Source organism: Cebidichthys violaceus, unplaced genomic scaffold (assembly GCF_023349555.1).
Source record: "Cebidichthys violaceus isolate CVI_PGR_0920_01 unplaced genomic scaffold, fCebVio1.0.p SCAF_23, whole genome shotgun sequence".
Taxonomy (NCBI): Eukaryota; Metazoa; Chordata; class Actinopteri; order Perciformes; family Stichaeidae; genus Cebidichthys; species Cebidichthys violaceus.
In genome coordinates this window covers 6,099,094-6,160,041 of record NW_027176406.1, presented here as the reverse complement: position 1 = coordinate 6,160,041, position 60,948 = coordinate 6,099,094, and the positions used below count along the sequence as shown (strand labels likewise).

At 41.5% G+C, this 60,948-nt stretch overlaps 5 protein-coding genes across 9 annotated transcripts in view; 2 read left to right on the top strand and 3 right to left on the bottom strand.

The window, feature by feature from the left end:
• Window positions 1-1,480: 1,480 nt before the first annotated feature.
• arhgap44a (Rho GTPase activating protein 44a) lies at window positions 1,481-29,649 on the top strand. 5 transcript variants are annotated; one of them, XM_068718477.1, is made up of 23 exons: window positions 1,481-1,781; window positions 13,124-13,163; window positions 13,751-13,870; window positions 14,009-14,085; window positions 14,247-14,358; window positions 14,535-14,611; window positions 14,743-14,857; window positions 15,035-15,103; window positions 15,275-15,356; window positions 15,851-15,978; window positions 16,640-16,751; window positions 17,270-17,351; window positions 17,535-17,615; window positions 18,340-18,453; window positions 18,538-18,629; window positions 19,417-19,600; window positions 20,458-20,475; window positions 20,575-20,763; window positions 21,900-22,412; window positions 24,119-24,264; window positions 24,359-24,760; window positions 25,397-25,448; window positions 26,465-26,553. In XM_068718477.1, exons 1-22 carry the CDS (start codon window positions 1,729-1,731, stop codon window positions 25,402-25,404), a joined length of 2,814 nt encoding a protein of 937 aa, XP_068574578.1. In that variant the 5' UTR covers window positions 1,481-1,728; the 3' UTR covers window positions 25,405-25,448; window positions 26,465-26,553. The 5 variants fall into 5 exon arrangements, with proteins under 5 accessions (XP_068574578.1, XP_068574576.1, XP_068574577.1 ...); XM_068718475.1 differs by lacking the exon at window positions 25,397-25,448 and having other exon boundaries at window positions 26,465-29,649; XM_068718476.1 differs by lacking the exons at window positions 20,458-20,475; window positions 25,397-25,448 and having other exon boundaries at window positions 26,465-29,649.
• Window positions 29,650-31,518: 1,869 nt separating this feature from the next.
• On the bottom strand, window positions 31,519-32,767 carry LOC137878184 (RING finger protein 222). The gene has a single exon (XM_068718362.1). The coding sequence runs from the start codon at window positions 32,729-32,731 to the stop codon at window positions 32,105-32,107; it is 627 nt and encodes a 208-aa protein (XP_068574463.1). The 5' UTR covers window positions 32,732-32,767; the 3' UTR covers window positions 31,519-32,104.
• Window positions 32,768-33,884: 1,117 nt separating this feature from the next.
• On the top strand, window positions 33,885-41,805 carry ndel1b (nudE neurodevelopment protein 1-like 1b). Its single transcript, XM_068718361.1, has 9 exons — window positions 33,885-34,067; window positions 36,165-36,261; window positions 37,967-38,120; window positions 38,815-38,963; window positions 39,123-39,259; window positions 39,355-39,522; window positions 39,613-39,704; window positions 39,841-39,986; window positions 40,113-41,805. Exons 2-9 carry the CDS (start codon window positions 36,176-36,178, stop codon window positions 40,210-40,212), a joined length of 1,032 nt encoding a protein of 343 aa, XP_068574462.1. The 5' UTR covers window positions 33,885-34,067; window positions 36,165-36,175; the 3' UTR covers window positions 40,213-41,805.
• On the bottom strand, window positions 41,797-47,854 carry LOC137878182 (medium-chain acyl-CoA ligase ACSF2, mitochondrial-like). Its single transcript, XM_068718360.1, has 16 exons — window positions 47,651-47,854; window positions 46,254-46,449; window positions 45,650-45,778; window positions 45,384-45,437; window positions 44,619-44,737; window positions 44,319-44,481; window positions 44,119-44,214; window positions 43,887-44,038; window positions 43,712-43,803; window positions 43,540-43,616; window positions 43,327-43,434; window positions 43,092-43,243; window positions 42,836-42,977; window positions 42,498-42,608; window positions 42,345-42,413; window positions 41,797-42,239 (listed from the first exon to the last, which is right to left on the bottom strand). The coding sequence occupies exons 1-16, from the start codon at window positions 47,752-47,754 to the stop codon at window positions 42,189-42,191; spliced, it is 1,815 nt and encodes a 604-aa protein (XP_068574461.1). The 5' UTR covers window positions 47,755-47,854; the 3' UTR covers window positions 41,797-42,188.
• A 7,085-nt stretch (window positions 47,855-54,939) lies between these two features.
• The window catches only part of LOC137878698 (medium-chain acyl-CoA ligase ACSF2, mitochondrial-like), a 6,264-nt gene continuing 255 nt past the window's right edge, over window positions 54,940-60,948 (bottom strand). The window contains exons 2-14 of the mRNA XM_068719078.1: window positions 59,598-59,793; window positions 58,994-59,122; window positions 58,728-58,781; window positions 57,947-58,081; window positions 57,705-57,856; window positions 57,530-57,621; window positions 57,358-57,434; window positions 57,145-57,252; window positions 56,910-57,061; window positions 56,654-56,795; window positions 56,316-56,426; window positions 56,163-56,231; window positions 54,940-56,057 (exon numbers count right to left, since the gene is read on the bottom strand). Coding sequence (XP_068575179.1) covers window positions 56,007-56,057; window positions 56,163-56,231; window positions 56,316-56,426; window positions 56,654-56,795; window positions 56,910-57,061; window positions 57,145-57,252; window positions 57,358-57,434; window positions 57,530-57,621; window positions 57,705-57,856; window positions 57,947-58,081; window positions 58,728-58,781; window positions 58,994-59,122; window positions 59,598-59,793 — 1,468 coding nt within the window. The 3' untranslated portion in view covers window positions 54,940-56,006. The remainder of the gene's footprint in view (window positions 56,058-56,162; window positions 56,232-56,315; window positions 56,427-56,653; window positions 56,796-56,909; window positions 57,062-57,144; window positions 57,253-57,357; window positions 57,435-57,529; window positions 57,622-57,704; window positions 57,857-57,946; window positions 58,082-58,727; window positions 58,782-58,993; window positions 59,123-59,597; window positions 59,794-60,948) is intronic.

Here is a 60,948-nt window from a genome sequence, read left to right as displayed (position 1 = left end):
GCAGAAGGGGTGTCTGGACTGGGACTGGCCAGTTCGTCTGAGTGGGGACTAATGAAAACAAATGATCTGACAGGGTCAAAAGGTTGAGATCAAGGCTGAAGGATCCTCCGCCCCTCTCAATTTCCAACTTGGGAGATTAATGAGGGCATTGAACAGCCATTTCTCAGTATCATTTACTCCCTGAGGCCTCAGGACCCTGTGGTAGTGGTGTGCAGCCCACCTGTTGGCCTGTTAGGGCCATATGACAATAAGCCAGAGGGCATCAGTCTTAAATTGGGTTTGTAATTGCTCTGTTCTGTTACAGCATGAACAGGAGCAGATATTAAAGTCTTTGCTCGAAGCCTCCAACAGCCTCTTAATTGTCTTGTGCTAATGAACTTGCTTTATAATTTCACAGTTGTTGAAAACACTTTGCTGAATTCAGCAGATAAACATACACCAAGTGAAGCGATTCATGTGGTATGTCTCTGTGTTTGAACATATTACACGTTTGCAGATATCCTAAGTCAACGGCCCAGTCATGGTGCTAAAGCTGGTGCTTCACATTGTAGTGCTGAAGATGTTAAGTGGTTTATAAGACAAGACTGCTCCCTTCTGGATAGTTGAAAGCAGTACAGAGTACCAAAAAACCTCATTAAAAAGTCAGAACTGCCATATTTTTTTACTTTCAGAAGGAAATAAAAATGAAGGTCCCTTTAATAATGTATAGTTTCTATTAACATGTAAAATTATTATATGAAAGCAAAATTTATTTCAAAAAGTTATTTATTGTATCATTATTACTATCATTAGCAATCCCATTATGAGCATAACGACAGCAGCCAAAGTATAGTAGGCTTTATTGTATTTGTCTTTGACATTAAGAATGTGTTGGTACCACTTTGTAACCTTTAGTTGCATTGGCACACAAAAGACACCAGATGGAGATGTTCGCCAGTCTGACTCACAGCAGTGAAGGTTTTGTTGGATCCCACTATTTCAAGGGGGAGTAATATGATAGAATAGTAACTAATACCACAATCATTGAAAATCTGTGAAGGAAAATGTCTCTCTGCGGATTTATAAATGTTATTCAGAATTTGTTTGAATTATTGGGCGACGACGATTTAGTTATTATTATTATTATTATTTATTAATATTGTTATTATTTGACCATCCAGATTCAGCCGTGTTTGTGTTTCCCCACACACTTGAATTACTTTACAGTCCCTGCCTCCGGATTTAAGCAACATTATACTGCAGCTAATTAAAGTGCTATACAGATAAAATGTATTATTAACTCCATTGTTGTTCTCAACAGCTGAAATAGACTAATCAATGGGATTTAAACACGTATTCAAATAAACGCCTATTTGATCACGCCGCATAGCCCTCTGGGAACCGGCTAGGTTGGATTATTTCTTGAGCATCAGCCTTGATTTACTACATTTCCCACACTGCATTGCTGCGCAACCGCGACTCGTCACTGCTGTCGCTCTCTGCCTGTGAGTGCTCGCGGTGAATTGGTCCAGCATCCCTGCGCAGGCAGTGTGGAAAATGTAGATGTAAAAATATCATTTTAAAATATGTAATCCTGGAGTAGGTTTTTGGCGATGGCAGTTTGCGATGAGGGACGGAAAATGTGGCAGACTGGATTTTGTGTTGCGCCTCTGTGGAGCACGGACCGTTATATTGAGAGAAATAATGCGGAATATTTCCCCCTGTAGGTGTTAACACAGAAAATACAAGATGAAGAAGCAATTCAATCGGATGCGACAGCTCGCCAACCAAACGGTGGGAAGGTAAGCAAACCCTTTCAGTGCGCTATTCTCGCCGGGCCAAGTCAAAGGGAGGAGAACCCCCCTGTATGGCCCCAATTAGATGTGAATCACCTCCATGCAAATATGATTTATTTGACATGTTATTAGGCCGAATATGTGGAATATATAATGGTCAGTGCAGTCGTACTAATTACAAGGAACAAAATAATACCCCATGTTCATATTGATGCGTAATGACCATTGGAAGAGGCTACCGCATAGGCAGCGTGTAGGCGCATTGCCCCAGTGCAACCTGCCCACGGAAATACATTAAATATAGACATTCGCAGCACCACAGACCTTCACGGAGAGACGACCTCTTCTTGAAGACAATGTATCACCCCTGGAGTGTGAAAAATATGCATATTGTGAAGTTACGGTGTGATTAAATGTACCTCCTGTCACAGAACCTGTCAGTAGGTGAACGTGATGCAGACGGATGCGGTGTGGGCTGCGACGTGAGGGAAAATGGAAAAAGGCGCAATGTTTTCATTACGCAGTAATATCAGCTGTGAGGAGGGAAGCACCTCCTAGGCGTGGGTTATCAAGTCAGTCAATTCCTGAAGGTCGTATTCCCCATCTGGCTTTTTTATAACATACTTTTAGTTAGAATAATGGGATTATATTATTAGCCTTCACATGTTTCATCATGCCACTGTAGTTCCTTAAAACAGGTCCAGCTGAGAGGTTTATGTGGGAGGATTTTCCATCCCTCTCCTTGCAGTCTTCTATGTCCTGTACTTGCCCTGCATCTGCATGGTTCTGAAATCCCTTCCCACCTTTAGAAATAGATGTATTGGGACATTTTACTCAGGTCTTATGGGTTTATCACTCCCCCCCCCCCCCCCCTTGTTTGTTCTCCTCACATGGAGACAGAGCAGCTTGTGGCCAGAAGGTGTTCTCTGCTCCCTTGTACGGATTAGGACCAGGAGGTGTGGGTCATTATTATCACAGGGCTGTGTGGAGAGGCATGCACTCAGAAGGGAGGGGACACACCTTGCAGGCTCTGTTTGTGCTATCACTGTCAGTTGGTCCAGGCTGCTCCAGTCTTTTTATAATTACTTTTGTGTGACTCATTAGTGTGTGTGGGTTTGATTCTGGATATGTGTGTGGGCAAGAGGGTTGTGAGCCTTTCATGTGAGCAGAGAAGGCTGTGTTTCCGTGTGTGTGTGTGTGTGTTCAAGCACTCCCCACATTCAGCCGGTGCTGTTGTGAGTATAATATTCCTCTCACACTCTCCTGTTTTCTGAAGCTGTCTGTCTCGGAGCAGCAACAGCTACCTGCTGAGGTGGTCTGCCTGTACCACAACACCATGATGAGAAACAGCATTCCCCCTGCTAATGGTACCTACTGTGCCGTTCACAGCCAGCACTACTACTCCCAAACCCTCTGCTGAGCTTTGGATCGGGGCAAGAAGTGACAGGTCTGACACTCTGGTGACTTTGAGCAGTGTCAAACATTAGTCTGGTCTTACTGGGAGAGATGGAAAGAAAGGAATATCCAAATCTGTGCCATCCTGGGACATCAGGTTTAATGTCTGTGAATGAAGCCAGACCACACAAAGCTTATTTACTTATCCACTCATGCTAAAATCAAACACAATCATAGTACCATAAGGTGCTCTGGATAAATTTGTCCAATGAAAGTGTTTCATGTTGTTGAGGAAATAACAATCTGGATGATCTCTAAAGGTCAGCATGTTGTTCTTGTTTATTAGCATCTTGCTTTTCATGAGCAGACTGTTACCTTCTTCTCTATTGATAATTTGTTGTGTTGAGTTTTTAATGCTTCTTTCTGATATCTGCGCCCTAAAGGGTGATACTGTTCGTTGATTGCACCACCTATAGAGGAAAAATGTGAGTGTGTGTGCGTGTGTGTGTGTGTGTGTGTGTGTGTGTGTGTGTGTGTGTGTGTGTGTGTGTGTGTGTGTGTGCATATATTACGTAGTGACAGTGTGATCCATGTGTCCTTGCACACACATCCCTGGTTCTGTTAGTGCAGGATCAGCAGGTGGGGGTCGGACAAATGTGTGTTTGTGCAGATTAATCAGGCACCCTAAAGTAAACATTCACCAAACATTTTTTGCCATGTTCTACTGTCTTTGCTTCACACTTGAGCTCATTTTCTTTCCGCTGGTTTGCCATTTGAGCTGAGTTACAAGGCCCCGCAAAGATTAGATTAATTGAATTAGCATATAAGAAAAATTCTGTTCATTAGCAATTTCACCGATCATAGTTAGCTCCGTCTTGTACTCACTGAGGCTTCAGATAATACTATTCTGCTGACTCAAGCGTCACCCATCTTCCGAGTGGAATGAGGGTTACTCTGTAGGTTTGAGTATTTGACCTTTCTGATCCTCAGCAGTCTCAGTAGAGGCCCTAATACCGCTGACCAGTCCTCAGTCTTTTCAAAACAACTCAACAAATCCACATAAGCGGACTGTCGATGTTGGAAATTGTATGACTTTGATAACATTGATCTGTGTGAGTGTTATTAGCAGGAGTGTGTCTTCATTAAGAGGTAACACATATGTTTTTTTAACAGTGGACTTTTATTCTACTCACCTCCCTCTGGCATGTGTTATCATGTCTGTAATGGCGAGTCTCTGCATGCACAGTATGACCGTGAGTCTTTCTTATGTGTGTCTTATATGTGATGGGGATTGAAGGTCTTCTTCAGTGGGGGGTTGGCGATCAGGTGTGCTGTCACACCATCTCTCTGGCTCTCTGAGGTTGCTGCTGCTGCCGCTTGTCAGGGTGAGATCCATGTCATGTGATCGTCAACTTGACCAATCACCTCTGTGGAGCAAGACTTCATACTGGAGGATGTGCAGCCATGCATACTCTATAGCTGACAGAAATGTGTTATGGCACAGTGGGAGGGAACAACAGGGTGTCACAGCTCTGAAGAGAGTCTTTGTGTGAATTTTGTTATAAAATTGTCGTGGTTATTGTTAACTAAAGACATTACTTTTGGTAGTTTAGCCCTGTGTTTCAGCCTTAATAGAGGCCTTAAGCATTCTCCTTAATGTAAAAACATTTTATTGTAGTATTTGGGTTATTCTTCAATATGCATTATGATTTTTTTTTGATGCCCTCACATACACAAAATGAGCCAGGAAAAGATAACTTTGCTCCAGCCAGCTCCCACCCTCCATTTCTCTTGACCTATTTCTCTATTCCCAACTCACTGTCCTATCTAGGTCCAGGACAGCCTGGTAAAATGATTCCATGATACAAGTCTGTAGGTCTGTCAGAGAATCTTAAGAAAAAACACAATTTAAATTGAACTTTTTTCCCTTTTTATACTTGAAAAGGGCACCATTGTATCTTAGGGATGCACCGATAGTCATATTAGATGTTGGGCCAATAATGACTCAGAAAGCTGGATCGGGTATCGGTGACAATGGCGCTGCTCTATTCAATTCAATTCTATATGTATATATTAAATACTGGAATTTTAATTCCTGTTTAAGTTTTAACCAATTTGTCGCTGCATTTAAAAGTTTACCCTTGCATTGTAATGCATGTTAATTTTGAAGAGTCTTTCCCAAGTTGCTGGTGCACAATTTAATGTGTTTATTTTTTACATTGTGTTTTCCAAAGGTAGAAAAGCAACGTTTAAGTCAAGCCGGATGTTACCTTACACATAAAAGAATGATCCAAGTACCAGGTTATTAATTAAACACTGGTATCTGATCAGTAGTCGGTATCGGCCGATACCCAAAGCCCAGATAAAGCTATTGGTATTGGTACTGAAAAAGTGCATCCCCACTGTCACTAGCCCTAACCTCCTGACAAATTGTCTTTCGACCCCACCCGCCCTCACACCCACCCTGCATCAATCACCTGTGTGATGTTCACCAATACCACCAGTTTATAGTAATAATATTCTTCCTGCTCATGCCTTTAGGCTTTAGCTCACCACTCCACGATGCACTTATCAGAAAATGGCAGCCATTTGTGGGCCGGCACATGAGTTGAAGATGCTTTCTCTCGCCTGCATTGTCTCACTCTTACCCTCTTTCTCTTTCCCTTCTGTCTGACAATGCGGCGCTCTCATAGATTTTTTTTTGTGTCCAAAGAAAGGGTTTACACAAATGGCACATAGAAAGAGGGAGAAGGACACAAGGCAAACATTATGAAATGTGTATGTTTGTGTAAACTTCAGCGAGAAGTGTGATGCGCATGCACTTTGAATACTATGCATGAATACTAAATGTTTCCATATTAATCTTGGAAACAAATTTCTGTTAGCATAAATGATAACAGCCATGGCTGTTTTTACATTCAGCACAGCTTTTGCACATGTGCGCCTCTTGGCAAGAATGTGTGTGCGACTCTAAACGAGCGTAAGAGCTGACAGGTAACATGAGATGTTAGAGGCAACCCTGTTGAATGCCAATGCAGCATCTCCTCCTCTGTCTCTCTTCCTCCTCCGCCTTGATTCGCTTATGTGGCCTTCACAGTGCAGGTGATTCACTGCTCTCCTGGGTTCACGTTTATATAGTTTCTGGCTGATCACATTGTTAAATCGTGACTGGAAATCACAGTGTCAGCATTTTATTTAACAAGTCAAGGCCTTTTCATGGCAAAAGTTTGAATGTAGTTTTGAGGCATTAGTCATCGGCAATAAGGAATTACTTGTGTATTACTTGTGTTCTAGAATGTGTATCTTTATTTGAAGCAAGCGCTATTGCTTTACTTGTATAGTGCCATTTAGGGAGTGTCAGAGGTCCATGTTGATAACCCCCCCATAACCCCGTCAGTGCCTCTCAGAGACAGCCTACTACACGATAGAGTTAGTGATAAAGAGCCTTTGTCAGGGGACCATTTTGGCCATCAAAAGAGAGATGATGTAATATCGGACAGAAGCGCTGTTTCTCCCTTTCTGTGTCGCTGATTCAATCAAAAGAGCCCATGTTCCAGCAGTTCACTACAAATTCTGCTCTGGTGTATGTTATGAGCACATGTGTAGGAAACAATACACTAACAGCTTTGGGGACGTCTGCTTGTTGCCGACAGACTCTCATTTGCACTTTGAGTTTCTTTTTGTCCCTATTGACCTGCTGCATATTAAAAGTTGGTTCGATCACAACTGATGTGTTACGAGTGTCAGAGTTGACCCAGTCTGTTGCTCATGATCTCAGGGACCTCAGGGCCTGACTGAAATGCAGCAAATGAATCAGATGCAATTCAAGTTGCGAGGCATTGAGGAGTGAGACAGGGTCTAAAGAGGATTTAATAGGCTGCACACTGCAAGCCCTGCAAATAGCGTCTCAATTGATATTGTTAAAGTAACACATCATAATCTTCTATTTCAATAACTTCAAGACAAGAGACATTTTCATCAATCATATGGTTACATTTATGCGAATGAATTGTCTTTGAAATAAACAGAGGATTATGGAAGTAAAACACAGGAGGTAGTCATATGTTTTCATAAAAATAAATAACTGTATCTATTTAAAAGCAGTATTGTATCAAGTTAGTGCGGTAGGAATATTCAGAAAGCTTTATTGATTTTCTAACATAGTTTTCTGTTTCTTTAAAGTCTTTAATTTCTAGTAGTATCTTAGCTACCGCACATTTAGTTAGCTGCCACATTATTCTAATACACAGCTGTAAGTGAGAATAGCTACAGTAGAGCGGTATTGTTGTTAGAAATAACTAACTTCTGCAAAAGAGAAGGGCGACTCCCTATCATCATGCCCACTTCCTTCCATTCAGGAATGCCAATAGACTTAAAACAGGAAGCACAAATCCGCTAATAACAATATCCTGTTTTGTTTACCTCTCATTCTAAGAGTTTATTATTTTTCATTCAGAATGTTGCTCTTTAATTATAGAAGATGATTCTTCATCTTCCTTTAGATGGATTTAAAATCCGTCATTTGCTTTGGTTGCCGAGAAACGCTCATTTGGTATTAGCTGTTTCATCACATTCGTTGGGCTTTGACAACCCACATGTTCACATGTTAAATACAAAAATGGTGGAGAATATTTATTTTTTAGAACTAACAAAGAATGATGGCTTGTGACAATGTTGAATCATGTATTGCTCAACATTGATATTTGTTGCCTCATTCTGTTGTTCATTTGACGCTCTCTACAGGCCATTTGAAATAATTTAGGTGTAGTGTGTGTGTGTGTGTGTGTGTGTGTGTGTGTGTGTGTGTGTGTGTGTGTGTGTGTGTGCGTGCGTGCGTGTGCGTGCACATGCTCGGGCAGATGCCAAGTGATAAAACACAGTAAAGTCATAGAGTGCTTCTTGTGGAGATTATTCACCATGAATAAAGTTATTAGAGATAACTCACTGCTTGTGTTTCCAGTGAAATGTTGCTGAATGCTGCAGGCTATCTCTCTCTCTCTCTCTCTTTTCCTTCACTCCCTCTCTGGACATGTGTGTGCTTTGTGTGTGTGCGTGTCTGTGCACGCTTGTGTGTGCACACTCCTCTCACAGTTATTCTTGCATACTTAACAGAATTGTGACCTAGTTTGCTGGACAACTACAGTAAGTGGGTTTTTCTGTTTTAGTAACCTTGTGTCCCATCAGCCCTCCGCCTTGTCATTTGGTAGGAAACCGAGTGGGCTTCTGGATGCGTTTGCAAGGCAAAGGTCTGAGGAAAGCCGTAAATGGAGAAATATTCACAGAGCAGATAGCATGAGCACTGCGGTGTGTTTTTGAATGTGCGTCTGTGTGTTTGTGGCTGACTGTGGATGCCATTGCTCCCGGCCGTGTGGTGCCCTGCTGAGGCCCAAGGCCACCATTCTGCTCCACTACCCTCCCCTCGTAGCACAGGACCTAGCATCTAGCACTCTCCTGCAGGGCCCAGAGTAAGCACTTTTGTTAGCCAGGCTAGCCGTGTGAGCAAACCAGAGCATGACCACTTTCACTTTGTTCGGATGAATCAGATGGACCTGTGGACAGAAAGTGTTACGGCCAACAGTAGGCTAGCTGCCAAGGCAACACGCTCGAGACTGTGGATGTTAACTTATTCACATTTTGATTATGTCAACATAGATTATTCATGCTTTCATAAACCATGCACAGTGCTAGGGGGCTGAGCATGAGGGGTTCCAACATTAACATATCTCGAGATAGAAGTATTTATTATATAACATGTGTTTGTATGGAATGAGCAGCTGATGTTTAGACGGACAACTGGGTATTTGTTGCACACATTTTACTTCCAACTTTATGGAATTACAATGACTTGGAATGTCAATGGTCCCTGGGAAAATATGCACAGAAAAATTACATTTGTCTTTGGCCAGCTGTGAATACAAAACCCCAGATGTTTTAGACCCTCCTTCTTCTTATCACCACTTTGTTAATGTCACCAGAGGTGAAGAAGGAGTTATTAAAATTCTGGCCCATAATCTGTCTGTGTGAATATTATCTCAACTAATTCATCTTCCTCCAGTTCTCCATGTTTTGCATTCCAGCTTTCTTTGCTGTTACAAAGAACAAAGAAAGCACAATTTTGTCAGCTTTTGAAATTATGTTTAAATTTCAGCAATTGACTTGAATTAATTATTCTGTATATTTATAGATGTGCTTGTGTGTGTGTGTGTGTGTGTGTGTGTGTGTGTGTGTGTGTGTGTGTGTGTGTGTGTGTGTGTGTGTGTGTGCATTTGCGTTTGCGTGTGTGCATGTTTGTATTGAGTCATCAGCAGCTCCAGGTAAAGGAATGCCTGCAAAGTGGCAGATGGTTGGCATAACCCTGGCAAAGTCTTCCTCTCCCTCCATGAGCACACCGCCCACATGGCTGCCAACTCTCCCACGTGTTTACTTTCCTCCCAGGGCTTATTCTGCACATTATTTGCTGAGAGGAATTTCACTCCTCACCTCCAAAATCTCCTGCAAGTTAGCTGTGAATCCGGTTGTAGAGCAACTGTAGTACCCATTGTACTGTTTTCCAGCATTGTTATTTTGTCTCTGTGCCTTCACAGGACGGTTATGTCCGACACGGCTCTCCTAAGAAACCAGCTCAAAGAACAAAACTCTGCTTTCTCTAAAATAGAAGTCTGGGTCAAAATGGTGACATTGTGGTCAATTAGAACACCATGCCTGCGTTGAAACTTTGTATCACTTGTTCTAAAGAGAAAATGCAATTGACTAGTTGTGTTTTTTCCACCCTTTCGTTGTACACTGTATACACGAGTCAAGCCTTCAAGAAAAACACTCCCACTCTCACACAAACACTCACAGGACACAAAAAGAAAGAGTGATAGGAATAGGATGCCCCCCCCCCCCCCCCCCCCCCCCCCCCCACTATCTAAACTTTCATATGCAGCTGTCATATTGTTTAGTTTGTCAGAAGAGCTCCAGACAGCCAGGCCAGAGAGTCTCACAGGTTGTCCACGGATCTCTGTCAAACATCGCTAACTGAGTAGCTTCTCCACATCCCTGTCACTGCTGAAGCCCCTGCCCTATCTGTGCTGTTGACCCTTATTAGGGTCCCTCAGCCCGCCAGAGTCTCCCAAGGGACACCTCAACCAGCCAATGTGAGGACACACAGACATTGACAAGCTGACAACTGCATTGCAGACATCCCGGCTACACACTCTGTGTGGTGTACATGTGACAGTCTTGCCTGCAAGTTCTTTTATGGAACATGGAGTTTCAGAGATCTTTTGAGGCAGTTGGAATGTCGCAGCAAAACAGAGCCAAATTTTGGTGCAATGCTTGGGTTATTTTGGTCCCCCTTTGTCATGTAATCAGCAATCTGCTATCACACTTGTCCTTACAAATCATGCCAGAAACTTGTCCCTCTACAACATTCTCTCTTTCACTCTTAGGCATGCACACACACACACATTTCCTGTATTTTTCTTCCTACCTCAGTGAGCAGAGTAGTTTTCCAACAGGCTGATTGTGATAAGATCCATTGGTACATGGTTTGACCCAGTTCCCATGGTTCCATGCTCACATGCTCCAGAGCTTTGATTCTAATAACTGACATCATTAAAGCTCAGCTTTCTGTTGCTGGCAACTACATATGGAATATGTATCCACAAATACATGTCAACATTAAACAGACAAACATCAGTCCATTTTTTTGGGGCATTTTTAGACAGATTTTGTATTTATTTATTTTCAACACAATTGCACTCGGTTTGACAGAGTGATAAGGCATCCCACATGAAAAGAGGATTTCAGTTATGTGCTACTGACGTGTATTTGTCTGGCTGATGAATAATAGAGCACAAACCAAGGTCTTTTCCATTCTCTTGGTCAACAGTAAGATGATTTCAGATTTCGTTTTTTAAACAAATGAGACAAAAAAAGCTATTATCCACTATTGGCATTGGCATGGTTGGGGCACAATAGCAGGAAGAGGTCGGGCAGACAGGAAGGGGAAGCGCTGAGAGAAAGTGTGCACCACTGGGTGGCTGCTGGGAGTCGGCAGATCTGGTTTTGACTCATTTTTAGGAGGTTGGCTCCCTTGTTAGTCTACAGCCCTTTTGAGCAGGAAGTACATCTTATCCTCCACTCTGATAAGGTTGTCTTCATAGGTTCTGAATTGTTGCTTTAGAAATCTGCTTTGTTGGTGTCCAAGTGTGTTTAAAGGAATTCTGGAAAACAACCGATATTGATTTAGTAATACTGACAATTTGCTGATTTTATCTTTTCTTGAAGGATTATAAAAGGCATATTGAGCTCTGTTGGGAATCCTTACACAAAAGGACTAACGTCTTAAGATATAAGCTGTCTGAACTGAGCTGACACCATGCATTAATGATATCCAGTGGTCTGCTCTTTTCTGAGCTTATGGCTCATTCAGTACTCCAGATGAGTAGTTTTATCTGCTTCAGTGGCAGTGCAGCTCTGCCCTTTCCTTCAGTCTTTGGCTAAGTCCCCAGTCTTCTGGATTCACAGTGGGATGTGATGCTCCTCAGTGGGAACTGGCATATTTGAATCAGTGGCCTTGTCAGTAGCTGTCCTGCTTGTTTTGCTCACACTGGTGTTAGAACGCTTCAGCGAGTTTACAGCATGAATAGTTTGCCTGATAATTCTTCTAACGGATTTTCTAAGATCACGACTGAGAGAGTCAGCCACTCAAACGCATGTTCTCACGTGCACACTTACACATGCTCTAAAGGGACAGGTGCATCGATGTGGCCCACCCATTTTGGAGCACTGCCACATTGATGATTCGCAAAAATTCAGTGAATGAGTCAACATCCAATGCAATACAGCTGGGACTTTATTTCACAACTGTGAAACATTTTGGCAACGACACACCAATATTTGGATAGAGTGCCTCAAATGTGCTTATAAAAATATTTGTATTATAAGATGTCACATTTTCACATATTATCGAGTTAGGGTATTTCAGTTTCCTCCCATGTGTGTCAAGGAGGAGGCCGGTACATAGTGGCAGAGGAGGTTGCTCCTCTATATTTGAGAGGCAAGAGGGAGATCAAAACATAAAAATTAATAATTGTTTTTTAAATAAAGCATTACCAAATCTCAGTATCAATTAAAAATACGTTTTCTCACCTCTTTGTAAATCACTATTAACGGCAGCGGTAGGACGCCGATGGGAAGGGAATGGAGAGCTCCGCTCTGCTGTCGAAGCCTCTGCGGGAAGGGCATTTTTCTCACACCAAGAAATTTTGGCAGGAGCTTTGCAGATCTGTCATTGATAATATCTTTGAAGACTTCACATTATTATGGCAAACTGTGCTGTTTGGTTTGTTCAAAAACCCAAGAAAAGAAGACAAATATTTTTGAATGAATTTGATAATAATGTTGTCAAAATCTATTATTCATAAATATTAAATGTTGTTGTTACCCTGATGGATGTTGAGCAATATGGGAAACTACTTTCTAATTCAACTAACAAAAAGGCACCCCTGTTTTTTTTGTTATCATTTTGTTATCTGTTCTTTTGTTTAATAAAAACAAAGTAGAGATAATTAGACAACTAGTGTAAAACAGCAAGACACTGCGGGTTGGTTTTCCTCCTGTCCTGACTTTAAGTCGTACACCGTCACTGGGGTGTCATGATAACACTTTTTTTTAAAGGCCTATGACGATAATAGGATAAGGATACTTATGCTTTCTGCTCTCACATTAAGAGTACAAAATTAATCTGTAATAATCACCATCACAAGCTGTTTGTTGAGTGACCTGATAAAGAATATTTGTACAAGTTCAACCACTGTGACTTAAAAGAAACATTTAGTTTCCTGACTTTACAGTACAGAACGCTGCATTCATTGCCATAGCTAATACTTCTAGCTCAAACATAACAAAGCTAGCATGTAGTTTTCCCTGGATACCCTAACCCTTACACACTTTTATCTTTACAGGGCAGAGAAAACAGAGGTGTTAAGCGATGACCTTCTACAGGTGAGTCCTGGTGTAACAGTTTGTGTGTGTGTGTGTGTGTGTGTGTGTGTGTGTGTGTGTGTGTGTGTGTGTGTGTTTAAGCAGGTGATCACAACACCTGCGAACATGTGCTTGATGAAATTATGGTCTCCTAGCAGTTAGTGCTGTCACTGTTCATGCTGTGTTAAATGAAATAATGTAGTGTTGCTCGAGGGCTCTTTAACGTAGTCATGTTGTTAAATAGCGCTGGAAACTGGCTAACGGCATTTTTTCAGTTAGAACAGGACAAGGTGAAACAAAACCATATGATTGGTTGACGCTACACTGTCTTTGGAGCTAGTCTCAAAAATTTAGACTAGCTAAACTTTGAATTGTAAAGTGCCCACGCCCGCCATGCAGCGACTAAGTGTCGGGCATCAGTTTGCAGCTTCACGTCACCAGATTCCTTTCAAAATGACTTGTATATGTTACTGTGTCACTCGTAGTGTGAACGCAGCATTAGAGTGCAGCGCTGTGTCTGTGGTATTACATGGGTGCATGTGTTCGTATGCCAAGAGGTTTCTGATGCGTGTGTGTGTGTGTGTGTGTGTGTGTGTGTGTGTGTTCAGGTGGAGAAGCGTCTGGATCTGGTCAAGCAGGTGACTCACAGCACTCACAAGAAGCTGACTGCCTGCCTGCAGGGTCAACAGGGGACTGATATGGAGAAGAGATCTGTCAAGTCACCTTCTGTGAGTACCTATGTCCATCATTTTCTCAGACACTGAATACTGATGCAAACTGATAGAATGTGTGGTGATGGAACATTATTTATAGTCGTGTATGATTCTCACAGAAGCTCTAGTAATGTTATTTCTCTCTACTATCAGAAAAAACTACCGCTTACAATCCTGGCCCAGTGTATGGTAGAAGGGGCGGCAGTGTTGGGGGATGACTCTCTCCTCGGGTAAGTCACTGACATCCACAGGCCTTTTGCTCACACACCACCCTGGAGTCATCTTAAATTATTGATTCGGCTATTGAATTATTCTCTGCCCTCATTACCCTTGTCTGCAATTTAATTGTATTCGCTTGCTTCTGACTTTGTGTTTGGCTGTCACCAAACAGGAAGATGCTGAAGCTGTGTGGGGAGACAGAAGAGAAGTTGGCCCAGGAGCTCATCCAGTTTGAGTTCCAGATAGAGAGAGATGTGGTGGAGCCTCTCTATGTGCTCGCTGAGGTGAGCCCCAATTAAAAGAAACCCCCCTCCCTGACATGACTAAATTACAGAGCCACACTTTTTTATTTCCGATTATTAAAGGATTACAAGGAGAATATGGTCCTCATTTACCTAAAAAGTGCTGCTCTTTAAATTCCCTGACTGGCTTTAATCGTGCACTTCATTTTCTTTTATAGGTGGACATTCCCAACATCCAAAAACAGAGGAAGCACTTAGCTAAACTTGTATTGGACATGGACTCCGCTAGAGCAAGGTGACGTCCACATTTAAAAGCCAGGCTGCAACCTTCTCCGGTTCATTTAATTTTTAAATAAAGGCTCAGGTTTTAAATGTTTGTGCAGAAAGTAATGCAATGGCCATTTTTTTTTTACCTCTTGCCCATAGATATCAGCAGTCATCCAAGTCATCCAGTCACCCGAGCACGCTTCAGCCCGGCGCCAAGTCCGAGTCCCTCAGAGAGGAGATGGAGGAGGCAGCCAATCGGATGGAGATTTGTAGGGTGAGTCACCAATTGGAGCCCCTCAGATATTCTTCCCTCCTCCAGATCCTTTGCCCTCCATTTGATTTAAAGCCCTCCTTCATGTATCAAATACAAATTGACCAAATTGCCAGGATGATATTACAGTAGGTCTGGATAATTTCTTATTGGATGGTTGCTCTCTACTTTCTGTTTCAGGATCAATTGTCAGCAGATATGTACAGTTTTGTGGCCAAAGAAATAGACTATGCAAATTACTTTCAGACAGTAAGTATATATTGTCATCAAAGTTGCAATCCCAGTGGAAGCAAATAAAATGTTTTTCTCCATATTAGCACAGGTTACAATAAACATTGTAGATTATCTAATAACACAAACAGCATTACATGATACACACTGGTCAGGGATTGTTTGTTTTAATCTGTTCTCTTTCTATAGCTGATAGAAACGCAGGCAGAATATCACAGGAAGTCATTAGAGATTCTTCAAAGTATCCTGCCCCAGATTAAAGCTCACCAAGGTGAGTCTTATACTTTGTGTGTGTGTGTGTGTGTGTGTGTGTGTGTGTGTGTGTGTGTGTGTGTGTGTGTGTGTGTGAGAGAGAGAGAGAGTGTGTGTGTGTAGAGAGATCTGCTCCAATTCTGCACCTGAAGCAATATTAAGATGAGAAGGAATGGAGTTAATAGCCCTGACATGTCACATAACGATCTCATTAGGCTATAATTATCCACCTCCATATTTGTGCTACCGGCTAGTTAACGGGGTGTGAAACCAAACAGAGGGCTTAACATCACATGTTCCATACTCGAAATAGAGATGTGGCACAAGGAAAACATTGAACTGTAATCTAATCTTGAAAGTCACATTAAGTTGCAGTTTGGATTTAATTGATGAATGTTGCCTCCAAACTTCATGTTCACTCATTGGTCTGAAGTCGTTCAGGAGAAGAGGCTGTTATGGTGCGTAGGTTTGTTTGTGTCTGACTGTGATTCAAGCCGCTGTCTTGTTTTGCAGAGGCGTGGGTGGAGAAGCCATCGTTTGGCAAGTCTCTGGAGGAACACCTGAATATTAGTGGGAGAGAGATTGCCTTCCCCATCGAAGCATGTGTCACAATGCTGTTAGAGTGTGGCATGCAAGAGGAGGTAGAGGGCACACGCACATCAGACACATCACTTAGGAATTTTAGGTGTGAGATAATGTGCTTATTTTGGTCATCTTTAATCACACTTGAGTTTGTGCCATGAAAGACACTCCTGGTGCTTAAATCCTGATTGATCCTTGTATTTAAAAGATAAGATTGCAACCTCTCACATATGTGTGCACCTTCACACACAAACCTTCCATCAAATTCATTTTATATCTGTAGTATAATCGACATAAATTATGACCATTTCAAAGCATAGAGCTGCTGTTACTTCTCATATTCAGTAAATAAACCTGACTTTATCCTTCCTTGTCAGACTGGAGAGACTCAAATTCAAATTAACTTAAGTTTAGGAAGAAGAGATAAGACAAGTAGCAATATCTTTGCAACAGAAAACATGACTCTGAGATAGAGGTTATTCATCATCTTTACAATGTTTTTTGTGGTAATTAAATCAATTTAAATCTCACGGTTCGGAAAATGGTTGACAGTAATATATTAATACATTAACGGACAAAAACATGTAAAGCCACCAGTCCTCCTTTGTTATTTATCTTCAGCCAGTGTCAAATGCACCACAAGGCTATTACTTTTGTACAGCATCATGTTAGATGTGCTAATTACATATGATTATGTGTTTACTGTGTGTGTGGCTGCAGGGCCTCTTCAGAGTGGCTCCATCAGCTTCCAAGCTGAAGAAGCTGAAAGCATCCCTGGACTGTGGAGTTTTGGATGTGCAGGAGTACTCCTCCGACCCACACGCCATCGCAGGTGAACAACACCCACACGAATGCCTTGTTCAAAAACCATTTCCATAACAACAACCCCTACACATTGTCATTGTAAGTCAGGAAAACTGTAAAAACTGGCTCTATTGTAAAATACATATGTTAAAGACAATTATTTTTACTCATCTGCCAGTTTTTTTATGATGTGGAAAGGTCATTTGCACTGTACAAGTGCAAATAAGTTTTCCGATTGATTTTAGACCTGGTTGGTGGAAAATGTTGTTCTTCATCGGGCAAGTATAGTGCAGTCTTCATCAGCTCTGCCCTCAGTGCTCTTTTCCCGGAGGCTTTCTGTTCTGATATTGCTGTGCATTTCACACATTAGCATAAAATCTGTGTTGAGCGATATGAATCTGGCAGCTGCAGCTAGCTGCAAGGGCCTGCTGGAGGGTAGTGGAAATATGGGACATGGCCTCGCCAGTACTCTGAAGAGAGAAAACAACCCTCCTCTCCTAAGAGCGAACCATTTTTTTACTCTCTCCCTGTTTTTCTCACCCAAAGGGGCTCTAAAGTCATACCTCCGTGAGCTTCCCGAGCCACTGATGACCACTGAACTTTATGATGAATGGATTCAGGCCTCAAAGTGAGTTGCTGTTTTCTTCTTAAATGCATTTTCTTCAATTATGCCATTGGCCTCGTTGAAAAACAAAAAATAGTCCAAAGTCTTTAAAAAGAGGGGTCTTAACTGCCAGAATGAATAATGGTGACATTTATCAAGAAATGGAGCAACGGTAAACCATACTGTTTTTTTGTTTTATTTCTCCAGCATCCAAGATATGGACAAGAGACTACAAGCATTAATGGCGGTGTGTGAAAAACTCCCCACGGACAACTTGAACAATTTCAGGTCAGTCGCTTTCCCCCATTTTCTGTCCTATCGTTTGTACATACCATGTTCTAATATGGCTCTACTGGATTAAAAACAAGAAGGGCACTCAAGAGAGTGCAGACCAGCTTCTAAGAGCGTTGAGGCTCCATCAGTAAAAACATAAAGTGTGTGTCCGTCCCATGATTTGGATCCACTCCAAAATTGAATTGGTTCCTCCTTGGCCCATGCTTCATCATTCCACCTACAGTCATGAAAACAGGGCCTGTAGTTTTTTGATAATCCTGCTAACAAACAAAACCAAACCAAAAAACATAATTTCTAAAGAGAACCAACCTGCACCACATACAGGCAAAAGAAATAACCGCAGCAGCAGGTTTGAAATGCAGATGCTTCTTAGATGTCGATACCTGTCGGCAATGACTTTTACAGCTGTACCAACTTATTGTATACAAGTGGCAAGTATTAAAATTGCTTGTAGAAGATGATATCAACATGTCTACATCTGCAGGTTTAAACTGCTGCTGCTACTACTTTACCTACTGTAGGTGGCACAGGTTGGGATGTGTACAGCTATAAGGATAATGTGCGGATAATGATAATGAAAATAATGATAATTATTATTAATTAATCATGACATTATCTCTGTAGAGTTATAGATGTGTGTGGCTTAACAAGTTTTAACATGTCTGTCTAACAGGAATAAATAAGGTATGAAATATGCTCTTCTATGTAAATCCCACAGATATCTAACCAAATTCTTAGCCAAACTGAGCGACTACCAAGACGCAAACAAGATGACACCTGGAAACATGGCGATTGTTCTCGGCCCAAACTTGCTTTGGACACACACTGAACCGTATGTATTTTTTAACACAACTACCTTAACTAAACTTATCACATAAGAATCATACGGCAGTTCAGTTCTTTCTTTTCTTTCCAGGAACATGACAGAGATGATGACCACGCTGTCCCTACAGATTGTGGGCATCATTGAGCCCATTATCCAGCATGCTGACTGGTTCTTCCCTGGAGGTGGGGATCACATACTATGTATGTAATATTGTTGTCAGGCTTGGCGCCATGACTATTTTATTGATCTTCAATAAATTGTATAATGGAATTTTATATATATAAAACTGGCAAAAAAAAAATACATATAGTATGGTATGACCCACAGTTTTGCCAGTTTTGACCAAATTAATCTATCAAAGCTACTAAATACTTATTATTTTATTTTGCTCAACCTTATATGAATACGACGATGCCTTGTGATCGCTCTTCTTTATGGTTGTCAGTTCACATAAACAACACATTGCACCTTGAAGCCAAAAAACACACCAGCTGTAACACAACAAACACATAAATGAAGCATAACAAACTGTTCATAGGTAATGTACACATCATGGTATATGAACACGATGTGTTTGAAGCTGCAGCATCATGTAACACCTACAGTTACTTGGTGCAGCAGTTCATGCTGTGTTTGCTCTTTGCTCGCCACTTCCTATTACCACGTCTCAAATACAGTGTGGAGTCACAATAAGATGTAGACCAGCAATTTCCTAGTTATATTCCTGTTCATATACTGTTACTCTGTGGAGTATTATTACTTTTTTAAATAAGCATTACATTATAAACCATTAAAATACTGTGTTTGATACAAAGGAAAACAGTTTGTGCCAGGATTTTATCTCGGTAGATAGTGTAACTCCCGTGGTAGATTCCAAACAGACTAACACATACACACACAAACAGTAATAACAGATGTAGTATACCATCACTATACTGTATGATGATGGTGTTTCTGCTCCTCCCTCAGAGATTGAATTCAACTTGACAGGCAGCTACGGCAGCCCGATCCACACCAACCACAACTCCAACTACAGCTCCATGCCCTCACCAGACATGGACCAATCTGATCGCAAGCAGCAGCACGACCAGAGCCGACGCCCACTGAGCGTCGCCACTGACAACATGATGCTGGAGTTTTACAAGAAGGATGGGTATGATGCCAAGTGCATCCTTCTGCTGCCCACATCTCACTCTCTCACTCTCTCGTTCCACCCACGCCTCCTCTAAGGCATCTGATATTTAATAATTATATTTGAGTGCATGCACATTAGAAATTGCTCTAGACCCTTCATAGCCAACAGAGAGGTGAGCATTGTAACGTATATCTCAACTCGCAATAAGTCCAACACATACAACTCCTATGATCAGGATTCATCAGGACAAGAGAAGCCTCTCATTTGAATACATGATGCTGAATTGCCTTGAGTGGCATTGTCTCTATGGCAACATGTCTCTGATGAAGGGCTGCTGGTTACCTCTTTTTTTTCTCAGGAAATATTTCTCCAGTATTATCTTCCCATCCTCCCACATCCAGCTCCTCCTTCACAGTCTGGCTAGCACGTCACCTGGCCTGAGTCATTCATCCAGCTGGTGGAAAATCACTGGCAGAATTAGAACCGATGCCTTCACCAAAATACCCCCAATAAAACTAAAAGGAAAAAGGCTGTGATATTATAAACGTTGATCTAAATCTTCTGCATCCCATAATCAGCAAATATCAATGTGGGGAGATAGAAAATAGCTTTTATCAGTTTAGAGTAGTTAGCAGCTTACGATAAAGCGTCTGTCGGTGTGTTTGTGCATTTCTTAGACCAAACAGGCTTAATTAGAGAAAACAATTGGCGCTCAGTAGATATGTGCACCTCTGAAACGTCTCTTCTGCACCTCCTTGTCACTGTGGTTCTCATCTCCCCATCATATTCAGTGTACTGAGTGGTTAAGTCTGGTGTTGTGAAGTCTGCATTCTGACCTCATATCCCCTTTGCCTCTCTTCCCCCTACTAACGCAGCATTAGGAAGATACAAAGGTACTGTATCATTCCCTTTTCCCCACTTCTTTCCTCACCACCCCCACTCACCTCTTTCTTCATCAGCATAAATGATTATGGATATGTGTTTGTCTCCAGTATGGGTGTTCGGGTTATGGATACCTCCTGGGTGTCTCGTAAGGGCTCAGCCACGCTGGTGCGCAAGACCTCCTCCACACCTCCAGGAATGCAAGGCCCCGGCTCTCCCGCAGACACTCTCATCCCAGAGCAACCCGGAGAATTTGCCACTTCACCATGCACGACACCGCCACCAGGAGAAAGGGTTTGGTAAGTCACAGTGGAGGTGCTGTCCCCCTCTTCCTCACGCATCCTCTCCTGTTCATTTTTGTTGTCATCACCATCGTCATCATCAACTTTCTCAGCTCTGTGTGATCAAGATCATTGGCTGTTTCAATCATACTATTATTTTGCAACTCTTCATGTCTCTGTCTGTTATTATTATGATTTCTCACACTCCGCATTTCTTCAGTTCTCCCTGTTGTTTGTCAGGTTCGTGTCTGTCATTGTGGGTAAATTTTCAAAAGGGTAATGACATTTTAAGACTCTAATTCTGAAGGGATTTAGTCCAAATACTGTTTGGAAGTTTTGTTTCTTTACATGGCACTAAGCTTCAATCTGCAAGTCCTTTGCGAGCATGCTAATATTTCCAATATCCCATTGTTGTGGCTTGGCTTTCTTAGCTTTGGTCATGAATTATTTCCTTTTCTTTTTGACACTCAGAGAATGTTTTCACCATTTGTTGGTATGATTATCATAGTTAAACACACGACTAATCGCCTCATGGTCGCTGCCTATGCCTGTGTTGCAGGCATAAGATATTGTGGCTTCTGGCTTGGCTGGCTTTCCCAACTTCTCCTGTGGCTCTTTCAGCTGATGAAAGGGTTTTGTGTCTGTTTCACACTGCCCTGGGCTGACTGCAGGACCTGCAATGCAAACAAGTCATAAACTGTAGGATGCGGGCAGATAGGGTTTCCATATCCAGCAGAGAGGAGATATTCAGTCATCAGCTCAGCTTGATAATATTGTAGACTGCAGACCGGCACTTTGGCTCCAGAGACAGATCCTCACAGCTCCATGCAGTGTGCAGACACAAGGTGATCACAGAGGAAGTCCTACACACTGTATTCTTTTCCTTTGGCGACAAAACTTTCTTTTCCTTTGCTGTTTTTTGTGCTTGTCTTTGTATTTGCACTAAGCTGACTGTGTGCTAAGCTTGGTGCCCACCGCCCACCCTAAAATGCAAATTTTTTTTCTTTCTTTTTTTCTTCTGCTTTTGGCTACGGACCAACTAACACACTAACACCCTAATCATCAAAACAGCTTCTCCTATATCGCTCCAATGCGTCTCCCTGTTCAGTCACTAGAGCTGTTTTTTGTGCTGTCTATTCTCTTAATATCTACAGCTCTGACAACGTGTCGCCCAATCGGCCGGACACCTCTCATGCCCACCCACCCCCAGGGGAGGACCGGCCACCCCCCCCTTACCCCATCTCCTCGTGCCACACTGCCCCCCACCTCTTCTATCCCAAACCCCCACCCTGCGCTCGCCCTGTGGCACCGGGTCCAGAGTCCCAGCCCCCCGCCTCTCCCCCGCCCCCACTGCGCTGGTCTGGCTTCACTCCCCCAGCCCCACCCCCTACCTCCTCTTCTTCCTCCTCCTCCTCGTCACTTGACATCAATTCGAACCCCAAACCCAGCTGTCTGCATTTCCCCAAGCACAGTCCGCCTGGTGACATGTCGCATGCTCCCCCACCAGACATTAATGCTTCTTCACTCTACATCAAAACCTCCTTGGTACTAGCCCGCCATGACCAGTCCCTTGGCAACCCCCCTAGCCTCCCTTCGTCCGCGCCCCCACCCCCGCCGTGGGCTGCCTGTCCATGTGCCCGAGAGAGAGGACCCCCCAGGCTGACTAGGTAAATACAACACACCCATGGCCACGATGGATGCATCACAGAGTGGCGTCTGTATCTCTCCTCTCCTCTAGCTCGCTGGCTCATATTTTCTTTTTGCTTTTTTTTTTTCCTCCCCCTTCAAATTACATACCTCCGATTCTGTAACATTCAGGTTGTCCAGGGATGCCTCTCATGGGGGTTGCCTAGCAACAAAGGATGTTACTGGCTTATATAGCGCTCGGTTTCATGCTGGTATTGAGTAGACAATAAATACATGGACAATGCTGCATATGGCTATCAAAAAGCATATGAATGTATTTATTCTACAGCAGCATTTTTTTTACTAACCAGCAGAAGGAAAACATTTTGAAGGAAGTAAAGATTTTAAGGTTAGTAATGTAGAATTGTGTTTGCAATTATGTCCTGTATGTACGGTATAGAATATCTTGATACAGTTTGCGCATCTTCCAGCTTGACTCAAAGTGTGGAGTTTGTATGGAGTGACTGTGACAGTTCCCTGACTCATATGTCTGTGGTGTTACAACCACACTGGACAGTGTGAATCATTACAACAGATAAGAACAGTGATAAGAACAAGCTCGCTTGATAATGCTCCCTCTTGTGATTTGGTAGCTCCATGACACCCCATTCAGATGGATTATTTTTGGGGAAAGACTGCTCAAAGGGACTAAAGTTGATAAGATGTCATGTAATCAAAAATGTGACTACTGTACTACAGTATCGGTGCTCTTTGTGGGTATTGGATCACATGAGTTTTGCAACCATACTATATTATTGAGTATATTCACATTGCAGACATTAAATACAGATAAACTTACATCTTACAGTGAGAAGACTACTTGTTTCTTTTTGTTGCTGGGTACAGATATGTACACCTTGTTTAGTGTTTTTGTCAGAAATCAAGTGTGAAATCTTGTTAGTCCAGTTGAGATCCCAGCTGGGCTGTAGTTGAGTCTCTCAACATCAATTTTTTTTCTTAGATCATTATAAGCCCCTGTATCTACGGAGAAGAAAGAAATTTAATGTTTTAATTTGTTTATCAAAATGCTACTATACTGTATATATATTTCAGGATATAAAACAACTAATTGTTCCAATTTACTAGTGTTATGAAAAACATGTGTGGAAGCTTTTTTTTACTTTTTTATTTAATTAAAACTGAAATGTGTTTTTTTTATTAATACATCATTATTATATCTATCTGGATATAACAGTAATGGTGAAATACTAATCTGGTTTGTCAAGCAGTGTGATTGACATGCCAATGCCATCTAATTTCATTTTTTGAGTAAAAAAAAAGAATCCCTGATTGATCAATTACATTTTCATCAACGAAAAAGACAAAATCTTTGCAAATGCAACTTTTCGTCTTCGTTTTATGGACTTAAGTGCTGATGTGCACCATTTGTGTCTAAAACTGTTAATTAACAGGTGTTTAATTAAAAAGATTTGAAACCATTTGCTTGCTTACCTTACCTTGATGTAGCCTTGCTTAACATAAAATCTGGGTTTGAGGAAACGTAGTAATATTGGTAACACTGTACTTACATATAGTGAAACACTCATAAATGATGATGGCGATGATGATGATGATGGTGGTGGTGGTAGTGGTTGTTGTGGCACAAAGGGAATGTACATGAGATACTGTTCACAAACCTATTGTGTCTGCTGCTGTTCACACACTAATGTCTTGCTGTCTTTTTCAGTTCATTGAAGAGTAAAGAGCTCTCCCCTGTAATTGGACACAAAGCCATCCAGGTGGCAGGTCCAACTGTCCCCCCCAGCTGTAGTCCTCAGAGCAGTAGCCACTCCCTGCACTCCACAGAGCACAGTCCACACACCCTGCGTAAAGGTCAGCACATTTCTCAATCTGAGTCTGCTTTCTTCAGTTTAAGTGAATGCATTTTAATTTCTAACACTAATGTAACTGCGTTGTATGTTTCCAGGTTCCAAGAAGTTGGCCCCTGTGCCTCCCAAGGTCCCTTACAGCCAGTCTTGCGGGATGTCCGACCAGTCCACAGGTCAGCCGTCACCGGTCAGCCTGTCCCCCACACCTCCTAGCACCCCCTCCCCTTATGGACTGGTCTGTCCTCCAGGGCAAGTGCCCCCATCCTCCCCTGGGCAGACCCCATTGGGGGCGCCCCACTCCCTTTCGTCCCCACCCTCCCTGACCGGAACGCTCACCAAGTCGCGGCCCGCCCCTAAGCCCAGGCAGAGACCCAGTCTGCCCCCTCCTCAGCCGCCCACAGCCCCCCTAGGGTTCACTGGCCCGGCCATGGCCCCAGTTCCCCAGCCCCTGGAGCAGGGCCTCCTGGATGGACTGTCTCCCGGGGAGAGCATGTCTACAGGTAAACATCAGCCCTTGGCAACAACTCCCCCTCCGCCACCACAGGTGGGGCTGCAGCGGCCCTCTCTCAGACTCGCTGTGGCTCTGTCCAATGGAGACGGTGGACGAGTGTAGGACTCTGTAGGACTTGTCACTGTAGATATAAAAGATACCTTTCCCCTTTATTGACTGTTCCCAAACGAATGTCTGAATTAATAAAAGTTGCCTTTTAGACACAGATGCCTGAGAATTATGTAAATATTAGCATTTTCGTGCTACCGTAGTGAGCAAATCTCCTTGACCTATGTATTCATTGCTTGTGTTATGTGATGATGTTTCTGGGTAATGTGTGGAAACATCAGAGAAGCATAGCTCGTCCTGCTTGTATGGAAGTTGCCATTAGATTCATCATGTGCTCTCTGTTTATCTGTGTTACCCAGACCCCCACTTGGCAGAGGTAGGTCAGAGGCTTACACACCAGTCCAGTCTCTCTCTCTCTGCGTAGCAGGCATGGAAACCTAGCCAGACAAACCCCACATTATAGCTACAGTATGATGTCTGATGATGAGGTGTTCTGTCATTATATACCAATCATTCTGTCACTTTGCAATATTTATCATTCTCTTGTCCCCCCCTGCTACTATTGTGTACCTTGCAGCTGTGTGAGGCCAGGGATTCAGTGTGGGCTAAGTGTGAGGGGGACTTTTAGGGTAAGCCAGACCGTCCCCGCCCCATGCGCTCCATCTCACTGCCTGGCCTCGTGCTGTGGCTGCCTCTGGGGTCTCCTGTAGCCTGCCTCAAACATACCTACCTGTTGCTCTCAATCAGAAAATGTTCCCTATTTCCGTGGCATTATTGACTCTTTGCATGGTGTTGTAGTTCAACCGATAATGCATGGCTTAAGGACTTCCCAGAGTGCACCACACTGCGCTCACATTGCAGACGCCGTCGCTTACAAAGGTCCATCTTAAAGTCCCCTTCCTTTCGTTCCCCGTTCCCAGCCCTATGCCAGCAGACATCCCCCTCTAACGCGCCTGCCACCGGTATCAGGGGGGCCACAGGTAACCCCCTCTCCCCCTTTGGCAGGTTCATCGCTTTTTATAACCTCTGCTCCCTTTAACTACACTGCCACGCTCCATCTCATTCCTACACAGGAGTAGTCATCAGTCTCTGCTTTCAGTAAATGCAGCAGCACATTAGAATATATTTAGAGCAAATACTGTATCCGGTCCTTATTAGACTTTCATCGTTACGTCAAGTCCACTTGGTGTCTTGGTGCCACTTTTCCACAGAGTTCCACACACATCATGTTGCCTCTGTGTTGGTTTACCTGGCCATTGTTGTAAACGTGTACAGTAAGGTGTCATTGTGCAGTCATTTTGACCTGTTATTGTATTTTATCTGAGAAAATATCTGTTGTTGTTGTCTCAAAAGACACAAAAAGCTGTGACATACCACACTAGCTTGTTCAAGTGTAACTAGCAACACACTTAAAACATCCCTGTGTACAATGTGAAGCACATATATTTTACTGATAACAGACGTCATGTGCCACTTCCCATGAGTTCAGACTCAAAAAGATTAATATTATTTCTGCTCTCTTCCGTTTTTTACACCTCATTATCATCATCATATGCCCTCTTCTCCTCCCCCTCTTCTTGCTCATCATCACCATTTCCACCATTCTGCTCATCATACTCACCTCTCCCACCATGCTCACCATTAGATATCTTCAATTATGAAATCCCCTCCATCAATGTCAATCTGGACAGCCTCATCGATGAGTTCAGCGGTGCCCCTTGCAGGAGGTCCGTGGCAGTGACAGACTCTCCAGAGGGGGACGCTGTGCCTGAGGAGGAGCCACAGAGCACCACTCTATGACCTATGAACCCTAAGGCATCACAGCTTACCAGCACCCCTGTGGCTGTACATACTCTTAACTGTCGCCACCAAGGCCTGATGGAAACACCAATTGGCCTCACCAATGCCCACCTGAAACCAGAACTCGAACACATCTGCTACAGGCTGCAAAGAAACTAATCTTACAATCGCTCGCTAGTACATAAATGTGACTACAAAAAAAAAACACCAAAATGCCATAGTTGAGGAACAGTTGCCTTTAGGAGGAAAGACTGGAATATAGATGACTATTACATTAAGATTTTTCTTTTTATTTGTTTTTTGCTTTGCTTTTGTTCATCTTTGTTGTTTGATGCAGTGGTCTGTATTTCTGTGAGTTTTCCAATTTAGTTTTGCCTTATTAGAACATGCAATCAAATTGCAATATGATATTCACAAGTTGTGCAACTTTTGGTAAGGGAAACTCAGAGCCTGACATAGTTAGGAGCAAAGCCCATCCTCAGGGTGAAACAGAGAGACAGAGAGTAGTCTTGTTATATTGCTCACAGGGTATTCAAGCTTTGTGCACATTAGGAAAATGCTGAGCCGTAGAGACAGGTTTTGCATGCAGGATGAAACATTTAATGCAGTTTACTTCTTATTGTCACTCCCAGTCTTTACTTCCGCTCTTCTATCACATATTACAACTGTAGTTCTTTATCCAACATTTACCTTCATACAGGTAAGCTCACTTTAACTCACTTTATACCAGCACAGTATGAGAAGAATGTTACTGTAAATTAAAACATTTTGACGAAAGCACCACAATGTGTTTGCATGACAAGCCAATATGAACGGACTGCTTCGGATCAAGGGCCTCAGAATGACAGTGTTTTATTTTGCGTGAGTGTTTCTGTTGTTGTTGTCCTTGGAGTACATTTAGACCACCCATGTGCTGTTACAGCTTTATGAGAATGGATGGATGACTACACTGCCTTTAGGTTCGTATGATTCTCTCTCTTAACTTTGTTTCAAGTGCTTCAGGTTCAGTGACCTTAGACCCCTAGTGTAAATACAAAGACTGTACAGAAATTGATGTATATAAATCTGAGAGGAAAAGTATATGTAAAATGCATATCTTGAATATATATAATAATAATATATGTGCCGATATTTATCATGTGTAGAAAATGTAATGATTAAAAATGTGCTGTTATTTTTGTCCCTGCACACAATGAACAAGTTTACTGTAGATTCATAGTGTTTTACTTTAACACCAGGTCACAATGGTGCTGCAGCAGAAATGCAGAAGGTTATTTCTGCTAGAAATCAATTGTGTTTTTTCTAATTCTGACTCCCGAGTGTTGACTTCAAACATGCTCGAGCACGAATGAGTTGCACACCAATGCCCTATCTTTTCTGCTTTTCCTTTTTTATCAGTTATTTAATAGATTCCTGTGTAAATAATTAGATTGATTTTAGCACACTCCGACCATTTAATTAATTCACAATGAGGATAAATGTAATCCCAAACCTATACTGTGGGACTGACTAAAAATATACGCTTGATCAATTAGAAAGGCGAATGCGTAATTAGATTTGGCACACCTGCGGTATCAGCTGCAAAAATGTAAAAGTATGGAGTCCTTTGTTGTTATTCTCACCGCAGACAACTAATCAGAGATAGTTTGAGTTCATCAGATAACAGATGCTGCAGTGTCACTTTTTTAATTCCATAAAACATGTTTTAGGATTATGATTTTGTCAATTAAAGTGCAATTACAGTGTTAACTGATCCACCTCAATCCAAAAAGTGGTCAAAGTCACCCTTCCCAAGCCTACAGAAAAGAAAGCCATTGATTTTATTGCAAAGCAATTCATTTATTCTGTTTGTTTTATGTGTGAGTTTCTTCTCACAAAATGAATTCTAGATTAACCTTTCTCCAAAAGTGATCAATGGTATGCCTCAGTGTGTGTTCTCTATGAAGATTTTGGTGACGTTGATAATTATATTGATAGTCGTGGTGATTATTTGACAACAATTGCAAGTGCCCTCACTCTGGTCGTTATTTTAGAACTATAGGCATAATTAATGTGTACTAGAGGTTTTATTTTCTGTGCTGGATCCATACATTTATACGAGGAGGCAGGGGTATTTCTCTCTGTGTGCAGACTGAATGTGACACTCATTTCAAACAATAGGCTATCTGATTTTGTAATAACTAATAGGCAAATGAGAGCTTGTATTTGGATGAAGGTTAGTTAGGGCCTGTTGGCATGTATTGTTATAAGTGCAGTGCAGTATTACTGTAATGCTTTTGTGCATCATAACTGGAAATTACAGCCACCTAAAAGCATGCATTCATATTCATTCTAGGTTTGATTGTTATGCTTCTGAGAATAATAAAACACCTGTACCCTCCCCCACAACGCAAGTCATAATTTCATATATAATTTATGCTAGTAACTTTACGCCGATTTTCAAGAGCATGACAGAAGCCACCTTTTTCACCAAATGGTACACTCTTAAATAGTTTTATCAAGCATTTTGATTACTGTAGACCTCCATTTTCAAACTCACCTCACCACCAAGTTGGTCTAAAGTAAAGCTCAATTTGTTTACATTTTGTGTGGGGGGGGAGGGGTTTAAATGAGGAAAAAAAAGGAAAATCAGAAAAAGTGTCATGCATGCGCTTAGATAGTCTTTTGATAATCCACATTTTGTGTCAATCGCTGTCTTTTTAGGGATTGTAAGAGGGGTGAAATGTAGAGATGGAGAATGTGGATCACAATAAATGGTCTTTTGTGGGGTTTTGAGCAATACGGTAGAGGAGTGGATGTTGCCTGTGGATGTACTGCCTCCTTCTGCTTTCACTACATGTGTACAAACAAAACCTGCCGCTTGTCAAGCCCACCATGCCCACCCCTTCCTCCTCTGCTTAGCATATCAAGTGGAACACAGTGTGTACTGTGAAGCCTACCTGCAATCCTTATCAGAATGTCAGAAATAATATATATATATATATATATATATACATATATATATTAAACTCTACATTTTTAATAATCTCACCTGTTTCATGTTGGTTTTATTTCAGTGTTTTCTTCTGGAAAAAAATATCTGTTTTTAATTGGGCGGATGATGATCCCTGATGACAGAACTAATAGTCAGAATGTACATTATAATTCTGAGGTATGTGTACTTCATGAGTATTTCTGTCTTCTGCCACATTTACTCTGCTTCATTTTGGAGACAAGATTTTGTACTTTTACTCCTCAAACCCACTACATTAATCCAGTGGTGGAATTTAAGTACAAAGTAAAGTAAAAAGTACTCTTTTCCATGTAATGCAACTTCATAGTTCTCCACTACATCTCAGAGGCAAATATTGTACTATTTACTCATTACATTTACATTTCAGCAAATTACAGTTTTCCCTCCCCTTCCACTTTCCAGTGAAAACATGTATCTCCAAACTTGCTGACTTTACTGACTCACTGATGCTATACATGAACATGAATGATGATCTAATATAATATGATGCATTGCTGTAGATAAAACCACCCAACAATATATAAAGGAGTTAGAATTAGCAAAAACTGAAACATTGACAGCAGTACAATGCAAAATACACATTAATGTAGCAGGAGTATAAATCCAAAAACGTCCTTTTACTGCACAATGAGTACTTTTACTTTTCATACTTTATATGCATTTTGCTGATTATACTTTTACTCTTTTGAATGCAGAACATTAATTTCTAATGGAGTATTTTCACAGTGGTATTATACTTTAATTTAAGTAAAGGATCTAAATACTTCAACCATGTATTTCTCTAACAGCTAAAGTTACCAATTACCTTTCAGATTAAGATTTTATCTTAAAACAAACATATCATAAGCACATTTGAAACCCAACATTCTGTGAAAAATGTAACCATTGGTTTACAATCTAATTATTTTTCTTCTTTCCTCAACCCCCCAGATATGTCTTGTGGTAGCAAAAACACGAGCTCCACATTAACCAGCTACAACAATATTAATATCATATTTTGTAGTAAATCAGTCATAGTCATTTACAATGTTTACAGTTAATTTGGATATATCCACTGACATGCAAGCCAATATCATCAAAAAAAAAAGTTAGAAGTGAAATACATAATTATTGTCCTCTCACCCACTGAGAAACTGGGTAAGTCTGAAAAACAGAGGCCTCTTCAGGTGTGTAACCTGTAGGACTGGCCCAGCAGGACGGTTGAGGGATTGTCACACTGGAGGAAACTAGGAGTGTACATGTTTGTCAGGATGGTGACGATACTGACAACTATATTTTCGTGGATTGTGAGCTATTTGTTTGAAAACAATTAACATTAGACTTTTTCCAAGAAATTTTTGTTTTACAGGCGGTAATTTAATGCCGCAGTCCAGCAGTGTATCTCCTTACAGCAAGGCGCAGCTCATCTCTATCTGCTATATATCTCCTTCAGACTGCCATTTGTGCATCAATTATTTCTAACTGGAACTTTTAAAGGTGGCTCTGTTTACACTGTCTTTATACACACTACAAGGAGTCGCACACTGTATAGGATCGGGATGTTACTGAGGTCTAACAAAACTTCTGACTCCCTCCAGATTGCGTTTTCCCACTTGATCAGCATGTGTAAAGTGAATGCTTAAAATATAAAATGCGTGATGTTTTTAAAAATGTCTGACATTGTTCCATCTACTGTAAGAAGTAGAGGAAGTCTGTGAACATGTTACACTGACTGTTGTAACAAGGTCTTTACTATTACACTTTGCTCCATCAATAAACCAAGCTAATGTCTTGGTGCCTAAATGTAACCCCATCTTTCATATTTTGAGGACATATGAAGATACTCAAAAATAATCCTGAAGGTGGGATAGATGTTAGCTCTAAAGTATACAGTATGTTTCTACTGCTTGGAAACTGTGTATCCAACAACAGGGTAACACAACAATGACTTGAGCTGCTTCAACAAGCAGGGTTATAGGTTTTTTATTGCATTTCTTTCAGCCAACCCCTTTTTGGATTATTGTTGAAATAATAATTTCAAAATGTCCACTCTTCTTGGATTTACAAACTTTTGGATGTGCTTTGACATTGTTACAATTTTCTGCATGATAGCTTCTCGTAAAACAGGTAGAACATGTCACAGACAGGAATGCGAGACTAAAGACTTAGCTGTCAAGGCTTTAACCTTTACTTTACCTCAGACTGTTGCTTAGTAATGCACATAAAGGACATGGGCATGCCAATAAACTCCTTGGCTTTTCCTTAAGGGGGAAGGAAAAGACAACATCTTAAAACCTTGTTGCAAACCAAAGTATTAACATATTAAAGAAATTGTACATTTTCACTGTATTTATTATTTCCTGAAATGCATAAGATATTTTTTCTCAGTAAGTCAACTTCATTGCATCGCTGGAAGATAAACGTCATTCCATTTTCTATACATGTCAGTTCATCGTTCCCTAATGGCCCTTTATAATTCAGACACCCACTGGGCTATGCCAGCAAAATCCAGGGTAAAGTAGCAGCCACTAGTGCCAGTATAGTAAATGCTGACAGTAAAACGAGCAGGCATCGCGCAGTTGTGCAAATCCTGCGCCTTCGCCTGCGCCGGGGTTGAACCACAGTCATCACAACGCTGAGTGCATCGTATTCGGCCATGGGTCGCCCTTGAGCGCTTATGATAAAGATCTGAGATGCATTATGGCTGGGACTGATCAACCTCTGTCGACGGAATCGATCACACACTCCCTTAAAGCAGCGAGCAATCCAGTTAACTTCTCCTGGTAAAGTGTCCCCGGAGTCGTGCCGCGCGCGCTGGACCTGTCTCGGTGGCGGAGGGAGAGGTACCTCGAGGGTCTGTCCTTCACCTGGATCCTTGTCCGCCGTGACGGCCACGGGCGCTTCCTGTTGTTTCTTGATGAATGTAAGATGTCGGCAGATGGGGCAAACAATAGTGTCTCTGATGTTTCCATTGCTGTTGATGCTGACCAGCGTTTTGACCAGACAGTCGTGGCAGAATACGTGTCCGCAGCTCAGGGTCCTCTCTGTGCCCGACAGACACTCATAGCACACTGGACACTCTCGTGCGTCCTCCTGGCTGTCTTCCTTACACAATGCCATTGAAGGAAAATCAACCACTGCAGCAGGAGATTAAAAGTCGATTCCTGCGTAAATGTAGCGTGAATTCCCTCAGCGCATGACTTTCTCAGACTGAGGGTGGAGGCGAGAGCTGTGCCTTGTATAACAGGGCCAGCCACCTCTGGCTGCCAGTGACTTCACTGATTGGGTCCCCTGCGGCATTACTGTCAGTTCATGTGGCCAAGCTGGTTCATGTGTTATGTTCTACAGCACTATATGCTACACTGACATTCCTGAAATATTAGCAAAACTAGCACATCTGACCAATTCGCGATTACTTTTCAATCTAAATTACAATGTAGACCTATCCTGCTCAAATAAATTCGTTATATTTTCATTTTTTATCTTTTACAAGAACGACTTAATGTAAGTTATTAAACATAAATTTGACTCAATTTAATCAAGATTTGTGTAATTCATATACCGACTTTAATAAAGTTGGTTAACCTGTTTTTGTTGTTGTGCCTTTTCAAATAGTCTAATGAAGTTACTGTTAGTTTGCCCAATTCAAAATGTCAACAAGTTCACTAAACTCACAAAAAATGTTTTAATTGTTTTGAGCTACCCCAGAGTACCCCAGTTTCTAATTTCAAATGTATCAGATAAATAATGTAGGCCTATACATGTAAGGTTATTTATTAGCCGTTTTTACAGTGTTTTCCATGAGTTTCTTAAATGAGGGCAATGATAAATTATATTATATTGTATTCTATTGATAGCTCGTATATAGTATGACATATTCAATAGGGAGTGTAACAGAAAAAAAATACTAGACGATCAAAAATGTAAGTAATAATAATAATATTATTAATAATAATAATAATAATAATAATAATAATAATGACTGTGATTCAGCTGTCAGACTAAACATGCAGTTGTGTAATACAATTGTGAAATTAAGGGCACATATTCAGCTCTAATATTGTCCATAAATAATATAAAAGTAAAATAATATAATGGGAGCCTGGTTTGTCTTCTTCGTCCCTGTCCCTGTGTGTTGGTCTCTGGCAAGCATGCGCCACCTTGTGGTCACTGTCTGCAGTCAAACAGAAAAAAAGGTGCGGCTGATTCTAGTAGATGTATTTCTATAGCAGCCCTGCCCAGATCTGACGTCAACGTGGATTACGTCAGAACGTACGTCTGTCGGGATCATACGGCGGTTCCGGGAGACGCGTTGGCAATTTCCTAAACATCATTCGAGGCAGTAGAGAGGCGTGTGTGTGTGTGTCTGTGTGTGTGTTGGATGTGACACCGGCTGGAAGGCGACCCCCCCCCCCCCGAAACAGAAGATAGCTGGACGCCGATTTGACATGAGCAGGTACTGAGTTTAACTTTCAGAATACACCGTTTTTAATGTGTTTAGTGTCTGACCTGTTTGTGATTCTAGCTGTCGTGTTCAGCTGCTGCTTCTGTGTAACGTTAATCAACGTTGCCGAGAGAAGAGCTCGAGCTCTGTTTAAATGCCCAATAATCGCTTTGATTATTGCTTCATATGCCATTCAATTTCACTTTTGTCATGTGGAATGTTATGGTTTCTTTTAACAGCATGAAGCAAAGCACACTGTCGATCATCGTCTGTTTAACCACGCAGTAACGCACATTGATGGTGCCGTTTATTAGCTAACACCTAAATTAAACCTTCTGCTGGTCGGATACATTTAAACTGGGGACTGCTTAATTGTGAAAATGTGTGTATTTTCTGAAAATGATGTGTGATACGTGTCAATTGTCATTTTTGTAGTAAAGCCTCCTTCTGTTGATCACTTGATGATCAATAGTATGACTGTTTTGAACCTCTAACATGTTTTACATGTTCTTTAAAATGTTTCACAAGGGACCAACATATGGGCCCAGGTCAGGGGAGCTCTACCACCACACCCTGTAAAGCTGTAGGTCTGGTTATTATTCACATTAGAACAAACCAACAAGACTACAAAGAGGCATTTGACTCACCCCTCTCATAGGCCCCGTTATAAACAAATGTGACGACATGAGTGTCAGCAGTTTAACTCTTTAGTAAGCACCTAGTCATCCGCAACAAAAGAAGATGTAGAGACACGAATGTGGGAAAGGAAACTTTCTCTTCACTTCCTTCCACTGACTGTAGTTTCCAGATGTCCAGAGTCCTACTGCCTGACCTGGTGTTGTTCACAACAAACACATAAATCCAGGGGGGCAAACTGACACCAAAGGGTGCTGAAATGAGAGATAACGGGAACCGAGTCTCGGCTCTTGACCTGTTGCGTGATGTAACTGAGCCTCTGTGGTGTATTGTGTTACCAGTAGTGCACCACTCGCATGTCCTAGATATGTGAAATAGCTTTGGTAGCTCCTGGTCTCCAGTTTTCCTTCGTGATTTCCAAAGTAGCGTACTGACTCGTGAGGAGCCTGTAGCGGGTAAATTGTTGATGACGCCATCTAGGAGGAATGTTTAAAAGGGAAGAACAGGCGGTCCTGCCTCTGTCTCCATTCTTCTGAGTCTAGACCGTCTAAGCCCGAGACGGGCTAGTCTTGGTCAAAGTTATAACCGCCATGAACTGTTGAGAGTAGTTTGCTTGACCCTCAGTCCCGCGGAGGGGTTTCCTGTGCCGCTATCCTCTGGTTGTCTGACCTATCTGCAGGAAATCCTGAAAATCTCTTGTTCGGATTATGAATGTTCCTGAAGCCACAGCAATGGGAGCTGTGTTTAACCCACACAGAACACACACACACACACACACACACACACACACACACACACACCACCGGTCTTTCCAGATGTGTTAAATAATTTCCTGAACCTCATTAGCTCACCAGAAAAAGAGGAACAACCATTTAGTGAAGTGTTATTTCTGCAAACAGGACGGAAGATAGAAAAACTTTCGAACTGCTTCTACAACAGACAGCTTAATCCACACTTAATCTACATGGATTGCCTTTAATGAATTAGTAATGTTGACATCACATGAGTTGAGCTGCAAGGTTAGGAATTGAATGACGTTCAATAAAGGGGGCACACTTCTACTAAGCGTGTCACGATGGCCACTCAGTCAGTTTATCATAACTCTTCTTCTAAATAATAATCCGAGGATATGGTCAGTGATTCATGAGTAACTGAGGATGTAATGACCGATCTGCCTTTGTTCCTCACTTTTGAGTTAAGAAGTGACTCAAAGATCTGTTATCTTCTCCGTTGAGGAATGAGGAAAATGTTTTTATCTTGATTTGCCCGGTTTGTTCAGCACTGGGATATGATTCTACATGCCAAAGGAGACGTGTAGTGAAAGTGTTGTACCGTGTTTGAGTCACCTGCTAGTTTATTTTTTTTCACTGCTCAATGCTTGTCTTCTTTTCATCTCACGAGCGATTTCATGCGTACTTTTATGGTCAAATTAAACTGCTGTGAGGGTAACAAATATGTCTCTTTCATCCTCAGGGTGCCCTGACATGGAAAAAGAGATGATTCCCAAATTTACGTCAAAGGATGAGGAAGTTGATTACTGGAAGTCCCAAGCCCTCAAATATAAGAAAAGGTAGGTCCTGTGATTTACTTGTTATATCAAAAGTTTATGTCTGAATTTTTCAACTCTGTTTGAAAAAGTAGTAATCGCTGACTTTTACATAAAAGGCAGATGAGAATATGCTGAATATTTAGTCTTGTGGACTCGTCTCTGTTTAAAGTTACACAGAAATCCATGTTTAGCCATATAAGGCAAACGAGCACCAAACAGACTTTTTTGACATCAGTGCCCACAAACATCTGTGGCTTGTTTAGTAGGAAGTTACTACATCTTTGCCTTCTTAAACGGACATCACAGTCTATGTTCGCGTAGGCAGCAGTGGTGCTTGTGAGTGTTGTGTAATCTTTGTTGAACTTGGTCTGTCTGTCTTTCCTATTTCTGGAGTTGGGCCCCATCATAACCCTCAAAGGAAGTGTAAACCTGCACAGAGGGGGTTAAAGCCCTGGTGTTTTTTTTCTAAGAAATTTCTGATGTGGGTACACAGAGGAAAAAACTTAAACCCATGGAAAAAATAACTAAGTATATGGTGGCTTGTCTCACACATGCGTTTGTGCAAATGTTTTCTCAGTAAACGGCTCACAGTAGCAGCATGTAGTATTTCTGAGTTACCTATTGAAAAGTTATCTCCCTGAAGTGATATTTTAAATCCTTGCTGCTTGGACATCATACAGTTTATGATTATCCCTGAAAGATGTGATAGTGTGAGACGCATGTGTATTTCCTGCATCCCAGCAGGACCTGTTGTGTAATAAAGTTATAGGGCCCAGCGTGCTGATGAAGCAGCAACTGAGGCGTTTGGTATGTGTGGAACGACCTCGGCACAACAACTGATTCACGGATTCCAGTGCTCTGTAGAGCCACTGTGAGGCCATTATCGCAGCACAGGTCAGCTGATCTCAGAACAGTGTTCACCACAGTGTCATCATGTGTTTGCACACCCTTGATAGGCAAAACAAACTAGGGTCCATGTAGAATACATGAACTCAGAGATATTTGTCCTTCTTGTTCTGTGTTGCATGTATACTTGAATGAATCTACACGTTCAGAAGTAGCCTACGTTTTGTGTTATTGTGTGTGTTTATAGATACTACTACATGTGATCACTCCTTACCAGCATGCGCACACACACACACACACACACACACACACACACACACACACACACACACACACACACACACACACACACACACACATACACATACACACATCCTGGTAGCACATGTCTACTTCCTGTTTCTGTGCCCTCTCATTTTCTTTTCACCTCTCCTACAGCTGAGGACTCATGACAGCAGGCCTGTTTTTCTGAGCTGCTTCTGAACCACCTACTGCCACAGTACAGCTGTCTCTTTAGAGCCGTATATTTAGAATGCCTAACTCAACAATGCTGAGCCGTGCACAGTTTCCTGTGTGGCGAAGGTTAAAAATCTTTTTTATGCAGGTTTATTTCTGGCCGTTGGAGGTAAAGCTACTAGAACATGACTGAGCCTGGCTCATCTTACGAGACAAAAGCCAGTCAGCTTTCCAGAGCTCCTGCATGCAGTGATTTAGCCAGTCAGCTATACAGAACTGAATGGTGGACAGTGGACAGGGTAGCTGGTAGTTGACAATGATTGTTTATGTGTTTCCCCTCTGTCTGTGTGTCTGTGTCTGTGTCTGTGTCTGTGTGTGTGTGTGTGTGTGTGTGTGTGTGTGTGTGTGTGTGTGTGTCATCCAGCTGCTATGATGCCCAGGAGGAGCTGCAGGAGTTCCAGGAAGGGAGCCGTGAGCTGGAAGCTGAGTTGGAGGCACAGCTTTGCCAGGCTGAACACCGCCTTCGAGATCTCCAAACTGAAAACGAGAGGGTGAAGAACGAGGTGGCCAACCTCAAGGTGACTGGGCCTGGTGACTTACCTTGTAGTTTATTTGTGTATTTGGCTTTAACTGTGGGTCAGGACACAGATAAAGTAATTTGTGGCTGATCTGTTGGATCCTGAGGACAAAGTCAGACGTCTTATTTTTATGTTTGGTGTTAATAAGGCATGTTCTTAGGTAATCCTCCAGCAGTCCTTAATTAGATTGGAAGAAAATAGAAAACTGCAAGGACAAGTCTGGTTCTTAATCCCTGCAGGCATGAACAGTGGTCAGATTTATTCAGTGAGCTCTCGTCTGGTGAACATGCCCATCAAACGACTGTCTACTGTGCATTCAGGAAATCTCTGTAGCCACTATACGCGGAGCAGAAAAGTATTGTTATAGCAACTAATGCTGAAAACAAACTGTGTGAATGAACCAGAGAGATTGTGAATCATGCTCTGGGACCACAATACAGACATGCTAACTGGAGTGTAAACAAAGAGGCTTTTTGAAAGTAAGATAATGTGTGGAAGATCATCTTTACTCACTCTCTTATGATTCCGTTGTTTTTTGTTTAGTGTATAAATGGTACTTTCAAGCTGCATGCCTTAGCAAAATAATTTTTTTTTTTTATCCTGGAGCAATAGGTCTGTTTGATGTCCTTGTTTCTCGACACACACACTCACTCCCATGCTCTTTTCTCTTCTCCACTCTCTCCATCTCTATCAGGAGAAGCTGGAGCATCAGTATGCCCAGAGTTATAAACAGGTTTCTATGCTAGAGGATGACTTGGGCCAAACACGCAGCATCAAAGAGCAGCTCCACAAATACGTCCGAGAGCTTGAGCAGGCCAACGATGACCTGGAGAGAGCCAAAAGGTGGGACTGCCCCAGTGCATTTTGGTCAATATGTGAATTGTTTTCGGTAGCGCTGAGATGAGAATTCTAGCTGTATTTAGATTTTATAGCAATTGGGACCTACTGTAATGTTCATTCAGGTTTTAACAACTGTGCCCTTCAACCTCTACTCATGTGCAGGGCAACAATAGTGTCTCTTGAGGACTTTGAGGGCCGTTTAAACCAGGCCATCGAGAGAAACGCCTTCCTGGAAAGTGAGCTGGACGAGAAGGAGTCTCTTTTAGTATCCGTGCAGCGGCTGAAAGATGAAGCACGAGGTAAAAACAAGAATCCACTCTGCCCTTTCAGGATATGTCATCTGTGAAAGGGTTGGTGGAGAAGTGTTTCATAAGTTTAAATCTTTCTTCTGCAGACCTGAGACAGGAGCTGGCAGTACGTGAGCGGACTACAGAAAGGATGTCAGCACCTAGCTCACCCACTTTAGACATCGACAAGATGGATTCTGCAGTACAGGCCTCTTTATCCCTCCCAGCAACACCCGTAGGAAAGAGCATAGAGCACTCCTTCATCAGCCCAAAAGGTCAGGATTAATTAAAGTCACTCTCAATGCACATGTGAAATTGGAAATTCGAGGACATGTATTCTAATACCAGCTTGTGTCCTTGTGCAGCATTGACCAATGGATGTGGCAACTCATCCCTCACTCCTTCTGCTAGAATCTCAGCTCTTAATATTGTTGGCGATCTCCTGAGGAAAGTTGGGGTAGGTATCATTTCATTTAAGACATAATTACATTAATTATCAGAATAGGTTGCAGAGCACAGAGGAACAGTGTGTCCTCAACCACAAGAGATGATGAGGCTAAATACAGATCCTACTTCCTGTTTTTGTGACTTAGGCTTTGGAGTCCAAAATCGCCGCCTGCAGGAACTTTGCCAAAGACCAGGCAGCAAGAAAAAATTACTCTATAGACAACGACAAACTCATCAACAGCAATGCCACAAAGTTCTCTCATTCTCTACACACTACTTACTTTGACAAAACGTGAGTCTTTTTTTAGCAAGTTTTGTTCTGCTCCCAGCAATGCAGTGTATTATACCTGGTTTTATGCACATTTGTTCCGCCCTGTATGTGTGTCTGTGTTTGCTAATATTGAAAATGTCCATGTAGCGACTGCAGGACTGTAAATGGATTGGACCCCAGCTCCCTGACCGCCATTGCAACATCCAGAGCCCTGCCTCCACCAGGCATGCTGCCTCTGAGAATGTGAGGCGTCCCAAACCACATAAACCTCTACTGAAACTCCTATTCACCTAACTCAATGTGGGAACCGAGACGACACTTAAAAGACCATCACATTGTGTGTGTGTGTGTGTGTGTGTGTGTGTGTGTGTGTGTGTGTGTGTGTGTGTGTGTGTGTGTGTCTGTGTGTCTGTCTGCCCCCCTGTTTGGGATTGTGCATTTTTGAATGTGATGTGTGGAAAGAGAGGCTTGATGATACAATGGAGTTGCGTCCAGTTTGCAGCGCTAAATGCATCTGTGAGTAGGTTCCTACCACATACTTGCATGTGCCTATAGCCGTACTGTACTGTGCTTGTATGAATGTCATTGCAAATGCGTTGCTTTTTAGCTGTCAACTCCGGAGTGGCACCATTATATTCTTGGTTCCATCGTTCGCCTGAAAGTTACTATCCCTGACAAAAGGTCCTCAGCAGACCACAGCTTCATCCTTACCTTCTTTTCCTCCTGTATTTTCACTAAAATTGCACAGGTAAACTATTTTCAATTTTAGAATGTATTATATTTAAAAAAGGGATGTGTTCATATTAATTAATTTATCTCACAGTATGCTTTAAAATGCAATGTTTCCTATTTGCTATTTTCTTGCATGTGTGCATATGTAATGTGGGGTTGGAGAGGTGCACCCCATATTCATGACGGAAGTGAATGTTGATCGTTCAAAGCCATGTAGCCATGACGCAGCCGTTCCTCTTGTTACGGGCCACTTGCTGTATTTGGAAGTAGTCTCCATGTTAAAGGTTGGAAATATCAGCTGGTCCTGTCCTCTGGGTTAAACCTGAAACAAACGGCTCCTCACAGTTTCTGCTGCAGTCGTGTGTTTTCCTCTGTGGACATCCATTGACATTTCGAGGGAACAGTTTTGCCTTTTTTTTTTAAATGTTTAATATATTGATTTTTTTTTTAACTATTGTGACAGGCTCATTTACCTCATTCTGATATAATGGCAATTATCCACGATGGATTATAGGTAGCTAAATTTGGCTTTATAAAACTCTTACAAAAGGATAGAAAACAAAACTGACTGAAGGATTCTTTTTGAGACTGTATGTTAACTTTGGCTGGTTTATGAATTTATGGTCCATTGTGGCATTTGTGTCATGCAGCATATTTGCTGATTATTTGTTATTGTGTGAACCTAATGCTAATTTGACTTGATTCTTTGATTTTTAGCTGGAAATTGGCAATGCATTCACTTTTTACATGCCATAATTTGGTCTAAATCCATTTTGCCCACATATTTCTCAATTTCATAGATCTTTGTGTCACCACCTCAAAGCATAATTTGAAGCCTTTAGTATTATTTTTGTTTAGTAATATGAGATGTCATTTTGGGCACTCTATGAGCCTGTTACTACAGTGTGTTCTACAGTCAGTGTATATAGCTTGTAAGGATGGTAATTTTGCCTACCATATTTGTACATACTGACATTTGGCATTAAGGTTCTATTTATTTCAGATTCTGTATGGCATGTTCAGATAATGAATGATTAAAGCCATTGTATTATGATATCGAATTGTTTGTCAAAATTGTTTAAGCAAATAAAGATTGAGATGACATATATATATATATATATTGTGTAGTTTGTAATTAAAGTGATACAGCACAAGGTCCACTTATTGGCCATTTTCCAAAGCTTTCACTCCCATGTTGTGGCTTTCTTCAGTGGATGGAGTTTGTTCCATGAAAGGGTAAAAAGTACTGGGTTGGTCACGGTTGTGGTGGACTGGTGTTCATGCGGTCAAGTAATAAACTCACTGTACTTTTATATCAACATTAAAACAACAAAGTAATGAGGAGTGAGATTTCATGTAATGACAATTCAGCAGCTAATCAGTTACAGAGTCCCAGTTCAGCTCTCTGTAAAGAAAACATTAACTCAACACTCCTCGTTTCTGACTTTCCCGGCTGATGCACTCAAACACGGTCGATCAGGGTCCACAAAATTAAAGGCCTAATTTCTTCTCCATTTCCTCCTTTAATATGTTCTTCTTGATCTAGAAAAACAGACAGCAGCCGCTTTAGTCTCATTATACTGATCAACAGTAAATCATGGCAGCCATCAGGATAGTTCCGTTGGTGTTAGAGCAGAAGTATCGTACCTTTCCAGAGACTGTCAGAGGGTAGCTGTCTACAAAGATCACGTAGTGTGGGATCTTGAAGTGGGAAATCTAGCGGAATAAAACACAACATGTACAGCCTTGCTGATTTTCAGTGTGTTGAGCAGTTTCATTGATCACATCACCTACACTCACCTGGCCTTTGCAGAAAGCTTTTATCTCCTCTGCACTGGATGTCTGGTCCTTCCTCAGCCTGATGCAGGCACACACCTGCTCACCCAACCTCTCATCTTTCACTCCAACCACCTGGGAAACGGACAGAGAAATAAAACAACCAGAGAGTAGATTCAACACCTCAGCGCATGAGTATAACATGAAATATATTCTCATGAAATGCACAGTAAAAAGAATGTCTACAATTGTCTACACATTCAGAGAGAAAACTAGTATGTCTTCAAGGTGCGTCTTTGCTGTCACCTGCTTGGAGACAATGAATCTGACTTCTGCTGCCCTCCAGTGGTGCTGAGTCTTACCTGCACCTCCTGTACTTTGGGATGTGTAAAGAGAAATTGCTCTATCTCAGCGGGATAGATGTTCTCCCCTCCTCGGATGATCAAGTCTTTTATGCGTCCTTCAATGCAGCAGTATCCCAAACTGGTTAGACTGGCTGTGTCACTTTGTAGAAGAATGATCACACAACATGTAACATGTGAGCATCAACCCGTTCCGGTAACAGGTCTCGGTATTTTCTCTTCTAGACAAACATTCAGTATACATGTAGTATCTTACCCAGTCCTGTACCAGCGGTCTTGAGAGATAGCCTCTCTGGTTTTCTCCGGATCGTTCCAGTATCCGTGCATCACACAGCTGCCTCTGATCATCAGCTCTCCTGGGGCCCCCACAGGGACAATCTCCCCAGTATCAGGGTCCACCACTTTAGCCTATAGTAAAGAGACACAGGCATACAGTCACAGTGTTTTTATGCAATATGTAGATACAGGTTTTAGCAAAAAATAAGGCATACCTCAGTGTGGCTCATGATACATCCAACAGTATTTATCTTCAGCTCCTCACTGTCTTGTGGGAATCCCAGAAATGTAAGGGGGCTGTTCTCAGTGGTCCCATAACCTATCTATTAAAACATGATGTACACATTTTCAAATATGTTGGCAAAGCTATACTCCAAAGAGTTTTATACAGCATTATTTGAAAATGTTCAGGACATGTAACTGCTCACCGTTATCTCTTTCATGTTCATGTCTGTTTTCAGTTTTCTCACAATCTCAGGTGGGCACGGAGAACCTGCCATGATGCCTTAAACACAGCAGCACATAAGCAAAGAGACCTCAAATGCTTGCTTAACATAACACCAAGTTTAATACAACGTATTCATCAAAGTCTTCTATTACCAGCTTCAATTGATGACAAATCACACTTGTGTAAATCCTGTTGGATGAGCATGTCGGTGAACATAGTGGGAGTGCCATAAACAAAATTACACCTTGAGAAGAAACACAAGAATCAATTTGAGTGCATAATGTTGCATATTTGAAAATAATTTGGGTGATGAGCAGCGTGCCATACTTTTCACTCTGAATGGCCTCGAGGTTGGCTCGGCTGTTGTAGCCGGAGGAAGGGAAGACCAGTGTGATACCATGTACAGCCATTGTCATCCCTGCCACCACAGATCCAAAGCAATGGTACAAGGGTACGGGCACACACACTCGCACCTGAGGCTGAGAAGAATATGGAAAATAAGATCACTTAAAATTGAAATGTCTTTTTTGTGCAAATTGAGAGAGAAAAATGGACTTACTCTAGATCCATAACCCATTCGGAGACCCATGAAGTAGGCATTGTTTACAATATTGTGGTGGGAAAGACAGGCTCCCTTCGGACTCCCTGTAGTCCCCTGAAACAAATAAACATGAAGATCTGAATCCTAGTTACATCATAATGTCAGTCAAAGTTATATAATAAATGTGCCTGTGTGAAAGATGCAATGTTGAAGGTTACTGATGTGAACTGGATGTTGATGGGCTCATCGAAGGACAGCTTGCTCTGCAGATCCATCAGCTGTTTGTGGTGCCGACTCTCCCCTGCTTGCATCACATCATCGACATGGAGCATCCCTGGCTCTCTGCTATCCGTCACAATCACCATACGCAAGTCTGGCAACCTGGCAGACCCAAGATATTAATATCACATCCACAGAACTATTATTATAGAGTGTGAAGTATTTGCAGCCTCTTACTCCCATAATGACAATAGAGGAAAAAAACATGCATGTGACATTTGACATTGGCTTTGTCGAACCTGGAGCTTTTGATCATGCCTTCTGGTGTCGTGCCGATCTCCGGGCAGAGCTCCCTCAGCATGTCACAAAAACGTTGGGTTTTAAAGCGGGAAGGGCAGACCACAGCTTTACACTGGACCTGCATGTGACAAATCAATGGCATGTGGAAGGATTACTATTTCTATGAAAATGTTAAATTGTCAGATTCATGCTTTTGTATTTTACTTTGGTTCAACAGTACAGTAATCATTTGGTTTTCAGAGGTAGAAGTACTTAGTTATTGTAAATATAGCAATACCACAGTGTAGAAATACTGTGTTACAAGTAAAAGCTCGGCATTTGAACTCTAACTTAAGTAAAAGTTCTAAAATATTTGCACCTATTATACTTTAAGTAGAAAACGTTCACATGCTGTACAGCCCATTTTAAAATAATGTATATCATATTAGTTAATATGTAATTATTGATGCTTTAAAATGCATATTACTTCAATGTTGCAGCTGGTAAAGGTGGGGCTTTTTACAATATATATTTTGGCTAGCTTGTGAATTTCACCAATAGATCAATAAATACTAATCTTTATCCAGAATAACATGTCATATTTTATTAGTTGATTATTTTGTATTATTAATCTAATTCTGGAAAGTTACTAGAAATGTTTGTGAGAGGACGGCAGGGATACTTCAGTTTCTCTTTTATTCCTTTATGCACTTCATGCCCCAGGTTCTGAGACCACCACTGGTGTTATGTAATAGGCTAATGCCCTGTAACACAACTCGTCGTACCTGCTTTAGAGTAAACTCCACTTCTTTCACCTGATAGGCCGGGTTCAATGACACCTGCATGTATGAAAATGTGAAAGAGTCAATTGTACGTATACAGGCCCACAACACACATTTTCCAAAGGTCTTTCCAGTACATACCATATCATACACATATTATACTGTATTCTTGACAGCAGGGTGTTTGGCAACACAGAGCAGCTGTCTGTCTAACCCCAAGGCTACACAGTACATGTGATTTTGACGTTATAAACTACTCACAAACTGACCAGTATAATTCCAGCTTTGGCTGATGCAAACTGGAAGAGGATCCACTCATACGTGTTGGGTCCCCAAACTCCCAGTCTGTCGCCTCGCTTCAGGCCCAAAGCAAGCAGACCTGCAGCCGCCTTGTCAACCTGCAGCAATGAATGTCACAAAAATACAAAGCAGTATCACTTCTGGCAATTTACACAAGCATTCTAGCTTTGTGGATGCGATAGTGCTTGATAGAACAAGTTTCCTGTGATTTATAGAAGCTTCGTGATGACTCAAAGAAGAGAATCAATTCATATAGTAAAACTAAATGTTATGGGTGCTGCTTCATTTAGATTCATTGACAAAGCAGACTTAGTTTTAAGGAGGCACATTTTGTGTCTCAGGGGCAACACCTGTGATTTCAGTAGGTGTCAAACGGTTAAACAACAATTCTATTAACCTAAAAAGTTAACACAGACAGAAAAGGTACTAGCTATTTAGCAATGATTTGACATGTTGATCTGACACATTAGCTCCAACAAATTGTCTCGTTATTGAAACAGGAAACTCATTCGTATAGCATGAATAGCATTGAAGTGTTGATACATGCATGCAGGCACAAAGTAGGAGACGCACATCTTGCTGAAACTGTGCAAAGGTTTTCCGAACGCTGTCCTGCAGGAAGACCACAGCTTCACGGTCAGGCCAGCGCTGGACTGTGGAGTCCAGGCTCTGGCCTACAGTCAGGGGGAGCAGAGAGAAGGAGGAGGTGCCATGCACATAGCTGCTGGTCAGAGAGGATGTGTGCGGAGGACTGTCCACATGGAGGGATCTGGCATATGACGATTCAGGAAAAATGCACAGGGGTCAAATATAGTGCATGGTCTAGGATTTAAACGCCAAAATGTACTGCAGGTAAGTGATACACGAGATACACAATTTAAAGTAAACTAGTACAATTTAAATCAAGTACAAATTAAAAGATAAAAAACACAGCAAATACTCCCACATTTGGTTTCACAACCAAAATCAATTTAAAAGCAGCAAGATTTTTGAAGTCAATTCTCTGAGTGACAGCAGCCAGTGTAAGTATTTCAGAACTGTTCTGTCCTGCTTGAAACTCAAGTAGGAAGTTTGGTGGGGTGGATTCAATAAGGATCATATTCCCAGTACTGGCGTCCAACCAGGTCTCTGTTAAAAACAAAATCCAGCTTGTAAGAAGTTATAAAGTCATTGATTAAAAGTGATTTTCTTCACAGGGAACATTAATGGGGCTATAGTTTTAGTTTTCTATGGAGCAGACCATGCGTTACTTGGCTTCCATGTGAATCAGATTTGAAGGATTGGTATATTTGACTGTGCTTATTTGATCACTGCTAAGTATTTGAGAAGATTGTTAGTTGCTCTCCTCAAAAGTTACTTTGCGAGAAACACAGCGGCTGAAGCGAACCATGACGCGGTCGATTGGGGGAGGGGACCAGAAACTGAACGACCTGTTTACTATGGACCAAGAAAGAGTCGAGGGGTAGGGTGACGCCATGGTTTAGTAAGAACGCAGTCGGACAAATAAAATCAGACTCAGTGATCAGAGACTCACTCTTGACTTGGCCAAGAAAAAAAATCTAAGTCAGTGGACTACTGCAAGCAAAAACTACATTGAGGAGCTATTGTTTCCGTGCACTGATAATGATTCTGAAACCAAACATATGGATAAACAAAGACTGCATATTATTAACGGACAGAAACGTCGTGGTCAGTCCTTGAATGCACGTGGACAAAATGTTTTTTAATCTTTATATTGTCGGCTGTAATATCAGTAACTCTTTGATTACGTGAGATCGTGGTTTCCTTATTATTATTATTATTATTATTTTTAAATCAGAAAATGTTTAGCCTGCATGCTGCTATGACCTTTCAATGTTCAGATGAATTCATAATTATTTACAATGAACCATTAATGGAACACTAACTTCAATACATGTTTGCTTGACACCATGTTGCCATTTGACCACTGAACATGAGCATAAACTTACCGACACCACGGGAGCAAACTTGTGCTGCATATCTTCCACGCCTTATGTTGTAGTCCTTCCACATATCTGAGCCTGTGAGCCCAGGAGCTTAGCAGTGCAGACATTGGTCTATAAGCACCCGATCTGATTCAACTGGATGTAGATACTGTGTAGTTAGAGGGTACTGGCTCTTGACAACAAATGAGCTGGTTCATATCTGCCTAGTTTTACAAGGGTTGGATTATATCACTGTGTGTGTGTAATTTTTAACTTCCGCTCACCTCTGTTGGCTTAGAGCCAACTTCAAACCCATTTCAGCATATTCTAAGAAAACATAATTATAAAGAAAACTAGAAAATTTCGCAAGAAATTTTGACAGTGTGGCTTCTACTGCCCGAAGGCGTCACAATATATACATAAACGCTTATGTTACCGGCAGTATCGTTGAGGTTCGATTGAGATAATGCTTCTCTCTTTTCTGCATTTTAGATTCATACTCTTGAAAAAGTTAAACCAAGTTAAAGCTGACGCTTTTATTTTGAAAACTTACCGGATGCTCTATCCCTTATCGGTGTCTGACTTCCTGCCTGGGTCGATCTGCTCTGTGTTAATTGACGCAATAAACCCGAGCCTTGGGCTCTCGCGCACCCTTCATTGAGGCAGAGTAGTGTTTGCCACCCCTTAATGTCAGATCAGCAACACTAAATATGTTCTACACAGACGTGAAATACAGTACCTATTATATGGAAAGAAAGGACATATAATAAAAGTGTCTACAAATATTACAGTGTGTGTAGGAATGAGACAGCAAAAGGCACGCGCTCAACCCAGTTAGTGAGGGATTCACAGTCTGAGGTGAGGAACAGCTGGTCACTGCCTCACCTCACTGTCTCCTCTCTGTTTGAACAGGACATGCGCTAATTCAGAGATTTTGATTATAAAAATGTTTGGAATAATACAGAAATTACATTTATAGCGCAGATCAGTAGAGAAATATTAATATTTATTTTATTTTAGCATTATTTGTTTTTTACATTTCATCATCACACCCTGACCACACGTCCCTGTAGAGCTCTGGGTGAACACAGATGGCTACAGTTTGTACTTCCTGATTCAACAACAACAGGACGTCAGTGATGACAGGAGGAACATCGCGCCAACCGCGTCGCTTCAAACGCGTCGCTCCAAACGCGTCGCCCCAAACGCCCCAAACGCGTCGCTCCAAACGCCCCAAACGCGTCGCCCCAAACGCGTCGCCCCAAACGCGTCGCTCCAAACGCCCCAAACGCGCCGCTCCAAACGCGTCGCTCCAAACGCCCCAAACGCGTCGCTCCAAACGCGTCGCCCCAAACGCCCCAAACGCGTCGCCCCAAACGCGCAGCTCCAAACGTGTCGCTCCAAACGCCCCAAACGCGCCGCTTCAAACGCGCCGCCCCAAACGCGCCGCCCCAAACGCGCCGCGCAAAATTTGCGTCACTGCAGTCTCATCACGTCTGTGCAAAGACTTTGTATGTAATCTCATCACGCAAATAATTCGCCCTGCGTTCGGTGTGAACACAGCTGGCAGCCTCGTGGGGAGGGGAGGGGGGAGCTGCGCTCATGTGATTGCTTGAAAATGAGGCTGACATCTGATTGGCTACAGATAGGTCCATGTTAAAAAAAACGTATTTGTGAATCCGGCCAGGCAGGGGAGTCTCAAAAAACCCACCAACAAATGTGAAGAGATCCACAAACAAATACACACAAATCCACAAACAAATAGAAAACATCCACACACAAATACATACAAATGCAGAAATATATTTGTTCTGCGTGCATTTGTGAGTCACATTTATTTGTAAATCCTTCTGTGTAGAGACAGGCAGACAGACAGAGAGAGAGAGAGAGCGCGTGCGTGCGTGCCACTGGTTGCCATGGTGACGACGCAGGGCCTGGAGAGTCTGTGAGTCTGTTTGTTTATAAACATCAGTAATTAGCTGAATTAAGAACACCTGTGAGCCTGGCAGACTTTTCATGAGAAAACACTGGAAAACACCTGTCAAACAAATGCACTTTATACCAAAACCATGAGTCCAATCAATAAAATAAGTGCACCGTGAGAGAGATAAGACTCTGCCGAACGCCCTGGTATGTTTTTTATGTTCATAGTGTTATAAATGTGAGCGCCAGCGCAAGTTACAAAACTGGTACCGTCTGCTTTCTTTGACAAATTTCTTTTCTGATTTAACATGGGGTTTAATGGAGCAGTCGGTTGGAATTCATGTCGCTCCACGGCTGTTTGAGCCAAATGTGTAAGTCCGTTGGATTCCATAAAGACTTTGTTGCGACCAGCACAAGATTTCCAAGCTTTTTGGCCAAAAATGGTGTATAAAGAGTAAAAATTGAGGGAATGGGAGCAATTTGTTTGGAAAAATCACAGAACATTTTCCTGCTCTGCTTCACTCTGACCGTGATGTCATCACTCTAGCACTTAACGAGCTGCGCAATACACACCCATTATAAAATCTGAAACAGACCCAAAGTTTTGCTGAAACTAAATCGGTGACTTCATGAAAACTATGCTAGCTAGCAAAATGTCCATTTGGCTAAATAACGTCCATCAATTTGTCTACGTTTTAAACTTTGAATCATGTTTCTACGTTAAAGTATGGCTGGTCAATATGGGTCCAAAGTTAAGTGTTTTTTTTGCTTTCTTCACGCCGAAATCCCATTCAAGTCAATGGGCCGATTTTTCATCGTAGATCGCGATTTTCGGGGAAACCGCTGGGCGAATTTCTTATAAAAGTCATAGCTCACGATTCCCGATCAAGCCGCACGTGTTGAATTACTTTTTGAGCAGGTGTTGGCAACGCTGTGGGACTAGTTTCGCGGCAAACTCTGATGTGGAAGATGGAGAATAAGAATAACTAGAAAATGCATTTCCTGCTGAAAATGCGTTGGAATGCTGAAAGCTGAAAGCTGAAAGCTGAAATGAATTGCAAAAACATTGCTGAAAATACAGAAATGAGAGACTACCGGTCTGAAAAATGTTGAAGCTCGAAAGCATTTAAACTGCACTGCTGAAAACCCTTTTCGTTGAAACGTCTAACTATGGTGTCTGTAGCTGAAAGTATGAGAAAGAAGGCTTTGAAAGTTGAAGAAGTTTAACAGGATTTGAAGATTTTCTCCATAGATATCCCATTCAAAACAAATTGCAAAAAGCTTAATAATTCAAAAAGTTTAAAGATTACAAATATGAAAAATATCACCCCTCTCCTGAAAAAGCTGAATATTTTGATATTCGTACAGCTTCTGTGGCTTAAAAAATGTCAGCAGTAGTGATATTTGTAGTAGTAGAAGTTGTAGTTGTAGTAGAAGTATTATTAGTAGTAGAAGTATTAGTAATTAGAAGAAGCAGTATAAGTAGTAGTATCAGTAGTCGTAGTAATAGCTGTAGTAGTGGTCGTAGTATTTAATATAACAGTAGTAGTAGTAGAAGAAGTAGTAATAGTAATGGCAGTATTTGAAGTGATAGCAGTAGTATTAGTACTAGTAGCAATCGTACTAATAGCTGTAGTAGTGTTGGTACTGGTAGTAGCATGAATAGCAGCAGTAGTGGTAGCAGAGAGAGAGCCAGAGGGAGAGAGGGAGAGACAGAAAGAAAGACAGAGAGAGAAACACAGAATGACAGGAAGACAGAGATAGAGAGACTGAATGAATGAGTGTGAGAGAGTGAGAAAGGCAGACAGTTATATGTACTGAGTGAGTGGGAGAGAGAGACAGGCAGACAGTCAGATGGACTGACTGTGTGGGAGAGAGACAGGCAGACAGACAGTTACATTGACTGAGTGATTTGGAGAGAGAGACAGGCAGACAAACAGTTATTTGTACTGAGTGAGTGAGACAGGCAGACAGACAGTTATTTGTACTGAGTGAGTGAGTGAGACAGGCAAACAGACAGTTATATGTACTGAGTGAGTGAGACAGGTGGACAGACAGTCATCTGGATTGAGTGAGAAGAGCAGACAGACAGTTATATGTACTGAGTGAGTCAGAGAGAGAGACAGGCAGACAGACAGTCAGATGGACTGAGTGTGTGGGAGAGAGAGACAGGCAGACAGACAGTTATATGAATTGAGTGAGTGAGTGAGACAGGCAAACAGACAGTTATATGAACTGAGTGAGTGAGACATGCAGACAGACAGTTATATGTACTGAGTGAGTGAGTGAGACAGGTGGACGGACAGTCATCTGGATTGAGTGAAAAGAGCAGACAGACAGTTATATGTACTGAGTGAGTGGGAGAGAGAGAAGAGCAGACAGACAGTCAGATGGACTGACTGAGTGGGAGAGAGAGACAGGCAGACAGACAGTTATATGGAGTGAGTGAGTGAGTGAGACAGGCAGACAGACAGTTATATGTACTGAGTGAGTGAGTGAGACAGGCAGACAGACAGTTATATGTACTGAGTGTGTAGAGAGAGACAGACAGACAGAGAAAGAGAGAGTGTGTGTGCGCGCGCGTGCGTGCGTGTGTGTGTCATTGGTTCCCATGGTGACAACGCAGCAGTTGGAGAGTCTGTGAGTCTGTGTGTTTATAAACATTAGTAATTAGCTCAAGCACGAACACCTGTGAGCCTGCCGCCTTTTCATGAGAAAAAAACTGGAAAACACCTGTCAAACAAAACCACAAAACCCCCATAACCATAGCCCCTATTGATCCGATATTAAAACTGGAGAGGGAGGATGACTTGAAGAACAGATCATGCGAAAATTGTGTCTGTAGTGTAAAAAAAAGTGGCTTCAATGGCGATTTAGAAATGGGGTACGTTTGTCTGTGCAAGACTTTTTTGAAGTACGTTTTAACATTGGGGTCTATGGAGGAGAAAGTTGGTTTTCCTCTCAAGTAAAGGCTTTTGAGCCAAATGTGTAAACCTGTGGGATTCCAAAGTCATATGTCTACGACAAGGACAAGATTAGCTACGTTTCCATCCAAAAATTATGCATGTAGAGTGAAAATTGAGGAGTCAGTCGCAAAAGACAAATATTTTTTTTACAGGAATCTCAGGCTTCTCTTCACTCTAGCGGTGACATCACGCACTCTAAGCTGCGCAATACACACCCATTATAAAAGCAGAAAAGGACTGGAAAACACATGAAAGCAAAAATGCTACTATTCAAAAAGTGTAAAAGATATCAAAATGATTATAACATACAATCATTGGTCAGGGTTTTCTCAACATTTGAAAGTTTAAATGGTGTCTGTAGCTGAAAGTATGAGGAAGTAGAAGGATCTGAAAGTTGAACAAGTTTAAGAGGATTTAAAAATATTCTCCATAGACATCCCATTCAAAAAATAAGTTGCAAAATGCTTAATAATTCAAAAAGTTGAAAGATTAGAAAAATGATGAGAAATAGCACCCCTCTCCTGAAAAAGCTGAACATTTATATAGTTGAATGGTTTCTGTAGCTTAAGAAATGTGGAAGTTTTTAAGTGCCAAAATACGTACGGAAGAAATAGTTGAATAAAGATTCGAAGAACAATACTTGGAATGCTGAATCAGCATTCCAACAATAAGCCCGCAGGATTACAGTCAGTGTGCTTTGGCACAGGCCTTGTGCCACAAAGCCACACTGAATAAGCCCGCAGGATTACAGTCAGTGTGCTTTGGCACAGGCAGTATTACTGCCTTGTGCCACAAAGCCACACTGAATAAGCCCGCAGGATTACAGTCAGTGTGCTTTGGCACAGGCAGTATTACTGCCTTGTGCCACAAAGCCACACTGAATAACTAGAAAATGCATTTCCTGCTGAAAATGCGTTGGAATGCTGAAAGCTGAAATGAATTGCAAAAACATTGCTGAAAATACAGAAATGAGAGACTACCTGTCTGAAAAATGTTGAAGCCCGAAAGCATTTAAACTGCACTGCTGAAAACCCTTCTAGTTGAAACGTCTAACTATGGTGTCTGTAGCTGAAAGTATGAGAAAGAAGGCTTTGAAAGTTGAAGAAGTTTAACAGGATTTGAAGATTTTCTCCATAGATATCCCATTCAAAACAAATTGCAAAAAGCTTAATAATTCAAAAAGTTTAAAGATTACAAATATGAAAAATATCACCCCTCTCCTGAAAAAGCTGAATATTTTGATATTCAAACAGCTTCTGTGGCTTAAAAAATGTCAGCAGTAGTGATATTTGTAGTAGTAGAAGTTGTACTAGTAGCAATCGTACTAATAGCTGTAGTAGTATTGGTACTGGTAGTAGCATGAATAGCAGCAGTAGTGGTAGCAGAGAGAGAGCCAGAGGGAGAGAGGGAGAGACAGAAAGAAAGACAGAGAGAGAAACACAGAATGACAGGAAGACAGAGATAGAGAGACTGAATGAATGAGTGTGAGAGAGTGAGAAAGGCAGACAGACAGTTATTTGTACTGAGTGAGTGAGACAGGCAGACAGACAGTTATATGTACTGAGTGAGTAAGGGAGACAGGAGGACAGACAGTCATCTGGGTTGAGTGAGAAAAGCAGACAGACAGTTAGATGGATTGAGTGTGTGGGAGAGAGAGACAGGCAGACAGACAGTTATATGAACAGAGTGAGTGAGTGAGACAGGCAAACAGACAGTTATATGAACTGAGTGAGTGAGTGAGACAGGCAAACAGACAGTTATATGAACTGAGTGAGTGAGACAGGCAGACAGTTATATGTACTGAGTGAGTGAGACAGGTGGACAGACAGTCATCTGGATTGAGTGAGAAGAGCAGACAGACAGTTATATTTACTGAGTGAGTGGGAGAGAGAGACAGGCAGACAGACAGTCAGATGGATTGAGTGTGTGGGAGAGAGAGACAGGCAGACAGACAGTTATATGAACTGAGTGAGTGAGACAGGCAGACAGTTATATGTACTGAGTGAGTGAGTGAGTGAGACAGGTGGACAGACAGTCATCTGGATTGAGTGAGAAGAGCAGACAGACAGTTATATGTACTGAGTGAGTGGGAGAGAGAGACAGGCAGACAGACAGTTATATGAACTGAGTGAGTGAGACAGGCAAACAGACAGTTTTATGAACTGAGTGAGTGAGACAGGCAGACAGTTATATGTACTGAGTGAGTGAGACAGGTGGACAGACAGTCATCTGGATTGAGTGAGAAGAGCAGACAGACAGTTATATTGACATAGATCACTCGTTGTCTGGAATTATTGAGAAAATACGTTTTATAACACTTCAAATATTCATTTAGATATTTTCTCTGTACAAATGTATGAAATTTACTTTGAAATATCTCTCAATTTGTACAGTAAAAATGTAAAAAATTTTGTATCGGTGGAGTCAACGATGCCTTGATTACATATACATCAGTCATTGTGTGGAATTATTGATAAAAACATTTTTATAGCACCTTAAACATTTCAGAAATTTGCCATTTGAAGGTACAAATTCAGTTCAGAGTTTTTGCTTCGTAAAATATCTTAATTGACTGTCAGTCAGGTATTATTCATTTTAATATCTTTCCAGCAACCCTCAAATCAAAGAATAAATACACTTCACGCGCAATTTAGGTGTATTTTCCCTTTTACTCACGAGATGCAGGTAACATGTTTCATACTTAATGTCAATATAATTCATTTAATCTTTTTTCCATTATGCAATATGTATACTTTGTTTCAAGTATACAACAAAGTATCCAACGTTCAGACTAAACATCTTATTTTGAAAACTGGATATTAGCTTTTAGTTTTTAGTTTTTTATGTAGCAAATTGGGACTACAATCTGAATTTCGTTGTGCAACCCTGTTTTACAATGACAATTAAAATAACGTTGAACGTTGAACCTTAAGTAAAGAACATAGAAGCTTGGATAAAAACAGTGCAATAAAGTGCAACTTTATTCTCTGCTCAGGTATGCCACTATATATCTACACAACAAATAGTTGTTTGCTGATATAATAATGCTCTGCATGTCATATATTGCACATTTAAGAGGCCTTATCTCTTCTCCATTTCCTCCTTTGAAATGTTCTTCTTGATCTAAAAAGAAAGACAGTATCCATTTCAGTGTCATTACAGTAAATGTCATCGCAGCCATCGTGATAGTTCAGTTGGTGTTAGAGCAGAAGCATCGTACATTTAACTACTATTTCTAAGGTAAATAATGAAACTTTAAGCTCAAAGATGATATAAACTCACTGCACTTTTATATCAACATTAAAACAATAAAATAATGTGGAGTGAGATGTGAAGTAAAGGTAGAAGAATTTCAAGTAATGACAATTCAGCAGCTAATCAGTTACAGAGTCCCAGTTCAGCTCTCTGTAAAGAAAACATTAACTCAACACTCCTCGTTTCTGACTTTCCCGGCTGATGCACTCAAACACGGTCGATCAGGGTCCACAAAATTAAAGGCCTAATTTCTTCTCCATTTCCTCCTTTAATATGTTCTTCTTGATCTAGAAAAACAGACATTAGCCGCTTTAGTCTCATTATACTGATCAACAGTAAATCATGGCAGCCATCAGGATAGTTCCGTTGGTGTTAGAGCAGAAGTATCGTACCTTTCCAGAGACTGTCAGAGGGTAGCTGTTTACAAAGATCACGTAGTGTGGGATCTTGAAGTGAGAAATCTAGCGGAATAAAACACAACATGTACAGCCTTGCTGATTTTCAGTGTGTTGAGCAGTTTCATTGATCACATCACCTACACTCACCTGGCCTTTGCAGAAAGCTCTTATCTCCTCTGCACTGGATGTCTGGTCCTTCCTCAGCCTGATGCAGGCACACACCTGCTCACCCAACCTCTCATCTTTCACTCCAACCACCTGGGAAACGGACAGAGAAATAAAACAACCAGAGAGTAGATTCAACACCTCAGCGCATGAGTATAACATGAAATATATTCTCATGAAATGCACAGTAAAAAGAATGTCTACAATTGTCTACACATTCAGAGAGAAAACTAGTATGTCTTCAAGGTGCGTCTTTGCTGTCACCTGCTTGGAGACAATGAATCTGACTTCTGCTGCCCTCCAGTGGTGCTGAGTCTTACCTGCACCTCCTGTACTTTGGGATGTGTAAAGAGAAATTGCTCTATCTCAGCGGGATAGATGTTCTCCCCTCCTCGGATGATCAAGTCTTTTATGCGTCCTTCAATGCAGCAGTATCCCAAACTGGTTAGACTGGCTGTGTCACTTTGTAGAAGAATGATCACACAACATGTAACATGTGAGCATCAACCCGTTCCGGTAACAGGTCTCGGTATTTTCTCTTCTAGACAAACATTCAGTATACATGTAGTATCTTACCCAGTCCTGTACCAGCGGTCTTGAGAGATAGCCTCTCTGGTTTTCTCCGGATCGTTCCAGTATCCGTGCATCACACAGCTGCCTCTGATCATCAGCTCTCCTGAGGCCCCCACAGGGACAATCTCCCCAGTATCAGGGTCCACCACTTTAGCCTATAGTAAAGAGACACAGGCATACAGTCACAGTGTTTTTATGCAATATGTAGATACAGGTTCTAGCAAAAAATAAGGCATACCTCAGTGTGGCTCATGATACATCCAACAGTATTTATCTTCAGCTCCTCACTGTCTTGTGGGAATCCCAGAAATGTAAGGGGGCTGTTCTCAGTGGTCCCATAACCTAGCTATTAAAACATGATGTACACATTTTCAAATATGTTGGCAAAGCTATACTCCAAAGAGTTTTATACAGCATTATTTGAAAAGGTTTAGGACATGTAACTGCTCACCGTTATCTCTTTCATGTTCATGTCTGTTTTCAGTTTTCTCACAATCTCAGGTGGGCACGGAGAACCTGCCATGATGCCTTAAACACAGCAGCACATAAGCAAAGAGACCTCAAATGCTTGCTTAACATAACACCAAGTTTAATACAACGTATTCATCAAAGTCTTCTATTACCAGCTTCAATTGATGACAAATCACACTTGTGTAAATCCTGTTGGATGAGCATGTCGGTGAACATAGTGGGAGTGCCATAAACAAAATTACACCTTGAGAAGAAACACAAGAATCAATTTGAGTGCATAATGTTGCATATTTGAAAATAATTTGGGCGATGAGCAGCGTGCCATACTTTTCACTCTGAATGGCCTCGAGGTTGGCTCGGCTGTGGTAGCCGGAGGAAGGGAAGACCAGTGTGATACCATGTACAGCCATTGTCATCCCTGCCACCACAGATCCAAAGCAATGGTACAAGGGTACGGGCACACACACTCGCACCTGAGGCTGAGAAGAATATGGAAAATAAGATTACTTAAAATTGAAATGTCTTTTTTGTGCAAATTGAGAGAGAAAAATGGACTTACTCTAGAGTCATAACCTGATGTCGAACCTGAAGCTTTTGATCATGCCTTCTGGTGTCGTGCCGATCTCCGGGCAGAGCTCCCTCAGCATGTCACAAAAACGTTGGGTTTTAAAGCGGGAAGGGCAGACCACAGCTTTACACTGGACCTGCATGTGACAAATCAATGGCATGTGGAAGGATTACTATTTCTATGAAAATGTTAAATTGTCAGATTCATGCTTTTGGATTTTACTTTGGTTCAACAGTACAGTAATCATTTGGTTTTCAGAGGTAGAAGTACTTAGTTATTGTAAATATAGCAATACCACAGTGTAGAAATACTGTGTTACAAGTAAAAGCTCGGCATTTGAACTCTAACTTAAGTAAAAGTTCTAAAATATTTGCACCTATTATACTTTAAGTAGAAAACGTTCACATGCTGTACAGCCCATTTTAAAATAATGTATATCATATTAGTTAATATGTAATTATTGATGCTTTAAAATGCATATTACTTCAATGTTGCAGCTGGTAAAGGTGGGGCTTTTTACAATATATAGTTTGGCTAGCTTGTGAATTTCACCAATAGATCAATAAATACTAATCTTTATCCAGAATAACATGTCATATTTTATTAGTTGATTATTTTGTATTATTAATCTAATTCTGGAAAGTTACTAGAAATGTTTGTGAGAGGACGGCAGGGATACTTCAGTTTCTCTTTTATTCCTTTATGCACTTCATGCCCCAGGTTCTGAGACCACCACTGGTGTTATGTAATAGGCTAATGCCCTGTAACACAACTCGTCGTACCTGCTTTAGAGTAAACTCCACTTCTTTCACCTGATAGGCCGGGTTCAATGACACCTGCATGTATGAAAATGTGAAAGAGTCAATTGTACGTATACAGGCCCACAACACACATTTTCCAAAGGTCTTTCCAGTACATACCATATCATACACATATTATACTGTATTCTTGACAGCAGGGTGTTTGGCAACACAGAGCAGCTGTCTGTCTAACCCCAAGGCTACACAGTACATGTGATTTTGACGTTATAAACTACTCACAAACTGACCAGTATAATTCCAGCTTTGGCTGATGCAAACTGGAAGAGGATCCACTCATACGTGTTGGGTCCCCAAACTCCCAGTCTGTCGCCTCGCTTCAGGCCCAAAGCAAGCAGACCTGCAGCCGCCTTGTCAACCTGCAGCAATGAATGTCACAAAAATACAAAGCAGTATCACTTCTGGCAATTTACACAAGCATTCTAGCTTTGTGGATGCGATAGTGCTTGATAGAACAAGTTTCCTGTGATTTATAGAAGCTTCGTGATGACTCAAAGAAGAGAATCAATTCATATAGTAAAACTAAATGTTATGGGTGCTGCTTCATTTAGATTCATTGACAAAGCAGACTTAGTTTTAAGGAGGCACATTTTGTGTCTCAGGGGCAACACCTGTGATTTCAGTAGGTGTCAAACGGTTAAACAACAATTCTATTAACCTAAAAAGTTAACACAGACAGAAAAGGTACTAGCTATTTAGCAATGATTTGACATGTTGATCTGACACATTAGCTCCAACAAATTGTCTCGTTATTGAAACAGGAAACTCATTCGTATAGCATGAATAGCATTGAAGTGTTGATACATGCATGCAGGCACAAAGTAGGAGACGCACATCTTGCTGAAACTGTGCAAAGGTTTTCCGAACGCTGTCCTGCAGGAAGACCACAGCTTCACGGTCAGGCCAGCGCTGGACTGTGGAGTCCAGGCTCTGGCCTACAGTCAGGGGGAGCAGAGAGAAGGAGGAGGTGCCATGCACATAGCTGCTGGTCAGAGAGGATGTGTGCGGAGGACTGTCCACATGGAGGGATCTGGCATATGACGATTCAGGAAAAATGCACAGGGGTCAAATATAGTGCATGGTCTAGGATTTAAACGCCAAAATGTACTGCAGGTAAGTGATACACGAGATACACAATTTAAAGTAAACTAGTACAATTTAAATCAAGTACAAATTAAAAGATAAAAAACACAGCAAATACTCCCACATTTGGTTTCACAACCAAAATCAATTTAAAAGCAGCAAGATTTTTGAAGTCAATTCTCTGAGTGACAGCAGCCAGTGTAAGTATTTCAGAACTGTTCTGTCCTGCTTGAAACTCAAGTAGGAAGTTTGGTGGGGTGGATTCAATAAGGATCATATTCCCAGTACTGGCGTCCAACCAGGTCTCTGTTAAAAACAAAATCCAGCTTGTAAGAAGTTATAAAGTCATTGATTAAAAGTGATTTTCTTAAAAGGGAACATTAATGGGGCTATAGTTTTAGTTTTCTATGGAGCAGGGCATGCATTACTTGGCTTCAGATTTGAAGGATTGGTATATTTGACTGTGCTTATTTGATCACTGCTAAGTATTTGAGAAGATTGTTAGTTGCTCTCCTCAAAAGTTACTTTGCGAGAAACACAGCGGCTGAAGCGAACCATGACGCGGTCGATTGGGGGAGGGGACCAGAAACTGAACGACCTGTTTACTATGGACCAAGAAAGAGTCGAGGGGTAGGGTGACGCCATGGTTTAGTAAGAACGCAGTCGGACAAATAAAATCAGACTCAGTGATCAGAGACTCACTCTTGACTTGGCCAAGAAAAAAAATCTAAGTCAGTGGACTACTGCAAGCAAAAACTACATTGAGGAGCTATTGTTTCCGTGCACTGATAATGATTCTGAAACCAAACATATGGATAAACAAAGACTGCATATTATTAACGGACAGAAACGTCGTGGTCAGTCCTTGAATGCACGTGGACAAAATGTTTTTTAATCTTTATATTGTCGGCTGTAATATCAGTAACTCTTTGATTACGTGAGATTGTGTTTTCCTTATTATTATTATTATTATTATTATTATTATTATTATTTTTAAATCAGAAAATGTTTAGCCTGCATGCTGCTATGACCTTTCAATGTTCAGATGAATTCATAATTATTTACAATGAACCATTAATGGAACACTAACTTCAATACATGT

Excerpts from the sequence above, each read along its gene's own strand:
- arhgap44a (XM_068718475.1), top strand. The coding sequence starts at position 1,729 with ATGAAGAAGCAATTCAATCGGATGCGACAGCTCGCCAACCAAACGGTG. Across the intron at positions 14,858-15,034 it reads ATCGGATGGAGATTTGTAGG|GATCAATTGTCAGCAGATAT; the intron begins GTGAGTCACCAA and ends TTTCTGTTTCAG. Across the intron at positions 17,616-18,339 it reads GACAACTTGAACAATTTCAG|ATATCTAACCAAATTCTTAG; the intron begins GTCAGTCGCTTT and ends TAAATCCCACAG.
- LOC137878184 (XM_068718362.1), bottom strand. The coding sequence starts at position 32,731 with ATGGCATTGTGTAAGGAAGACAGCCAGGAGGACGCACGAGAGTGTCCA.
- ndel1b (XM_068718361.1), top strand. The coding sequence starts at position 36,176 with ATGGAAAAAGAGATGATTCCCAAATTTACGTCAAAGGATGAGGAAGTT. Across the intron at positions 39,523-39,612 it reads CTCCTTCATCAGCCCAAAAG|CATTGACCAATGGATGTGGC; the intron begins GTCAGGATTAAT and ends GTCCTTGTGCAG. Across the intron at positions 39,987-40,112 it reads ACTACTTACTTTGACAAAAC|CGACTGCAGGACTGTAAATG; the intron begins GTGAGTCTTTTT and ends ATGTCCATGTAG.
- LOC137878182 (XM_068718360.1), bottom strand. The coding sequence starts at position 47,754 with ATGTCTGCACTGCTAAGCTCCTGGGCTCACAGGCTCAGATATGTGGAA. Across the intron at positions 44,482-44,618 it reads GGCATGATCAAAAGCTCCAG|GTTGCCAGACTTGCGTATGG; the intron begins GTTCGACAAAGC and ends TGGGTCTGCCAG. Across the intron at positions 42,240-42,344 it reads CTCTGACAGTCTCTGGAAAG|ATCAAGAAGAACATATTAAA; the intron begins GTACGATACTTC and ends CTGTTTTTCTAG.